The sequence below is a fragment of the Mus caroli genome, unplaced genomic scaffold (assembly GCF_978045245.1).
Source record: "Mus caroli unplaced genomic scaffold, Mus_caroli_1 scaffold_8, whole genome shotgun sequence".
NCBI classification, from domain to species: Eukaryota; Metazoa; Chordata; class Mammalia; order Rodentia; family Muridae; genus Mus; species Mus caroli.
This window is the reverse complement of record NW_028227263.1, coordinates 112651195-112721874: the sequence shown is the minus strand read 5'-3', so window position 1 is coordinate 112721874 and position 70680 is coordinate 112651195. Positions and strand designations below refer to the sequence as shown.

The following is a 70680-nucleotide window of genomic DNA, read 5'->3' as shown; positions in this document are numbered from 1 at the left end:
TTGGTCTTGCAAAGATTATTTGCCCCCAATACAGGGGAATGCCAGGGCCAGAAAGCAGGACTGGGTGTGGGACGGAGCAGGGCAGGGAGAGGGTATAAGGGACTTTCCGGATAGCATTTGAATTGTAAATGAAGAAAATACCTAATAAAAAATTATTTAAATAAAAAAATAAGGAAAAAATGGTGTTATTGGATTGAACTGGTGGAAGAAGATGAGGGGAAAAGAGAATAAAGTAGAACACATAAAGTAGCAAAAGATGTGATGGAGCTAAGGCAGAATTGGAATGTGATTTCAAATGCAGTAAACAAAAAAAGCAGGGGGTGAAAGATAGGATATTTTTCAAGGCACCATTAAAAATTTATTGCAGCCACAATTACTGGAGAATCTCCCAATCTACTCCCAAATAGGATTTTCTGTTTGTTCTTTTTCTTCGTCATAAATCTACATCAAGAAGATTGAGGAAATGGTTGTGCTGGTGGAAATGGAGATCTAGGAAACAAAAAAAATGGCTGAAATGGGCAAACAAAAGATCCATTCTGCTCTTTACTTTCTAAAAGGGTAGTCTGTCCCTGGGCATAGACCAAATAGTGCTCTGTTAACTTTACATTTTATGAATGGTGATGAGAAAGGAACAACAGCATCCAAGAGACAATGAGTTATAGAAAAGACTGAGGAATAAAACCATCCTATATACATGAAGGATGTGTTAACATCAGAATGAAATTCCACAAAACCTTTGCACTGGGGACAGAGATTTGTTTATATTTTTTCAGGAAATGAAAAACTTAGGATGCCATCAAAACTCATAAAGATTTGAAAACCTTGGTCAGTAAACCAAAAAAAAGCGCTTATTTCAGTGAAAATGTCTCTGTTTATAATTTCCTACTAAACACAATTGAAGACTTAAAACAGATACAGGGAAATGTGGTATGAATTTTGGAATTTTGGTTTCTTTAAAAACCACAGAAATATTATAGGAATATGGATTTGTTTTAAGCCCAGGTGTAGGATATGGGGGGGGGCCTCAGATTTTCCACAGTAGCTGACTATGATTTGCTTCATGCTCTAACAGGAATAATTTTGCCAGCTGTGTATAGTTTCTGTTATTTGTGATGTGTACAATTCTGGGGACCTTTTAGAGGCTATATAAATGTGATGGCCCTGAGAGGGGTGGTTGGTTGATTGTTGTTGGTTATAACCTTTTAGTAAGGTGTAAAATAGAAACAGTAAAAAGAAATTTGATATCCTGACAGCAAAGATCAAACTTGTCCCAAGGAAATTAATGCCCAAATCAACAGGAAGTAGTCTAGTGATAATGTTGCCCCTTTCTGACACATGACTTTATTCTAGGACCTATTTCCTTCCAATTCCCCTCTATGCTTTTTCAAAAAAACAAAAACAAAAAAACAACAACAACAAAAAAAACCCTCTCATCTAGTGTTAGGAGTTTGAAATGGTGGAAGAAAGAGGATGGAGAAGGGTGGAAGAAAGAAGAACCCACAAAGTTGCTAATGAAAGGTACACTGGACCCATCTCACATCCCAAAAGGCCCATCTCCTAATACTGCCCCATTAAGGTAACTTTGTATGGAAATTGTCAAGGAGTCATGAAACATTGAACTTACAGCTGGAAAAGGTCTGGTGTTCCACAATAGCTTCTTATAAGCCTAATTCAGTTCCTACTTTTCAGCCACATCCTACAAGATCATTATTTTTCTTGAATGTTTTGGAAGTTGCCTTAGAAGGATCAGATCTTTTTCCATAGACAAAATCCTGTGCTAGAGAGAATCCATTGCTGAAGCTCTACTTCTGTTCCTGTGTATTCTTTAGCCCTATGCATCCTCTGCCAGCTTTGCAAAAGCAGCCATGATAGTGAGCTATACAAATGGGTCAACATCCTCAGGAAGCAGAAGAAAATGGCAAATGCCACCTGTATATTGACAGATAGTGATATGAGTTGTTCTAGAACCCCCTGAATTGCTGGGTGACACTCAGAGAAAGGAAAGCCCTAAAATGTATATGGACATTCACGGTATTTTATGTTTTGGGGCAGATAATGCCTAAAGTTTTATACATACACACACACAGAGAGAGAGAGAGAGAGACAGAGAGAGACAGAGAGAGACAGAGAGAGACAGAGAGAGACAGAGAGAGACAGAGAGAGACAGAGAGAGACAGAGAGAGACAGAGAGAGATACATATATGAGAAATTCTTTAGCTATATAAACACCCTTGTTTGGAATCAGAGAATTCCCACAGGAAAAATATCGTATAGGTTCACAGTATTGGGCAAATTCTTCAGCTAAAGGCCTAGCCCTATTTCACATCAACAAGTTCACACTCGTAGAAAGCCACATAGATATAGTTGGTTACCTAATGCTGCTGATATTCTAACGCTAATTTGCCCCCCACATATTGGTTTCCCCATAGAGAGCAGAGTCTGCACATAAGACTCTGAGTGGCCCTGCCCCCAGCTAATTGTAACTGGCAAATAAAGATGACAACAGCTAATAGTTGGGCAGAAAAGGCAGAGGTGGGGGTTGAGGTTTTCTGTGTTTAGAACCATGAGGAAGAAGAATTACAGGAAAGGAGAAAGGAGAAGCCACCATGGATTAGCTGAGCCATAAAAACATGGCCCAGGGATGTGTGTGCATCCTCTGCCTAGTCCACTGCTGCTGCCTCCTTCTGCTGCCCCTGGTGCTGCTTGTGTGCTCCTTCAGAGGAGACCTGGTGCCTCTTTTGTGAAGCAGCAGCTGAGGAGACCCCTGCACTCACCATGGCCAATGAGAGACCCAAGGAAGGAGTCAAGACAGAGAACAATGATCATATTAATTTGAAGGTGGCAGGACACAATGGTTCTGTGGTGCAGTTTAAGATTAAGAGGCATACACCACTTAGTAAACTAATGAAAGCCTATTGTGAACAGCAGGATTTGTCAATGAGACAGAACAGATTCCGGTTTGATGGGCAACCAATCAATGAAACAGACAAACCTGCACAGTTGGAAATAGAGTATGTGAAAGACCCCAGTGGGGTGCCACTACAGTTATTTGTTGTCCCAGAGTGAGCTTATCAGCATCTTTGACAAGCAGAGCTAGGGCAGCAATAGCTTTCATGCAAGAAAACCACCCGCTGGCAACAGGGTCTAACTTCTACGATTGGTAAGCCACTGGCCTTTTTCAAGGTCCCAAAGTCTGAGTAAGGACTCCTCTGTCGACCCCTGCTCTCTCTCTTCTATATGAAGAGTGAAAAGCTTGGTTAGGTCAGGCAAGGCCAAGGCTAGCCATCAGTAGGGCTCTTTTTAATTTTTTAAAGGCTTTCTGGTGATCTGGGGTCCACACAAACACTTCTCCTTCCTTGGTTAGGGAGCACAACGGGGTAACTAAGGTCGCCAACCCAGGTATCCAGAGCCTGCAGAAGCCAGCGGTGTCCAAAAATTCTCTTACTTGCCTTGGTGTAGTTGGGGTGGGGATCTGAGTTACAGTCTTTTTCTGGCTTCTTTTAGCCACTGCTTCTCATCTCGAAGGGTGTATCCCAAATAAGTAACTTCAGTCTGACACAGCTGAGCCTTTTTAGCTGAGGCTCGGTACTCCAACTCACTCAATTCTGTTAAGCACATTGGTCTTCTGTTGCCCAGGTTCCCTGTCTAAGTCCTGTTTTGTTTTGGTTTTTTTTCTTTCTCTCCTACTACTGCGACCAAGATTCTAGTCAAATTTTTCTATTGTCTACGATCTCTCCTGTCCTCTCTTCCTAGTACCTTGGTCAGATGTTGGGGCACTTTCTAGCCCCACAGAGACAAAACCCCCATCAGAGCCTGTTTGTTAGACTCACAGGTGCTCCTTACCTGGGACATGAGAAGCCCCAAGTGGGAGGATGCCTCCCTAGCTGGAGCTTGGAACAGACTCACTGCCAGCAACTCAGGGCAGGGGCCACCTGAGAAGAGAAAACACATGGGACAGGGAAGGGAGTGCAGCTCTCACAGCTGGCCACACTGGGCCACTGACATCTCAAAGTGAAAGCACTTTTTTGCTAACTAGAGGCACTCTGGTACTGTCAAAGCCTAGAGCCGGGCAGGTGGGATGCAGGGGAAAGGAAAACATAATTAGACAGATATGAGAAGCAGCCAGGGCAGTGGACACGAAGCGCTATTGGCCAGGGCCACTGTCGGGGGTGGGGGAGGTCGGCGCAGGGCGACTCTGGTGCAGCGGGGAGCCAGGCGGTGCCAGAGCGGGTGGCGATGTGATGTGCATGGCGGTGGTGCGGAGGGCACCGGTGGAGTGTTGCACTCACCATCTCGCTTGTGGCACCCAGAGCCAGGCCTCTGGGGATGCGCACCCACACAGCTGGCCACCGAGGCCACACACCTACACAGCCAGCCTCTGCCACCCCAGTGCCTGCAGAACCCAGAAGTGAACAGCAGACAATGGGAAGGTTTGTGCACTGCTCCGCACCAAGCCCCAGCTGCGCTCAGCCACCTCCACCGCCAAAGTCAGGAGTCCCCACTCTGGCCTGTGGCCGCGTCCCAGAGTGCCGCCAGCACTGCCAGGTCCCTGTGGGCCTGGGGGCTGGGGAGCGTGCCCGCCTGTGGGAAAACCGCGCCAAGTTGGTTTTCTTAACTATCACTGACAAATTTTGTCCCCTTGCCCTAACTAACATCAGTCCAATAGTCCACAGTCAGAGACAAAGGGGTTGACACTGTCTGTCCCATAACAAAAATCAGAAAAAAAAAAAAAAAAAAAAACAGGAACAAAACAAAGACACAAGACACTAGTATGTCTAAACACACGTGTCCGCAGAGAGGGTGGGATTCCACGCCCACTCCAGTAGAAGGAGCAATCTGTCTCTTTGGTTCTGAGAGACAGCAGCCAGGCTCTCCTGACCTTTTTGACGGGGCATGAGGTTCCACATCCACCCCCCTCCACCCATGGAACCTCTTCCAGGGTTGCAGCCTGCAGCCCTAGGGCGTCTCCTTACAAAGCCACTGGGTCCTTATGGTCCACAGTGGCAAGCTGTCAGCAGCATGCACTCAGACAACAGACAACATATAAGACTCACACAAACATACCTCCAAGGGATCTTCGGGGTTCCTGGGTGTCACGCACATCTCAGTGGGACCTCCAAATGAAAGACCGCAGTAGGGAGACCCCCACTCAAGTACCAAGATGGCGTGCACACCCTAGGAATCACAAGAGACCATCTTGATGCAAACACACGAGGTAGTTTAATGACGGAGCTCCGGGATGACACATGTCTCACGCAGGAGACAGAGGAATCGACCACGAGGCTCAGAAGCTAGGGGGTTATATACAAAAAAGTTGGGGGCAGGGGAAGAATTGGCGCAGTTATGCACAATTGGACAGTTTAAACATCAGCAAATTGTACGTGCAGAGCGAGGTAACAGCAATTCTGACTCAGCTGAGATAGTCCGGATGTCCTTGTATGCCTCTCTCCTATCTTTATGGCTAGCCAGTTCCTGGAATGACTTAACATCAACAGCCTTTGTTCTTTGCCCTTGGCCCAAAAAGCCTTCCTAACTAGTAAGCCACATGAGTCATGGACCTTGAATTTAATTTTCTTTCAGATGAAGATACAATTGATGTGTTCCAGCAGGAAACTGGAGGAGTCTACTAGAATGGAAGCCATGCTTCTTTATTCCAGAATTCTGATATAGACCAAGAATATATTCTCAATTAGAAAGCCACAACTTAGTCCTGCCACATCCTGACTACTACAGTATAGTTTTCTCTCTTCTTTCATTTCTCTGTCCCCATTTCTTTATTACATAAAGTGACTGATGTACACAAACATTTTGCTCTCTTTTTTGTTCTTTTCCTTTTTAAACTAAGTGGCCAGTGTTCTGTTCTGGTTGACATCAGATGGAGATGGTCTGGGGGAAAGTACTGGGTCTGTGAAAATACCCCATTCTCCATTAGTAGCCTGCTCATTCAGCTCTTATCTTTACATTCCAGTAAGTTATTTTGCTCTCATTGTTTTAACAAAAGAACCCAACAACACCAAATCCTTGCATACCTTGTTCAATTGGAGAATTTTAATGTTTTTCATTTATCATTGTAAAACCAAGGACAGTTTTAAAACTTTTTTGTATGTAGCTGTTACATGTAAGTCAATCTGTCTTGAAGTAGGGATAAATTACTCTAGAACAAAATGATCCTAGATAGTTTTCCCTTCAAGTCAAGCATCTTGTTGTTCAAATGAACTTCTTGTTTAAAAAAAAAATTGGTCCAGAGAGCTGCCAATTGGAGTTAAGAGCAGACCAAATGGAACATAATTAAATAGTAAGTAATAACCTAGGGGCATCAGAAGGAAAGTAGATTCTAAAACCATGGAGGGTAGGCAGCTGCCCAAATAGTGTGGTGCTTAAGGTTTATTGTAAATACAAAGGGCATGAGAATGTCTTTCATATGACAACTCAATGATCTAGGCAGTGTCAAAACACGGGATTTTGTTAATTTTTACTATACATGAATCCACTTATTGTGTGGAAATGTTTTAGCCAAATACCCACCCTTAATCTGCATTAGAGAGTTCATACTGGGGGAAGGCCTTACAAAGGCAGTGAGTTCAGGAAATCCTTTAGCTTTATATTAACACTTGTTCAGCATTAATGGAGAGAAACCTCACAGGTACAATGTGTGTGAAATGCTCTTCACAGGCTCCAAAGCTAGCATCTTTGTTTGTGTGTTTGTTTGTTTGTTTGTTGTTATTGTTCGATTTGGTTTCTTTGTTTTATTAATTAATTTGTTTATTATGTATTCCCTTTAACTCCTCCACACTACCCTGTACCACAATCCTTCCTCTCATTCCTCCTCCCCTTCTTGTCTGAGCGGGTGGTCCTCCCTGGGCTACCTCCCCCCTTCCACTATATCATCTCTGCAAGGCTAGGTGTATCTTCTACCACTGAGGCCAGACAAGGCAGCCCAGCTAGAAGAACATAGCCCACAGATAGGCAACAGTTTTGAGATAGCCACCACTACAGTTGTTCCAGACATACATAAAGACCAAGCTGCACATCTGCTACAAATGTACATGGAGGCCTATGTCCATTCTCTGTGCTTTTTGATTTGTGATTTAGACTCTGTGAGCCCAACAGGTCCAGGTTAGTTGACTCTGTTGGTCTTACTATAGAGTTCCTATCCCCTTTGGGGCCAGCATTCCTTCCCCCTCTTCTATAGGAGTACCCAAGCAGGGTCCACTGTTTTGCTGTGGGTGTCTTTATCTGTCTGAGTCAAATGCTCTTTGGAGCTTCTCAGAGGACAGCCAGACTAGGATCATGTATGCAAGCATAATAGAGTATCATTAATAGAGTGAGTGATTGGTTCTTGACCATGGGATGGATCTCAAGTTTGACTGGTTATTGGTTGGCCATTCCCCACATTGTCTGCTCTATCTCTGTACCCTAGCCATGTCTCTGTTTTAAAAAGTGTCTTAGTTAGGGACTTACTGCTGTGAACAAACACCATGGACAAGCCAACTCTTATAAGGACAGCATTTAATTGGAGATGGCTTACAGGTTCAGAGGTTCAGTCCATTATCATCAAAACAGAAACATGGCAGCATCCAGGCAGACGTGGTGCAGGAGGAGCTGAGAGTTGTACATCTTCATCTAAAGGCTGCTAGCACAATACTGGCTTCCAGACCTATTCCAGGACCACACCTACCACAACAGGGCCATAGTTTCTAATAGTGCCACTCCCTGGGCCATGCATATACAAATCATCACAAAAAGACAGCTGCTTTATAAAACAAAGATCTCACACTGAAAGACAACTTGAGCTGCTGGATCTCCCTTCTTTGATATGAGAAGATTTGCTTTGGACTAGGACCTTGGAGTTCATGGAGTGTGCAACCTGTTCACACAGCTTAGTGACAGACAGCAGAAATGACTCCCAAAGTGGCCTTTGTGATACATCCATCACCCATATGTTGACTCATGCCTGGACATGAGCAGAGAGACATGAGCTATGGGTGACAGGTATGTGGGAGGTGTCAATAGCCCCATTGCTCTTGTAATCTGTGTAAATTCCTTTCCAGAGTCTATCACTATTGGTCCTTAGGGCTAAAGCTGGTACATCTCTGGCAGCTGGTATGTATCATGTCACACATGTCGAAGCCTAACATGTACGACTTCATGTATAATCCTTCAAGGATATCAAGTGTACAATAAGCCCATTGCATTTTGCCACATATATATCCATACAGCAGGTTTGATTAGTAAAAATTGAGGGCAGCAAACCCAAGAAGGCTGTTAGCACTGTGCTGTGAGAGATGAAGGCACACAGAGGCTCTCTGGCCTTCTCTGGTTATTTCTCTGTAGGAAAATATTCAAATGTTTCTGGCAACACGGGCCAGAGAGTGGAGAAAGAAGAAAGATATGATAGTCCTTTGATTAAAACTCAAAGCCAGTCTTTACTGTTCATGATGCCTTGCTTCGATCAAAGTAGATATCTCTTCCAAAAACTGTGGGGCCGGAGGGCATTTGTCAAACTCTGTTTTTCCAATACACAGAATAAATCAGATTTTAGTGATGGTTTTAAAAATATTTTCTTTTGTACTTAACCATTTCTTTTTTTAAAGCTTGGTGGAAGCAGAATTGCTATGCCCTCTACTGTGCATAAATTATAAAATGTGAGAGGTTTGTTGTTGTTAATGGTGGTGGTGGTAGTTTTGTATTGTGAAGCAGGGTGCCCTGGCTGCTCTGGAAGTCACTCTGATGATCAGGCTGGACTCCAACTCAGAGATATTTCTGCTTTAATTGCCAAGTGCTGCAATTAACGGCCTACTCCAACACCGCCTAGCACGGTAGGTCTTATTTAGTGTAAAAAACAAAAATCACTGTAGTCATGATAATGAACACCTTCACTGCTCTTAATGTGACCCCTTTATCGTCACCCCTTTTCTAACTGCCCATCCTGGTGTTCACTGATTTGTTTTCCTCTTTCAGAAGTTCCTGTAAATATAATAAAAGTCTTTGATTCCTCTAGGACCATGAAGATTTTCCATTAAAATATGAGTGTGGGATTGTGGGTTATAAGGCAGTTGCTCCTGTGTCATTAGTCCAAGGATTTTAGCTGCCTTCTGGATGAGACCATTGCAAATGAACCTGATCAAAGCATTAACCTGTTCCTCTCTTCTGTGTGTCAATATCCAGGCATCAAGGTCTGCGTGTCTCATTTCTACATGTGAGATTTTACCTTCTAGACATGATGGCACAAGAAGGTCACCAATGAAGAACATAGTACTTACATGTATCAAGAGAAGGCACACAGGGAATTACACACAAAGCTATGTCACACAGACCATTGTTGAGCGAGAGACAAAAGAAGCCTCACCCTTTTCTTGGGGATTCCATGAGCACAGGAAACAGTTCTTGGATTTGCTGGTTTGAATAATCTCAACAGGTTTCAGATTCAGGGCCATGCCTGATCCTGAGATGGTATTTTGGGAAAAAACTGGATAGGGTGTTAAAAGGTGAAGATGGTCTGTTTTCTCAGAGTCAATGGTTTGCCTGTGAGAGCTTTCTCCCTGGGAAGGCCATTTGGCCTTCCTCAGGACCAGCCAGCCTTCTTTAGGAAGCCTTAGGTGTTGTCATGTCACATCAGGAAACAGATGAAGAGAGCAATGGCTCCATGCTTGTCAGTCTTACACACTGACCAATGTGTCCTGTTTGTATGACTTTCAGTCCCTCAGCCTGCTCACCAGCACCTGCTCTGTTCAACGAGTCTTCTCAATTTTTGCCACTATTATACAGAATAAGAGTTGTGCTGTTATGCTATCTATATGTCCATTATAACTAATGGAGTTCATCACTTTAATTTACACTGCTTGCAGTCCTCCCTCCCTTTTACTTGTTGGGTTGCTGTTTTGTGTTTGAGTGTATAAGGGAGAGCAGGCACGCACATATCACAGCAGGCATGTGGAGATCAGAAGACAATTCTCAGCCTTTGTTTAGGACAGGCCTCTGGCTGTCTGACATTATTGATTGCCAGCGTAGCTAGTCTACAAACTTTTGGGGATTCACCTGTGTCCTCCCATCTCTCAACAGGATCAGTCGAACGATAGACACATGCTAACAAGTCTGGCTTTCCATAGGTTCTGGGAGTAGAACTCAGGTCTCCAATAACACACAGGAGCACTCTACCCATTGAACGTTCTTTCCAGACCTTAGCTCGTTTTACTTTGCTGGGCATCGACTCCTATCTCTTTCCCCATTGAAGTGTTTTGTTTACTTTTAAGTTTTGGGTTTCTTTTAAAGATTTATTTATTTATTTTATGAATATGAGTACACTGTTGCTGTCTTCAGACACACCTGAAGAGGTTCACTGATGTCTTTGAGCCACCATGTGGTTGCTGGGAATTCCACTTGGGATCTTTGGAAGGAAAATCAGTGCTCTAAACCCCTGAGCCATCTCTCCAACCCCTGGTTTTGTTTTTGAAGCAGGGTCTCAGTGTGTAACCCTGCCTGTCTTGGAACCTGCTGTATTGGCCAGGCTCTGACAAATAGTGACTGTCACTAGCAAACCAAGAGAACCTGAGTACACCCATGTCATCATCCCTGAGTTACTCTGCTGTTATTACTGGACACAAGGAGCCCACAGTCCTGTGAGAAAGCCCAGAGGCAACACCTGAGGTGAGTGTCTCTCAACCTCCTCTCTGTCCTGCCAGCCTGGTGAAGCCTGTGGCTGCTTACATGCTATATGCCCTCACACAACCCCAGTTCCAGTCTCACACAGCTGCTGTAAATTGAGAGTGGGGGCTCACACCTATAATCCCTGCACTCAGGAGGAAGAGACAGGTGGATCTCTGTGAGTTCCAGGTCAGCAACAAAAAAAAGGAGGGCTGCAATGGCTCTCCCAGGATCACCTGGCTAGTCAGGGGCATCACCCTGATCTCAGTGACCTCACAAGTCATTTCTCTCACTGTTCCCCAGATTATCTGAAGACCTCATATGATTCCCATTCAGCACATAGACACAGGGCACAGAACAGAGCTGCAGGCATTTATTAGAACCAGCCTAAGAGACTGCAGGATGAGGGCACAGGTGTCAGGAATCCAACTTCAGGAGAGAAAGAGGACAGGTAAGCAAGATGGCACTTGAATCACACACATTGCAAAAATGGGTTGGCTATAAACCATTAACTTCTAATGGATTGAATTCTGGTTAGGCATATCCTCAATTTTCTTTAAGGCATCGTTGGTTTAGTATGTCTTGCATTCTGGGCTGTTGATTATAGCTATCTGGAAAACAAAGAGACAGACAGGGAGAGAGCTGGCTACAGGCAAGGTGCAGGAGCTCAGCAGGCTCCCCAAGCAAACAGAGAGATTGTTCCTCATCCACAGGAAAGAGAATCCCATGCAGTGATTCAGGTCTCCAGCAACAGACTCTGCCTCAAGAGAACTGGAGCCCACCCACAGCCTTCAGGAGGAAGCCTGAAAGCTGCCATAGCCAGGCAGGGAAGAAGGGGAGAAGTTTCTGGAAGGCATGACGGAGGCTAAGTCTAAAGGGGGACAAGATAGCTGAGTATGAGTTTGCTGATATTTCCCATACCTGAGGACATCTTCCCAGGCACATTGGCTGTGTGGCCATGTTAAAAATACATCCCCCATGTGGACTTGTTAGAAGAAATTCCTTTTTGGATAGCACTGTGGTTTTGCAGGACCTGACACTCAGCTAAAATACTTTGGGAAACACGGTGAGAGCTGCACTGTTCAAAATATACATCTCTGCAATACCGACGAACTTGAAAGAAGAGACATCAGGTGACAGCTGTGAAGAGCAGCTGCAGGCACTCCCTGGGGTGGGTGTGGCATTTCAGACATTAAGGGAGGTTCAGGCTGTAGCTCGTATGATGCCAGTGGAAGAGGGGCTCCATTTGAGGCAGGTGAGTAGAGTCAAGGGAGGTTCCAAAGAAGTCACTGGCCAGCCAGTAGACAGAAGTTTCAGAATCTTACTATAGACCTGTGGGTACCATACCTGTGCAGAGGCCAGTCCAAGGACTCCCCTGTTCCTATTATGGGTGAGAATCCCATGTTTACCCAGCATGTGGCAGTGAATTGCAGGAACAAGCATGGAACTGGCTGGATGTGTACCTGGCATGCTGCTTTGACATGTGATAGGGTGGGCAAGGGTTTGACTACTCAGTTACATGTCACCTGACATTGTATTAATGGTCGCATTGATCATTTGTACACAGCCTTCCACCATTTGCTGCATGGTCGAGTGGGATTAGGGAGGACGTTACCAGAATTTGGGGTTTCAAAAGTTTGGTTTTTCCTGCTTCCTCACTGAAGCACTCCTGGATTTTTTCCAAAGGCCACCCTTTCCTCTGCAGTAGCTTGAAACTTTGAAAGGTAGGCATTCAGAATTAGCCTACTTCCACTGAGTACTGCAAAATAGGCTCCAAAGTAAGGATCACATGCTTCCACTGTAAACACAGACAGAAAAGCATCATTAAAAGACCACAGGCTGGAGGAAACAGAGGCTCAAGATTCCTTGACACATCTATAAATACCTTAACTAACTTTTCCCATAGTCCTACCCTCCCAAAGGCTGTAGCCTCGCAGATACAACATGGTTTCCATGAGACACACACTTCACATGAGTGGGCAGACCTGCATATCTGAACTTCAGGAAGGCCCACACTTGCCTCTGCTTCAACTGTGCTTCTAAGGGCCCTTCATCATGAGACTCATCACCAGAACACCTCTGTCTCCCCATCTCACCCACCAAAACTGTTGTAACCTGGGGCAGAAAGCATCAACTGTCTTCTGCAGTTCCTTGCCAGTGGCCTCCAAAGGACCCCTAGGTCTGTCTCAGGGCCCCACTTAGATATCTCCATGGGACTGAGATGGGGTGAGCAAGGGTCAAACTCTCACCTGTCTGGAAGCCCAGATGTTTGGCCATGTGGGTATCCTCAGGGTCTAGTGATGGTTTTCTGCCAAAAAGTCTGCTTCACTCCACAATAGCTCATTCCTGTTGTCCTGCTCACCTTGCCCCCTTTCAGCTCTGTCAGGAACCATGTCTCAAAGGATCCATGTGGTAGTAGATCCATGCAGTGAGTGGTAGAGTGAGGGATTCACCCCAGTACATGAACTCTCAGTGTCCACAACCCCACAGACTACTGTGGACTGCCTGGCTGTAACTACACTGCTCCACAGGCCACAGGCAGTGCTGTGTGTGTAAGCTGTCTCAAGTTCAGATCAACCTACTTATCCTAAGGAAAACATTTTGAGCACCAATGTGATTGTCATCTGGGTGTTGTTCTATTCGTTTCTTGAGATGGGAAGCTCTCAAATTCAAGCTCAGCCTGCTTGAGGTGTGTGATGGTTACTCTTGTTAATAATCCATGATCATCCTGACTGTGTTGAGAGTTGCCATAAAAACAAGGTTCTCTGTGGAATGTTTTAAACGTGGTCAATTGATGTGAATAGACTGACTTCTTTCTCTTTTTTTGTTTTGTTTGTTTGTTTGAGTTAATTTAATTTTTTTTCATTTCCAAAATTTTTAATTAGGTATTTTCTTCATTTACATTTCAAAAGCAATCCCAAAGTCCCCCATACCCCCCACTCCCCTACCCACCCACTCCCACTTCTTGGCCCTGGCATTCCCTTGTACTAAGGCATATAAAGTTTGCAAGACCAAGGGGTCTCTCTTCCCAATGATGGCCAACTAGGCCATCTTCTGCTACATATGCAGCTAGAGACACGAGCTCCGAGGGTACTGGTTAGTTCATATTGTTGTTCCACCTATAGGGTTGCAGACCCCTTCAGCTCCTTGGGTACTTTCTCTAGCTCCTCCATTGAGGGCCCTGTGTTCCATCCAATAGCTGACTATGAGCATCCACTTCTGTGTTTACCAGGCACCAGCATAGCCGATGGATATTAGCCCAGAAACTTAGAATACCCAAGATACAAGATACAAGTTGCAAAACACGTGAAACTCAAGAAGAACAAAGACCAAAGTGTGGACACTTTGCCCTTTCTTAGAATTAGGAACAAAACACCCATGGAAGGAGTTACAGAGACAAAGTTTGGAGCTGACACAAAAGGATGGACCATCTAGAGACTGCCATATCCAGGGATCCATCCCATAATCAGCTTCCAAACGCTGACATCATTGCATACACCAGCAAGATTTTGCTGAAAGGACCCTGATATAGCTGTCTCTTGTGGGGCTATGCTGGGGCCTAGACTGACTTTCTTATGGCAGTGTGGACTATGGTCATAGACAGAGTGGAAAGGGAAAAACAAGTAGAGTACATCCATTTGTGCCTCTGCTTCTTGATTGTAGATGTGACCAACCACCCAAGTTCCTTCACTGTGCCTAGCTCACCATGATGGACTGTGTCTCTTCAAACTGGGAGCAGAATGGTGCTTCTCTGTGGCCTCCCTTCCCCCAGCCTGGAACCTGCCTGCTCAAGGGTGGAGCTACCGGCTCATTCGTCCTGCCACGCCCACTGCTGGAACCTGCCTTTGCTGCCTGGAGGCACACACGTGTTCGTCCTGCTACTGGACCCTGAGTTACTTGGCGGGATATTGGGTTCCCTCCCCCTTCCTTTATAACTGGGTGTCTGAAAATAGTAAAATTGAGCTTTGATCAGGATTTGTCTTAGCTCCATTCTTTCTTCCGCCCCGTCTAGATTCCTCTCTTTTCAGCGAACTGCCATTCTCAGTTGAACCGTTCGTGTTGTGGACTGCGGGCAGCCGCAACAGTTGGCGCCAGAACTGGGACCTGAAGAATGGCAGAGGGATGCTAAGAGAAACGACTGCTGTGTGGAGCTCCACAAGAAAGGAAAGGATCTTCGTATTGGAGGAGCATCGGAGCAACGGACAGGTACACATGCTAGCGCTAGCCTAAAAAATTTCAGTTTTGTAAAGTGTTGCTGAGGATGCGGTAGGATACGAATCAAGTTTGAATCAGTGCTGACCCAACACTGTTTCTGCTTGGGGTCAGTAGTTCGTTAATCGGAACTAGATATGGAGACAGGCGGTGTGCCGCAGCTTTTTAGAAAGCTGCTTAGGTGGAAGAAGGAAGGGTTCAAAGTCAGAAATTTTTTAGATAAGATAGATAGCTGTTGTCCATGGTTCAAAGAAGAAGAAACGATAGATTGTGGAACCTGGGAGAAAGTTGGTAAGGCCCTGAAGCGAGTTAGAGTTTGAGATTAAGCTTCAGAGGCTGAGTCTCTTAAGATATTTCTAGTTTAGATAATGATTAATGTGGTTCCTATCCTAAATAGTAAAATTTAAGATAAGATATAAAGCAATGCCTCTTTATTAAAGCGTTAAAGCTTGCTTTAATAGGTATTCATAGGTATTAATTGATATCCAAACTTCGTAATATGATAGTAATGCTTCTAATATTGATTTTAACAGTGATACATTGTTTTAAACATAGGTTTTGCTTTCCCAAAGTTGTAGATATTATCCTAACCTTGCACAAAAACTTAAAAATTATGGTTAAATCTGCCATTGTTCCATTGACTGCAGCTTGCAGTTTGATTGCAAATTTAAGATTGATGCTCAAATTAAAAGGTATTTTACCTTTGAGTCAATACAGGGCTCTGGGCAGTCCCAGAGCGGCTTGTGGCCCTTTCTTTTGTTTTGCAAACAATGCCTAAAAAAGTTTTTCCCTGTGTTCAAGAAAATTTCTTTTTAACAGTGTTACAGATCTATTCAGATGTTTAAAATAATGCTTAAATTCAAAGATTTTTGCTTCTAGTAAACTGGTAATCACTAGAAAATTTTGCCTCTACGTATGGCTAATATAGCTTTACATTATGTAAGAAAAATGTTTATTGTTTCTGCTTCTTTACAAGAAGCCAAAAGTTTTAATCTTTCAGTATATATTGTTTCCTAAGTGGAAAGTATTTTATTAACTAATGCTTCTCAAGGGAAGTTTACCTTAAATCCTTGCTTGTCATTTTTCCAGTTTAGACTAGCTTCTAGCCTTTTAACTTTATGGCAATAGTACATCAGAGACTGTATATTCAGACTTAGTAAAATTAGTCATTTAATAGAGTCATAATGATTTTTCACTCTTCTTCAGTGTGACCAGCCATTCTAACTCAATCTTAGACTGGTCTAATATTCAGTTCAATTATTAGAGATTCCTATATTCTAAATTACCTAGCAAAGTTAATTCAGAGCATTTCCCCCAAGGTCACCAAAGGCTCATCTTGCCTTCACCTTATTTGTCCTAAACTTTTTGCAAACTGACATTAAAGGTCAGTCTGCAGCGAAACGCCGCTGGCACCCAGTTACTTCTAATTTGAAACTAACTTTAGTTTTACAATTTGCATCTAAATAAAGTACCTTGACTTCTCCAAACAGAAAATTTACATTGCTACACTCTCATTGTTTAGAATTCTTCCTTTTCTCAAGCAGGTCAATCTACATTCTCCGGTTCTCCGCCCCTAAGAGCAAACAGGTGGTACTGCTAATCTCCCTTCCAAGGACATCCCAGCATGTGGCTTTTCAGTCTAAGATAAGATTTAGATTTACCAGGAGAGCTAGGGAAGTAGAAATTTCATATATATTTACAGAGATTAGTTCTTATTTTGATAGAGATGGGCTTAGTCCCTTAGCTGGCCTCTGGCTTTTCACCCTTGCTGTTACTGCAAGGTGTCCTTAGTTCCTCAGGCTACTGGGAATAACAGGGATGAAGAGGAAAGACTTTCAGCTCCTATCTTAACCAAAATTAATGGTGTTAATACTGACATAATTCTTGTCTAGGCCTTGCTAAATCTGAGGTTGACAAGTCTCATATAGAGACCGCGCATAAACTCAGAACTGTGCTACTGATTCATAATCATATGAATACAGTATGGGTACCGCTTGGCGCAGGAGATTACTGCGGAGGGAAGGTCCAGCTTGACCGTTTCTGAGTTCCCTGTGCGACACACCTGATTTGAAAGAGGTTGGTATCTGACTCCAGCTAAAAACCAAAAATACTTAAGGCTCTGCCTCCCCTCCCCAAAAGATACCAAGAGCCACAGATGTGAGTTGTTATAATGCTCACGGGAGGAATCAGATCAATGTCCACCCAAGTCAAGGTTAAAGGCCCACTCATCTATGGATGAAAAGAATCATTTGATCACCTCTGTTAAGCATTGCCTATTTAAACTTAATTAATAGGGGGGAGAGAGGTTGGAGACCTTGCTGTCGTAAGGGCAAGCCCTTCACTGCCTCCCACCCAAAAAATAAAAAAGCCAACTGGCCTTGTACTAGGAGCCAGCCAGTCTTACCCCCTTCTCCCTGTTCCCCTGCCTTTCACCCAAAATTGTGGATAATTATCAGCTCAGTGTTATTCTAAAATTGTTTAGTTAAACTTAGCCAGGGTTCCAACGCCCTACTTAAAATGCAAACAGGTAGCTACCTATTCAGCACTAATTAGCATTATAAAGTCAGAGCCTACAGCCCAGCGCTGCTATTCAGTCAGTGCTTTAAAGACAGTCTTAGCCAGATACAGTTTACCATTAGAAAAGTTAGGAAATCCCACGGAAACAGGTTTTTTCTTTAGCCCTAAAAAACTCAGGCAGAACTATTGAACATAGATAATTTTTCTGCCTCAGGCCACCCCCTTTTTTATTTTTGTTTTGTTATCTAATGGGAGGAAATGTGGCCTCCCTTCCCCCAGCCTGGAACCTGCCTGCTCAAGGGTGGAGCTACCGGCTCATTCGTCCTGCCACGCCCACTGCTGGAACCTGCCTTTGCTGCCTGGAGGCACACACGTGTTCGTCCTGCTACTGGACCCTGAGTTACTTGGCGGGATATTGGGTTCCCTTCCCCTTCCTTTATAACTGGGTGTCTGAAAATAGTAAAATTGAGCTTTGATCAGGATTTGTCTTAGCTCCATTCTTTCTTCCGCCCCGTCTAGATTCCTCTCTTTTCAGCAAACTGCCATTCTCAGTTGAACCGTTCGTGTTGTGGACTGCGGGCAGGCCGCAACACTTCTCTCCTGGCATTTTGTCACTAGTTTCCTAAGACAGTGTTACAGTATTGTTTTTAGCATGTGAAAAGCCCTTGGGTTATTCCACAGCACCACACACATAAACAGGGGCAACCAAAAAAATGGATAAATGTGCAAATTGCTTATTATGCAAGTATAAAGGCCTGGGTTCAGATCCCCAGGACTCATGGGAGTGGTGGTATGCACGTCTAATCTCATGTGAGCTCCAGGTTCAATAAGAGACCTGGTCTCAAAAAGTAAAGTGGACTGTCCTCACCTTTTAGGAGCCCGCACCTCGGTTCCAGCAGACGCTTCCCTGATCTCGGCTCTACCACCATCCACTGCCATCTTACTGCCCACCATGGCCCTCCTGCACTCCAGCCGCATCCTCTCCGAGATGGCTGCTGCCTTTCACCCAGGCCTAGCTGCTGCAGCCTCTGCCAGAGCAAGCTCCTGGTGGACCCATGTCTGTGGAGAGCCGAGCCGCGAGCAATCGCTGTGGAGAGCTGTGCGTGCTGCGAGCAATCGCCATTATAAGATGGCGCTGGCCTCCGCTGTGCCTAACTAGTAAACAAGCCTTGTGTGCAAGTGTGAGAGTGAACTCACTCCTAGTCACTGCCCATTCTCAGGGTGTAATAGTGGGGTGATGGGCGAGCAACGAATCAGGAGCTGTCACGCCACATCAGGTGCTGAAACGTCATGGCTGAGGGCTATATAAGCGACTCCATTTTCTGGGGTCGGGGTCTTACTGAGAAGTAAGCAATAAAGCTTTGCTGCAGAAGATTCCGGTTGTCCTGAGTGTGTTTCTGCCGGCGGGAACAAATGCTCGGGATACATGTCGAAATGGGACCTCCAGATCCCATCCTGGGCGTTACCGAAGCCTTCAAGAGAGACACCAACAGCAATAAGATGAACCTGGGAGTTGGATGATAACGGAAAGCCTTACGTGCTCCCCAGTGTCCGGAAGGCAGAGGCCCAGATTGCTGCAAAAAATTTGGACAAAGAATACCTGCCCATTGGGGGACTGGCTGAATTCTGTAAGGCTTCTGCAGAACTGGCCCTGGGCGAGAACAACACAGTGTTGAAAAGCGGCCCGTTTGTCACTGTGCAGACCATTTCCGGGACTGGAGCCTTAAGGGTCGGAGCCAGTTTTCTGCAAAGGTTTTCTTAAGTTCAGCCGAGATGTCTTTCTGCCCAAACCATCCTGGGGAAATCACACACCCATCTTCAGGGATGCCAGCATGCAGCTCCAAGGTTATCGCTACTATGACCCCAAGACTTGCGGCTTTGACTTCTCCGGAGCCCTAGAAGACATATCAAAAATCCCAGAGCAGAGTGTCCTCCTCCTGCATGCCTGCACTCACAACCCCACAGGCGTGGACCTGCGTCCAGAGCAGTGGAAGGAGATAGCGTCCGTGGTGAAGAAAAAGAATCTCTTCGCATTCTTTGACATGGTCTACCAAGGCTTTGCCAGTGGTGATAGTGATAAGGATGCCTGGGCCGTGCGGCACTTCATCGAGCAGGGCATCAATGTCTGCCTCTGCCAGTCATATGCCAAGAACATGAGCCTGTACTGTGAGCGTGTGGGAGCCTTCACGGTGGTCTGCAAAGATGCAGAAGAAGCCAAAAGGGTAGAGTCACAGCTGAAGATCTTGATCCATCCCCTGTATTCCAACCCACCTCTCAATGGGGCCCGGATCACAGCAACCATCCTGACGTCTCCAGACTTGCGGAAGCAATGGTTGCAGGAGGTGAAAGGCATGGCTGACCGCATCATCAGCATGAGGACCCAGCTGGTCTCCAACCTGAAGAAAGAGGGCTCTTCCCACAACTGGCAGCACATCACCGACCAGATCGGCATGTTCTGTTTCACCGGCCTAAAGCCGGAGCAGATGGAGCGGCTGACCAAGGAGTTCTCTGTCTACATGACAAAGGATGGCCGAATCTCCGTGGCAGGGGTCACCTCTGGCAATGTAGGCTACCTTGCCCATGCCATTCACCAGGTCACCAAGTAATTCCCAGGTGCGAAGGAATAGAAACCACTTTCCCGACAGCCTTTGCGCTCGTGAGCGTCACGTGCAGGGTGAGGGAGGGTGGGTGGTGGTGAGTAGATCCAGTTTCCAACCACGGTGCATAACTCAGCTACTGAACTCGTTCCTTGGAAGCGAGGTAGGGCGGAGGCTTCCTCGGCTGGTATCTGGAACTTCATCTGCTCTAAACCAAACTCCCTCATCCCTTTGTCTCCAGCTTTTCTGAAAGTTTACACACGCAAGAAAAATCACAGCACCAAACATCTGTCAGCCATGGCACTGGAATAGATCAGACGCTTTACCTAAAGCCTCAGGTGGTATCAGGGGCTCCCCCGTGGACCCCGGTAGAGCCTCCCGTAATAGAGGCTGTAAGAGAAAAATAACTAGTTCTGTCATTAACAGTTGTCCTCAAGTTCGTCCTCCTGGTGTGGAGCAAACTGTGTCAGCAGACCACATTACAGAAATTATGCTTTACAAAAACCAACAGGTCTGTTGCCACTTCAACAGGGACAGTAGAAGATGTAGTGTCATGTCCGCCTGCCCCTTGTCATTGCTTTTCTAGAGCCTAGAGTCTCATCCTGTCCTACTGCGAACGTCAGCCTCAGCCTATCGGGAGTTACGTAAGAATGGAGAGCATAGTTTTTCTGCTCATGCATAGCCTCCTCTCTCATCAAAAGCCGTGGAGAGAGGAACCCTGCCCTTGATTTCAGAGTCCTCTTCAGTCATTGATTGATTGGCCCCTACTGGGATGGGGCCTCTGCCCAGCTGGACCTCTCCATCCATCCTGGCTGCACAGCCCATCTCTTCACTTGAGTCAGACGTGCAGGGTAGGATCAGAAGGAGATACTCTGGAGTTTGTGTGCTGCCAGCCCGGCTCAGACTCAGCCCTTGGGAATGATAACCACCACCTGCTCTAATCATGTAGAGTACTGCCGCCTGGTTTCTCTGTTACATTAAAATTACTATAGACCCCCCCAAAAAAAAATTAAGTGGAAAGAGATAGGTCAGTGATTAAAGGGGGAGTGATTGAAGGTGAAGATCTGAGTTCAAATCCCAGAACCCATCTGGTAAAAGAAGAGAATTAACTCTTCTAAATTGTCATCTGACCTTCGCACGCGCACACACACACACACATACACACACACATACACACATGTTGGCACCTCTGCCCATACATAGGCAAACACACACAAGCACACGAACACATGAACACACAGGCAAATATCTGTTGAAACTGGCATGAGGAAGCCCAAACAAGTTCCTAATGGATGAATATCAAACAATTTAAGCAACAAACTGAATAACATGACACTGGATTGAACTATAATTGTGAAATAACCTATAAACTCATGCTGGTGTGAACAGTTGCATGGCATATTAATGAACATGGATGAAAATCAGTGTTCTTACATCTCACAGAAGAATTCACAAGAATCTGTAGATGCTCCTCCTGCGAGTTGAACTCCCTTACTGTGAGTTCAATTACAAGTTGTAATGTTCAACATGGTGGCCCAGTCAGGGAAGCACTTGCTACACACACTTGTACCCTTGAATTTCAGCCTCAGAACCTGTGAGGACAGCCTGGCAAAAAGTGTACCCTGGTAACCTCAGCACCGGACAGCCCACCGGGACTCACTGGTCAGCCCATCTAGCAAAATTAGCAAGCTATAATAAGAGACCTTGTCTCAAAAATATAAGGTGGTCTCAGATGTAAAGAGGACCCAGATTCACTTCCCATCACCCACATGGCAGCTAACAACCATCTGTAACTCCAGTTCCAGAGGATCCCATGCTCTCCTGTGACCTCCACAGGGAATGCAAACATGACTGCATAAGACACCCATGCAGGGACAATCCCCATACACATAAAAGAAAACTAAATAGAATGTCAAAAAATCACAGACATACACCTACATGTGTGTGTATACATATTTGTATATAAAATGCATACACATATTTATATGGTAGAGAGCAACTGAATGCACTTCAATGTCTTTCCTTGGTCACCCTATGCCTACACATATGTTGGCCATGAGTCTTAGTTAAGATTACTGTTGCTGTGAGAAGACACCATAAACAAAAGCAGAGTAGTGTCACCTGGAAGTAGACACTTGCTTAGCCACACTATACCCTTGTCTCCATTCCCAACCCTGTACAGAAGAGAAAAGCCCCTGTGGGAACATTTTACAGGCCTCTGCAGCTCTTGCAACATACAAGGACATAAAAACAAAGACCAGTAGACTCACCAGACAGACTACAAGTAGATCGTAGTACTTGGCACCTAATTGCCAAGACAATTACTGGATGTGAATCCTCTTTGGCTCAGCTAACCAGTAAGTCTTCAGCAAGCTTCATTCTGTCACCAGCTGATATAAGAGAAAGAGACAGTCAAGTGCCTTTTACAACAAACTACTTAATTCTGACTTATCAAGACACTTACAATCTTTACTTTTATATGAGCCAAATTACATAAACACAAACACTTATATAACAGAGGCATAGGGGACTGGGGTGTCTGAGCCCAAGCCTGAGTTAAATGGGAAAATAGTGTTGAACATTTTAAGAAGGGTCTTGTTTATAGACTTGAGAGAAGTAAGATAGCCCTTCAGCCAATATTCCAACATTTGTGAAGAGCTCCTAAGTGTATTGACCCCGAGAGAGAGGAAGGCCTTGCTCTCCTGAGCCTTCAGACCTCTAAAGAGAAGAGAAAGGCAGCCAGGGAAAAAGAAGCTAGGGAGGAGGAAGTTGGGCATAAAGCCTTTGCTATGGTGGAGGGCAGGGCAGGTGTGTTCTTATACACAAGGGATCCATGAGCACTGAAAGGTGGTAATCTGTGTTGTGTTGCTATGACAAAAGACCCAAGACTAGGGAATGAATATAGGAAAAACATTAATTTGCTTCATGGTCTGGAATCTTGAAAGTCGAGGATAGGGCAACCTCAGGTAGCCCTGGCCTGGTGCTGTCTGAACACTGGGTACACAGCAGAAGGGCCACAAGGGATTGTGGAAGACAGAGAGCAGAGGCTCCACCCTGCTTCTCAATCATCCACCATACACTTCTCAGCCCTGCCACACACCAGGGAACAAGACTCAATGTGGGTTTTTGGTGTGTAACCTAGACATGTTGAAACTATAGCTGACTCTCCCTTGGACATGTTGGATTTTTATTCAGTCTGGGGATTTAGGTGACAAATCTCCCAGGCAGAGGAAGGGAAAACATTTCAGACACTGAGAGCAGAGCATATGAAGGCCCTGGTTCTCACATGGATCTTACTTATAGAGAAATGGTGTCCTACCTCCTACAGAGACACTGAAAATGGAAAACATGCTAGGTAAATGATAAATTCAAGGTCCAGGTGCACACAATGCAGTCAGGTGACCAGCAAAGTTCAAAGAAATGAGGTAAAGACATGGTGCTTCCCACCCATGATCCCCAGTTATGTGTCTTGAATCCCTGTAAGTTTAATTTTTTTCAAACATTACTTTAATGATGATTCTTAAATGCTTTAACATCCCTTTTAGCCAACACGCACCAGAGGTAGTGGGGAGAAAAGGATATGAGGGGTGTGGACCTGTTCAAAATTGTTCTTTGGAGCAGCTGCTGTGTGTATTATCTGGAAATCGGCAGTTCAGTTCACATGTCGACAGCAGTAGCTCGATCTACTCACAAACACTTCACTGATATATCAGCAGTCCATTTCAATAGAGTCAGGATAGCAAACATGAATCAGTAGTGGTGTCAGACACAGCCAAGCCTCAGCTGGGCTTGAGTCAGCAACAGGGACCTGGGAAGAATCCTGAAAGAGGTTGTCTGTTGTGCATCTCTTAGGGAGAGCTAAGTTGTACCAGCAAGTGGAGCTCAACCTCTGTCACTTCTCTTTCAAGTTCTATTTATACTCCTTCCAAGCACCACCTGTCCTCCATGGCTCTGTGTCAGATGTGTGTCTGCCTCAGCCGACGTCACTCTGCCAATCTACTAGAGTCTGAGGGAAGAATCTACAACACACCACTGGAGATTTTTGAAACCTTTCTCACTATGGAGTCCTGACAAATGGAGCTCAACTACACAGTGTAAGTCAGACGAATACATGTGTGTCATTATCAAAAGATGCTTCTTCACATGTCCTTTCACATGCTTGCTGTAGCCGAAAATCCTTTCACCTGTGTCTGCTTCAGCTAAATATTCCTTCACGAGTCTGCCTTGGCCTTTCACCTCTGTTTCTTTCAGGAACACCCTCCGTCACATCTTTGCTCCAGCAAAACACCATCCAACACAACTGACTCTCCATCCAACCCTTAAGTTTCCTCATCACACCTCCTTATTCACAAAGATAGAAATTGTGCCTGGGCATGGAAACGCTCTCTGGGGCTGGCTTTGGCCTCTTGATTTGCCCACCATATGTAGCAGCAGTGAACAAAAGCTGGCTGTAAATGAAGTACACATTCTAGCTATCCTCTATAAAAGACACAAAGGCTTGGAATTTCATTTGAAGATCTGAAAGCCTAGATTGGGCAGGTTATGAGCTATTCTAAATTATATCCAAACCATAGGCCCCATGTTACATGCTGTTTAAGTCTTGCTCAAGGTTATTTCTGCTCCATCAGCCTGTACTCATGGTCCACTGCTCCTGGCTACATGCTCATGAGCATCAGGCCTCATGGTTGCCTCCTCCTCTCTCCCCATGATCCCTACCAGTGACCCCAAGTCCAGTAACCAAAGCCCAGAATACCTCTTTTCTCTCCAGTAATTGACTGTCAGACACATTTATTTGACCCGAGAATAAGATGAGCAAAGTTTACAAAGCAACACTTGGTATATGTGAGAATTTGCTTACCAGATTACCAAAGAATTGGAGGGTGAGGTGAGTCCAAATCATGGGGTCCAGTACTTAGCATTTGAATACACAGCAGCAAGGGTCCAACCCCAACAGCTGGCAAGTGGTAAAGTGTGGAGAGCCATGCCGTGAGCAATCGCCATTATAAGATGGCGCCGGCCTCCACTGTGCCTAACTAGTAAACAAGCCTTGTATGCAGGTGCGAGAGTGAATTCACGCCTAGTCACTGCCCATATCCGGGCATAGTAATGGGGTGATGGGCGAGCAACAAATCAGGAGCTGACACGCCACATCAGGTGCTGAAACGCCATGGCTGAGGGCTATATAAGCAACGCCATTTTCCAGGGTCTGGGTCTTCCCTCTTGAAGAAGCAATAAAGCTTTTTGCTGCAGAAGAATCCGGTTGTCCAAGTGTGTTCTTGCCGGTGAGAACCATGGCTCGGGACAGTAAAGGCAGAAGGGGTACCCTCTGGTGAGCAGTTCTCACACTTACATAGGAACTAGAGGCCTACCTGTGCTGAAGCCTCCTCCACAGCATGGACAGGAAACCAGGCCTCCTTGGCACTCAGCAGTGGATGCCTCTAGACCCTGGTGGAGTCTCCAAAGACTACACAGCTCCCTGGACTTCTTCTGGCAAAAAAGGTCTAAAGTTTCTGTCCTCTGGATCCCTTTTATCCTTCCTCAGAGTCTGCCCTCTATCCACTCTTCATTCCATGACCCTTCTGTCTCCTGCGCTGCAGCCCTGTCAAATGCTTCAGCTACCAAATGGAAGCAGCCTGGAAGGGCTGGGCCTGTTGCACAGCTAAGCCTGCTAACCACTCAGCCTCACACCCCTGCCTCAGCCTTTGCTGTCTGCTGCCTCCTCCACTGCAGTCTGTTTAGTCCATACTCCTGATGGCAGGACTAGAAAAAGACTGCTCAACAGAAGCCTTTTGTGAGGCCAAAATGGCAATACCAGGTGAGTCATCGTGAGTGTGTCTCCTGGCTGAGTGAATGGGCCTAAGCAGTCTGCCTCCATAGATGGGAGGGGCATGGAGCCTACCACAGCCTTGCCCCTTAGCATTCCTCACAAAAATCCCTTTGCTAGAGGTACTTCCACTCTGGCCCAGGTAAAGATGGAATTCTGTGGTAGCAAAACTCCTCTAGACACACTGGCACAGATGGACTGATGCTGAACCTTCAGGAGCTGGAGAAACCAGCTGAGATTGGACTCTAGTTTTTCCAGAGGAGCTGTAGGATATTCAAAATGGCCATCATGCTGGCTTTTTGACCAATAGTCAGACTAGCTAGAGCAGCAACACAGTCTGGCAGTGGCCAGTTAGGGGGCCAGGTCGCTCCAAACTGAAATATCCTTGTTTAGTTATGAGACAATGACCATGAGGCACTTGCAGTGTGAACTTAATGAACATACTAATGACGGTTATTAACAGGGTCTCTCTGTGTAATTCTGGCTGGCCTGGAACTCTCTGTGTAGACCAGGCTGACCTCTAACTCACAGAGATCGGCCTGCCTCTGCCTCCTAAGAGCTGGGGCCAAAGGTGTGAGTCACCATAGCTTTTGACAATGTTTACCGCCAGCCCCAAGGAAACCTGGAATCACCACACACACACACACACACACACACACACACACCTTTCTCAGGAGGGTTATGAGCTCAAGACTAATCCTGAATCAAAAAAGAAAAAGAAAAAAAAAAAAACAGGGCTTGAGAGATGGCTCAGTGGGTAGGAGCATTGACTGCTCTTCCGAAGGTCCTGAGTTCAAATCCCAGCAAGCACATGGTGGCTCACAACTGCCTGTAATGAGATCTGACACCCTCTTTTGGCACATCTGGAGACAGCTACAGTGTACTTGTGTAGAATAATAAATAAATCTTGAGGCCAAAGAGAGCAGGAACTGAGCGAGCAGAGTTGACCAGAGCTAGCAGAAGTCCTAAAAATTAAATTCCCAACAACCACTTGAAGGCTCATAACCATCTGTACACCTACAGTGTACTCATATACATAATGAATGAGTGAATAAAAGAATTAATAAATAAATAAATAATACATAAATACATCTTAAAAGAAAAGAAAGAAACCCCAAAAACACAAAACATAAACCTTAACCAGGGGTTGAAGAGGTCAAGTTTAAGCAGATGTGCCAATGTTTGCCTTTGATTTCAGCATTCACATGGGAGAGAGGCACAAAGACCTCTGTGGGGTCAAGGCTAACCAGATCTACATAGTTCCAGGACAGCCTGAGCTGTGTAGACAGACCCTATCTCAAAAAAACACCGAACAACAGCAAAAAGGTCAAGTTAAAGGTTGCCTACAACAGCAGGAGACGTTTGGGTTGATGAGACTGGTTCAAGGGAAGGCACAAAGCAAATGGAAGATAGGGGCAGGACAAAGACAAGGCAGGTGTTGCATGGCCAGTGGTCTGAGGTCTGGCTTGTCTAAACACTGACAGTGAGGTCCCCAGTGTGACAGGGTAACATGGGCCTCACTACTGGTGGTCTGATTGAGAGACCATTTGACCTTTTCCCTAGTCATACCTTCCTTTGGCCTTTACATGACATGTGACCTTAAGAAGATCTCTGCTAATGGGACCAGACTGAGCCAGTATGTTGACCAGGATCTTATTGTATTGCCAAAATACACACCTCCCCATGACACAAACACACAGGCCCAAGGAAGTTCCAAGACATATCCTGAGAATGGCCTGGAGGGACCCAGATATGGGTCTCTCCCTGCTCACTCAGCAGACCACGGCAGTTATAAAAGGGGACCAAGCTGAGTAGGAGCACCTGCCACCATTAACATGAAGCTCACTGGTGCTCTCTTGCTACTTGGGGCTGCCCTGCTCCTGACTTCAGAGGGAGGTGGGTATTGTGTATGGGTGTCAGGGATACGGGCTCTGTGTGGGGGTCGGGATGCAGACTCTCTAGGTTCTCGCACCCTCTATTCCCTGGGGTGTGCTGATGCCTGTCTTTCAAGGTGGGGGGAGGGGTGTCACCCTGTCTCTGTGTTCCAGATTGTGGCCTTTGCCCAGCTTTACAAAAAAAAGTTCAAAAATTTTTCGATGGGACCACTGAAGAGTATGTTGAGTGCCTGAAACAATACAATAATGACCCTCTCGTACTGGAAAATGCTGCAAATATCAAGAAATGTTCCTATAGGATGTTGACCGAGGAAGACAAGACACAGGCAACCAATTTCATCGTGAGTCTCTAAGTGTCTTGCTAAGGGCAGGGCTTGTACTTCTCCCACACTCGGAAGCTGCTCTGTGAATCCAGAACAGTGACACACTTTATTGAGGACGCCAGGAGGATGGGTCAGGAAGGGACTCTCAGGCTGCCTGAGTTGGGCCTGGCTGCTCAACTCAGCCAAGCCACACTAGATCCCTGCCCAAGTTTGGCCTCTATCAGCCTTCCTGACACAGCTTCCCAAGTCTAGCTGCACAAACTTGGGGCCTGGCACCATTCTCCAACCTGGGTCTTTTATCCTAACTTTTCAAACCTGCCACTCCAGCCCCAAAACACTTATCAGTTTTCCTGTCCTATGCACCTCCAAGGTCACTGTGTTGACTCCAGGCCTGGGACATTCAAGGGTAGAATTAAATTGAACCCACTCTTGTCCCTAGAACTGGTGGGATAAGTCATTGTGTCAGCTGCAGACATATGAGGGTCATCATCATGTGACAGGAGTCAGTTCCCTTGTGGGGCCCCAGCTGCCCACCAGCTCACATGGAGCCCTGTCAGCTCCTCCCCACTCTGTCCCACTTGTACCTATGGTGTCCCATGAGGTCGCTTCTCTCATCTGCTTGGATTGGAGGCTCTTTACAGAGATTGTTTCAACAGGTGGGAGACAAGGCTCCTTATCCCTGATCGAACTCAAAAGCTATTGCAAAGAGGATGAAGTTCCTCCCAAGAGGTGTCCCCATATGTGATCAGTGGGGCATGAAGTTTTCTTTACCTCTGAAGCCTTGCTTGGCTCTCTCTTTGCAGAATAAAGTAACAGCCAGCCGGTCATGTTGATGGGTACATCCTTGCTCTCAAGGAAGCCACTTCCCTACTCACCAGCATAGATGCAGCATGCCCTACCCCTTCTGCCCAGGTGTCTAAGAACAGGAATCCAACAATAAAAGTCTTGCAATTCACAGGGAAGCCTGGATTTTGGGATTCGAGGTTGGGGCTGATTGGGTTGAAGGATACTGCAGGGATAACCAGTGGGACTTTGAAGTGCCACCAATCAATTGTGGTGTAGCCAAAACATCCTGCAGAATTCATTAGAGAATGCTAAGAGACGATAGTCACTACACCTGAGTATCTGTCACCCTCATGGGACAGGGTCCACAGGATACATACATGACCTCCCAGACTGAACTCCCCAGGAACATGGAACTGAGTAGGACTAGAAATACCAAGAGTCTTTTGAGGACCACACAGGCTATAAATAGCAGAATCTGTCCCTGTTCCCCAGTGTTGGGGGCATGAACCGGTTGTGCATTGTGTGTGAGTCACAGTGTATCCCATTTAGAAAACAAAAAGAAAAAACCTACCTATCTCTAATGTGGGGAGCCATTCCGGACTTCCTGGCCAGCCGGATGGAAATCTACTTCAGGCAGTAAACAAGCCCATGTTTGGTGGATGGCCTGCCCTTAATCCCTGATTGGCTGAGCAAGCCTGCCTGGTGAGGTGATGTGACCTGTGGTGATTGGTGGGGGCATGGTTGTGGCTGGAGTGGAGAAAAACACTAACCAGAGAGGCTGGGGGATTTTAAGAAAGAAGCTGCCTGAGTAAAACTGCTTTAAGAAGAACCGGTGGTTGCGTCTTTCTTGCTGGTCGAGTTGTATGCGGCACTCTAAGGCTTCCTGCCCCTTACAGTGAACAGAAGTTCAGCCTGGAAATCAGTGTGTGACCTGGCCATAGCCAGAACTCAGTTTATCCTAATGTCAACTACCCAGTTCTGAATGCAGTTACTTCCCCATTGGTTGTTACACATAGTGGGGACCCAGGGTCCTACAGCTTTAGGATCTGTCATGTGGCTCCACTCCATGGACATGGCAGGAAGTTCTTTCCCATACCAGTCACCAAATAGTTGCCCTGTGGCCAGTCCTAAGGCCATGTGCCTCAGATCCACCAATGAGCCATGTCCTCGCATGGGTCCCAGGCTCAAACCACCATGCATACCCAGAAGAATATATATAGGTTCCTCATGATACAGAGGCTGATGGAAGGCCCAACAGGTGCAGGCTCTCTCATTATAGAGTATGCGCTGAAAAGAGTAAAGGGTGTTATTCTTTTTCATAACGCTATGATAAAGTAACCGTGACTGAGTATTTATAAAGAAAAACTAATCATTTTGAAGGCTTCAGGTCCACAGTCCTGCAGCTTCATTTTTTAGCCTCTGTTGAGGACCCTGTCACCAGCAGAGACACAGAAAATAGAATTAATCACATGGTCAAGTCAGTGTGTGGGTTTTCTCCAGCATTCACCTAGTCTATAGCATGTGTCCCTTCCCATGGCCACACTCCAGAGTCCTAATCACCTTTCCAGTTGTCTCATGCTTCTCCATCACATCATATCTTGAGACCCTATGATGGGAACTAATTTTCCAGTCCAGGAAATCTTAGAGGATACAAGGAACCAGATTCAAACCAAACAGCACATTAGGAGGCCATCTTGCACAGACTGAGCCTGATGCCTGTGACTCAGGCCTCCAACTCACCAGTGTCTAGCCAGAGCTTCTTCTGAAGGAGGCCTCCTGCCTTCTGGGAGCTAAGGGTGGTTGAAGTGTATGGCATTGCGGTATGCACAGACAGCCTGGTTTCCAGCTGAGGCTACATGTTGAATCCCGGGAACTGGTGGTAATAATTCACCTACACAGGATGGAAGGAGTTCTCTCATGTCTCCTGGAACCCTGGCTCCTGTCGAAGTTACCGTCCCCTCAGGCCCCACAAGAGAAGCATGATTAATAGTCACGTAGGCAATGTCCCAAGCTTCTGACCTTCAGGCTAGACTCCTCCCCAGTTACCTAGAAACAATAAAGATTACAGCACACAATAAGAGGAGCTGCTTGGCCCCACCTCACTTTCTTACTCCTCTTGCTCTTACTCCCCTTACTCTACTCTCTCCTTTCCTCTCTCCTCTCATGCTCTTCCTCTCTCTCCCTCTTACTCTCTAGCCTTTCTTCTCTCTTTCTCTTTCCCCCTTTTCTCCTCTTGGCCATGGTCTCTCTCTCTCTTTTACCTTTTCTCTTTCTCTCTGCCTTTCTATAATAAAGCTCTAAAATCATAGACTGTCTCTGTTCATCAAGGCCCACTGCACAGACTCTCCCCTGTGTGGGAACCACTCTCCCTCTACCGTCTCTCCTGTAACCCCAGGGCTCAGGGTGTCATCCCCGGACCCCCAGGTGGGAGCTGCCCCTTATCCACCCCCCATTGAGTGGGGTCAGTGGCTTAAATACCCACCTGGGGCTGAGTGGAAAGCATCTGGCACCCCTCCCACGTCTGCCTGCCCAGAGCATAGGAGGAACTCTGGCTGGACGTTGGCTATCCTCCCTCTCCCTTCTTCCCCTGCCCCCTTTTAGGCCTCCAAATCACCAGTGTCTAGCCAGAGCTTGCTTCTGAAGGAGGCCTCCTGCCTTCTGGGAGCTAAGGGTAGTCTAGGGACTATGAAGATGCTGTGACCTAACTCTTCTCAATACACATGTGGATGACAGGAAGTTATTCTACCATGCTTCTGTCTACAGATTTAAAAAAAAAAAAAAAGCAGAGCTTCTCCATCTGGTGCACAGCTCAGCACACAGCATGTGCAGGTCCTGGACTTAATCAAAGCACTACTAAAACTAAGACTCCTGAGCTTCCCGGGAGATTGGTGCCCAATGAATTGGGTAGGCCTGGTCTTAAGCAGAGAGTTTCATAGCCCACCATGAGCCTGCAGGTGTCATATGTGAGAGCTCAAAGTCTGAGCAGGACATGAGTGACAGTTTATGATCACTAGAGCACAGGTGCTCCCCTCCCACACAGTTCTTTGAGGACATGCTCCAGAGTGACAGAGTGAAATAAGCTACTGTCCCTTCCACTTCTTGGTTGCTTTCTCAGGCTTATAGAGTCAGAACCACCCACCTGGAGTCGGAAGGAATCAGGATTATATGACCTTCCTGAGCTTTCTCTGTCTGACATCCAAGCCAACACACGGAGCTCCCTGCAGGCTGTGTGGTGTGCTCCAGGCTCCCAGCTTTCTGAGCTGTCACCCATGCTGGGGTAAGTGTTAGTCTTTGATTCATCTCTACTCCTATCAGTAACCCCTCTCCTTTATCCCTCTGAGTAACCCCAGAACTCATAGGGTCACCAATTGTACTTCCGTGATATCCATACTTTTGCCATTGACTCCTATCTGTAGTGAATAAATCCTTGTTTACTTCCTCCCAGGGATAGTGTCACACAACAGCCAGTGAGTAAAAAGGTCCTTGCCACCCAGCTCGACAACAGGATCCACACAGGGGAAAGGGAGAACTGACTCCACAAGTTGTCCTTGAGCTTCTACACATGCAACCTCATACACATACATATACTCAAACAGTATTAAGAAAAAAAAAACCGGTTCGGTTTTTTTTTTTAATTTACTTATTTATATGAGTACACTTTAACTGTCTTCAGACACACCAGAAGAGGGCATCGGATCCCATTGCAGATGGTTGTGAGCCACCATGTGGTTGCTGGGATTTGAACTCAGGACCAGTGTTCTTAACGGCTGAGCCATCTCTCCAGCCCTAAAACAGCATTTTTTTAATGTAAGAAAAACTTAAAGTGAGTGAGGTGCAGTGTGGTACACACACACATTTAATTCCAGCACTTGAGAGACAGACACAAGCAGACCTCTGAAGGTTCAAGGCCAGCCTGGTCTACACTGTGAATTCCAGAAGAGCCAGAACTACTGTTGTATAACAACTTCCTCCAAGATTGAACAATTTCCAGTCTGCAGGAAATTCCTTAAGCAGGAAGGTAAACAACTCGAAACAGCTTTAGGAAGTCCCTAAAACAGTCAGTATGCCTAAGTAAGCAAGAAAAGCTGAGAGTTCAATGGCCTAGCTACCTGTATGCTGTAAGGTGTGTTCCAGGTTTCCCAGCTTTGTGGCGATGCTGGGAGCTGGGCTGCGCCTTGGAGGTGCAGCTGTCTTTGAGTCAGGTTAGCTCCTGCAAGTAACTAACTCCTACTCCTGTAAGTAACCCCAGTAAAGCTCATGGGATCACCAAGTTGGATTTCCATACTTTGGTCTGTCATATGTTCCCTATCTGAGGTGAATAGACGTTGTGTGCTGCTTCTCCCCAGGAAAGGTTTTGTCACGCACCAACTACATAGTGAGATTTCTGACTCATAAATAAATAAATAAATAAATAAATAAATAAATAAATAAATAAATGCGATCTCAAAGAGACAGTTTGCATATCCATGTTCATAGCTGAACTGTTTGGGGGGGGGGGGTTGTTTTGTTTTGTTTTTTCAAAACAGGGTTTCTCTGTGTAACCCTGGCTATCCTGGAACTCACTTTGTAGACCAGGCTCGATTCAAACTCAGAAATCTGCCTGCCTCTGCCTCCCAAGTGCTGGGATTAAAGGCGTGCACCACCACGCCCGGCGCAGAACTGTTTATAGGCACAAAAATATAGCGATAATTTAACCCTTGCAGAGAACAGGGGTTCTGTTACCAGCACTCACAAGGCAGATTACAGGCACGCTGGTCACATACACACATACAGTAAAACAAAGACAAAAATCTGAATATGAATGAATCTTTTTTCTGGAGAAAGAAGCAATGCCTGCCACTCACAGGACATCAGGCTAAGTGCAATGGATCAGCTGGAGACTTGGCTTGTTCAGCTCCTGTGAGTGAGATCACTGTGTATCAAATACCTGACAGAGACCACCTAGGGGTGAAAGGCTCATCTCACCCCAGCCTCCGTAAGTGTCAGTCCAACATAGCAAGGGATGGCATGATGGGATGGCAGTTGGAATGATGGTAGATCCGGGAGCAGAAAAAGGGGCATGTTGGTACTTTCTGGGTCTCTCCCTTTTCCCCATCAGGCTCCTAGGTTACAGGACGGTGTCACCTACTGTACGACGGGCCCTCTCTACCTCAGCTAATCCTCTTGGAAAATGTCCTTGCAGATGCATTCAGAGTTGTGTGTCCTCCTAAATGACTCTAAATCTAGTCAAGTTGACACATGAAGTCCAGCCATCAGGCATGGAGGAGGCAATGAGGAGTTGCCAAGAGTCTAAAACTTCCACTGTGCAAACGAACAAGTCTCTAGAGGTCTGGAATGTTGTCTCTGTGGTTCAAAGCACTGTCTGCTCTCTCAGAAGACCCAGGATTGATTCCCAGCACCACAGAGTATCTAACACAGTTCCTGGGGACCTGTCACCCTATTCTGATCTCCATGGGATTCATGCATGCATGTGACTTACAGACACACGTGCAGGCAAAAGATAGCTATATACATAAAATAAAAATAAATAAATATTTTTATACAATGTGTAGGGGCCACATACTTTAATCCCAGAAGAAGCAGGAAGATGTCCTTGAACATGGGTGAAAGCTCACAGAAGCTGGGGCCCTGGAGCACACTGCACAGCCCTTTTCTTTGGTGCAAATATCCTGCTTTTCACACTTCAGTTAGGAAGCAAAACTGCAGAAGCCAGAAAACATTCAGAGACTTTCTTGAAGTTATGGATCAGGTCTTTGATGGATTAGCTCTTAGTTCTCATTTTGGTGGGTGCTGGGGCCCATGTGCTGGGTCTGAAAGTCAAAATGATGTCTCTAACATGGCTTATGTTGTGCTGAGGTCTGAGACTTGTTACAATGGATTCTAGAAACCAAGCTCAGATCCTCTACAAGGGCACTACATGTTCTTTTGTTGCTGTTGTTTTTGTTTTTCAAGTTATGGCTTCTCTGTGTAGCCCTGGCTGTCCTGGAACTCACTCTGTAGACCAGGATACCCTCAAATTCAGGAGCTCTGTCTGCCTCTGCCTCTCAAATGTTATGATTAAAGGCATGTGCCACAACTGCCTGTGGGGCATTGGGCTCTGCACAGACAGGCTGGTCTCCAGTCAAGCTGAGGTCTGAACCCCGGTGGTGATAATTCACCTTCATGACAAGGTAGGCATTCCCTCATGCTCCTGGAACTCTGGCTCCTGCCTAAGTTACCACCCCCCACAGCGCCCACAAGAGAATCATGGTCAGTAGTCACATAGACAATGGCCCAAGCTTCAGACCTTCAGGCTAAACTCCTCCCCAGTTACCTAGCAACAGTAAAGACCATAAAAGGGGCTGTTAGGCCCCCACCTCACTCTCTTACTCTCTTACTGCTTACTCTCTTACTCTTACCCCTCACTCTCACCCTCTGTCTCCTCTCTGTCCTCTCTCCTCTCTCTTTTTCTCCTCTTCTCTTCTCTTCTCTTCTCTTCTCTTCTCTTCTCTTCTCTCTCTCTCTCTCTTCTCTCTCTCTCTCTCTCTCTCTCTCTCTCTCTCTCTCTCTTTCTCTCCCTCTCCCCCACCCCCTCCCCCCTCTCTTTTTCTCTCCTTCTACCTTCTCTCTCACCCTGCATTTGTGTAATAAACCTCTTAAACCATAGAGAGTCTCTGCTCCATCAAGATCCACTGTGCACTCTGGTCAGTGTTGGGAACCTCTCTTCCCTTATCCCTCTCTCCTATAACCCCGGGGTTTTAGCAAGGTAGCTCCAGGGTCCCCAGGCAGGGCTGCCCATTGGCCACCCCCTGAAGAGTGGGATAGAGGAATGCCCACCCAGGGATGAGTGGAAAGGATAGGTAGCAGCCCTCCCACTTCTGACTGACCAAAGAATAGGCAAACTCTGGCGGGGAGTGGGCCTTTTTTCCCCTCCCCCTCTCCCCCACCCCCCGCCCCGCTCCCATTTTTTGTTCCAACAACTGCCCAGTGAGTAGTGGGTCTCTGAAAAAGGGAACCCCTTAGATTGTTGTGGGTGACAGCATTGAGTTTTGCCTCTGTCATGGGACCTCATGTACTCTCTCCACTGTGCAGGATCTTATAGACTGTCCTCTGACTTCAGTCTGCCCCTAGGTTTTGTAACATCCATGGGATGTGTGATCCTGGTCCAGAAACCATCTGCTTCAAAATCACTTTCAGAATCAAGCTATGCCTGAATTCTCCAGGACTTACATGCAAGAACTTGCTCAGATTTTGGTGAAGAAATGCAAACAATGCGTAAATGTTAACTCTGATCTGTGTGCAGACACCAATCCTTGCTCCAGGCCAACTGCCTCTGAGCCGCTGCTGGCATAGTCACAGTTCTCTAACTCCCACACAAACATGGAGTTAAAGGCTCAAGAACTCTCAACCCTCCTTCCTCAGTATGTCCTGCCACTCTAGAGTCAGTCAAGGACTCCAGCTTTCCTCATTCCCCTCTCCCACTCGCCCACCACTAGACTATGCCTGTGGTGGTTAGAATATGCTTGGCCCAGGGAGTGGCACCCTTAAGAGGTGTGGCCTTGTTGGAGGAAGTGGGTCACTGTGAGGTTGGTCTTAAGACCCTCCTTCTAGTTACCTGCAAGTCAGTCCTGTTCCAGCTGCCCTCAGATCAAGATGTAGAACTCTCAGCTCTTTCCCCAGAACATGTCTGCCTGCACTGTGCCATACTTCCCACTATAATAATGGACTGAACCTCTGAACCTGTAAGCCAGCCCCAATTAAATACTTTCCTTTATAGAAGTTGCCTCTGTCTTGGTGTCTGTTCACAGCAGTAAAACCAACACTAAGGCAGAAGTAGGTACTGAGAGTAGTGTATTGTTGTGATAGACCTGACCATGATTTTTGTTTGGGGGAATGTGGATTTTGAGACTTTGGATTTGGAAAGCCATGGAATGCTTTGAGTGGGACTTAATGGGCCATCCTAGTAGGAATATGAAAGACATTAGAGCTGAGGGGGATTTGAACTCTTGGAGATCTTTCTTATGATGTTTTGGTGAAGAATGTTGCTGCTTTTGCCCTTGTCTAAAGAGGCTGCCTGAGGCTAAGGTAAATAGATTTATATTAATTGCATTGACAAAGGAAGTCTCAAAAAAGCCCAGCATAGATTTTGTTCTCTGGTTTACTCTCATGAAGAGTACTTTGATCAAGCATAGCAAGCTTAGAAAGAAAAAAAATATAAAAGAATGGTTCAAAGAGTAAAGAGGCACCAGGAAGTGTTAAATCCTGTGTTTAAGGATAGGAAATAGAATTAAGGGGGCGGTGATATCAGGGCAAGGTCCCCACCAGCAGCGCTATTGCTGACAGAGGATTCAGCCGACATTACTCATACAAGACAGGTGCAGATGGTATACCTGGCCAGGGCCATACAGGAGGAACAAGTTCAAAGTCATCACTGACCAGCTGCCAACTCTCTTCAGTACTTCCAGTGCTCAGAGAGTATTTCCTCTCCAAAGAAAATCTAATTTACATCTGCCCTGTCTGTTCCCATAACTCTTGACGCACAAGTCGACACTGAAATCTGAAGAAAATGCACACATTCTACAGTTTATGCAAAAATAGATAAAACTACAAAGTTCTTACCACCTAAACTTAGGTGAGAGGCGATTCAGCTAGGCTCCTCCCAGGAACCCACCTCCAGGTGCACAGCCTATAAAAGCTCTGCACTTGCTGGCACTCTCTCTCTCTCACACACACACATACACACACACACACACAGACTTTAAACTGTTTAATAATGTTTAGAAAAAATGAAAATGAACAAAGCAACAGTTAACAGCTAGCGACTGCTAACAGTTCCCACCAGTCGCTCCCTTTCTGTCTTTCTCTGCCCTCATGGCTTTGTTCCCATCTGTCTATGTGTTCACTCCTCTGCCTCTATCCCTTCTCCAGGCTCTCATTCCCCTCCCTTCCCCTGAATAAAACCCATTATACCAGATCTGTTACATAGCGTGATTTCTCAGGGGGCCCTTGGCATGAGCCCACCAGGCACTCCACCCACCCCACTCCCTGCCAATTATATTTCATAACACTAACTACACGGTATACGAATGTGTTTCCATGAGCAAGTCTGCTGTGAATGAGAAATAACCACCATGGTCCAAGTTTTTAGAAGAAAACTATATTCTTTTAAAGAAAATGCAAACATCCTCCAGAAGGGAAAAAACTTAATTTAAGTCAAATCATATGCTTTGGTAGTGGAACCTGATACAGTGCGCACAGATGTTCCCTGGCAGGGTCTGTAAGGGAGCCCCCTCATGAGCCCCACCCCACTCTGCTCCTGGGTCTTCTGTGACAATGGATGCTGGGAAAGCACCCCAAGCCAGGATCCAGAGAGGCGGAGAACTGCAGCTGAAAATACCCATCAAGGCCAAATCGTGGTATTTCCCAGGTTGTTGATGCTCCCTGGCTCTGTGGTCACACACAAATAAGGCACCTGTCCCCCACCGGCTCCAAGACCCTCCAATCCCTGCCATGGGAGCTGAGACCGGTCAGAGGAAGGTAGTCTACGGTGCGGGTGTCCTGGAATCCAGCAGGGGAAGTGACTTGAGGCACAGAAGGTGAATAAATAGAAATCGCTTCTTTGTTGCGGGGGTCCGGCCCCTGCGGAAGGGACAGCAGCTGGAGGGGTGGGGGTGGGGAGGAGCATGGGTCACTCCTCTCCACTCCATGATGGCTGCTTCTCAGAGCTCAGTCACATGCACAGCAGGCGAGGGGAGCGGGCCCTGTCCAAGGCGCCTCAGGTGGCATCGCCGGCAGAGCAGGTGCCCCTCCAGGGGGTAGCAGCGGCGTCCCTCCTCCCCACTCAGCTGCAGCCCACAGTCCTGAAAAAGGAAAAACGCAACTCTGAGCCCCAGCAAGCAGGAGGCAGGGCATCCTCACCAAAGGGACAATGGGGTTGGGGCAGGTATGGCGGCTGGGCAAGTCCAGTCTCAGGGAAAGGGCAGGGATGGGTAGTAACTGTGGGCTCAGCCTAATAAACTATTGCAGGTTTTTTGTTTTTGAAACAGGATCTCTCTATACCTGTCTGTCCTGGAATTCACTGTATAGACCAGGCTGACCTCCAACTCACAGAGATCCACTTACCTCTGCCTCCTGAGTGCTGGGATTAAAGGTGGCACCATATTGTCCAGCTTCACAAGCTATGGTTTTTAACAAGGTGTGTGGAGGTAGGTGGTTGCTGGAACCTTAGCTCAGCACTAAAAACTTGCTCCACAACCATAAAACAAGCCAGACTCTCACCAGCTCCAGTTCTGACTCTGTTCTCCACACAGAGGCATGGGTATTCTCTCTCTCTCTCTCTCTCTCTCTCTCTCTCTCTCTCTCTCTCTCTCTCTCTCTCTCTCTCTCACACACACACACACACACACACACACATACACACACCTTTAAACTCTTTAATATTTATTAGGAAAAAATGAACAAAGCAACAACTAACAGGTATGGTAGCACATATGTAATCCCAGCACTTCAGTGGTAGAAACAGAAGCAGAAATTCGAATTCCAGGGCTGGAGAGATGTCTCAGTGGTTAAGAACACGGACTGTTCTTCCAGAGGTCCTGAGTTCAAATCCCAGAAATCACATGGTGGCTCACAACCATGTGTAATGGGATCTGATGCCCTCTTCTGGTGTCTGAAGACAGAGACAGTGTACTTACATATAATAAATAAATAAATCTTTTTACACAATGGAGTACTACTCAGCTATTAAAAAGAATGAATTTATGAAATTCCTAGGCAAATGGATGGACCTGGAGGGCATCATCCTGAGTGAGGTAACACAATCACAAAAGAACTCGCACAATATGTACTCAATGATAAGTGGATATTAGGCCAGAAATTTAGAATATCCGAGATATAAGATACAATTTGCTAAACACATGAAACTCAAGAAGAACGAAGACCAAAGTGTGGACACTTTGCCCCTTCTTAGAATTGGGAACAAAACACCCATGGAAGGAGTTACAGAGACAAAGTTTGGAGCTGAGACGAAAGGATGGACCATCTAAAGACTGCCATATCCGGGGATCCATACCATAATCAGCCTCCAAACGCTGACACCATTGCATACACTAGCAAGATTTTGCTGAAAGGTACCAGATATAGATGTCTCTCGTGAGACTATGCCGGGGCCTAGCAAACACAGAAGTGGATGCTCACCGTCAGCTATTGGATGGATCACAGGGTTCCCGATGGAGGAGCTAGAGAAAGTACCCAAGGAGCTGAAGGGATCTGCAATCCTATAGGTGAAACAACAATATGAACTAACCAATACCGCCCCGGAGCTCATGTCTCTAGCTGCATATGAATCAAAGATGGCCTAGTCTGCCATCAGTGGAAAGAGAGAGAGGTCCATTGGTTGTGCAAACTTTATATGCCTCAGTACAGGGAAACGCCAGGGCCAAGAAGTGGGAGTGGGTGGGTAGGGAAGCGTGTGGGGGACTTTTGGGATAGCATTGGAAATGTAAATGAAATAAATACCCCCCCCAAAAAAAAAAAGAAAGAAAGAAAATTTTGAAAGAAAAAAACAAAACAAAACAAAAAAACCTGGACTCGGGGCTGGTGAGATGATGGCTCAGCGGGTAAGAGCACCCGACTGCTCTTCCAAAGGTCCGAAGTTCAAATCCCAGCAACCACATGGTGGCTCACAACCACCCGTAATGAGATCTGATGCCCTCTTCTGGTGCGTCTGAAGACAAAGACAGCTACAGTGTACTTACATATAATAAATAAATAAATCTTTAAAAAAAAAAAAAAAAAAACCTGGACTCATAAGATGTCAGAAGAAAATATAGATGGATTTTTAAAAAGTAGCATGAGCCGGGCTGGTGAGATGGCTCAGTGGGTAAGAGCACCCGACTGCTCTTCCGAAGGTTCGGAGTTCAAATCCCAGCACCCACATGATGGCTCACAACCATCTGTAAAAAAAAAAAAAAAAAAAAGAGCAGGGGCAGTGGTGGCGCACGCCTTTAATCTCAGCATTTGGGAGGCAGAGGCAGGCTTGAAAAAAAAGAAAAATTCAAGTTCCGGGCCAGCCATTGCTTTATAGCAAGATGGTGTCTCAAAGGACAAAATTCCCAGCACATTTATCAGACTGTGACCCCAGGAGGCTGAAGTAGGAGACTGGGTTTGAGTCCAGCCTGGGCTATCAAAATAATCCAAAGGCTGGAGATCTAGCTCAGCAATAGAGTACTAACAGCACACTCAGGATGTGTGTCCCAGTGCAGATACACAGGGAGTTCTAAAACAAGAAGAGCCACACAATGAGACCCTATTTCAAAAACCAAAGAAAAAAGGAGGCTTAGTCTCTTGTCCATGGAGGAAGTGGTTGATCCACTGAAGAGATTTTTGGGTCTTTGGGGGGTATATCCTCAATGGGTCTCTTTGGGAACTTTGACCTTTTTTTTTCCTGCATACATGCTATTTGTCTGAGTGTGGGTATGCCATGGCATGCCTGTGTAGGTCAGAGGACAACTTGTAAAAATCAGTTGTCTCTTCCTCCACGTGGGTCCTAAGGATTGAAATCAGATCCTAAGACTTAGTAGCTCCGGTGGCCCCATAGATTCACTCATGTTTTTGAATATATGGCCACAGGGAGTGGCACTATTAGGAGGTGTGGCCTTATTGGAGTAGATGTGGCCTTGTTGGAGGAAGTGTATCACTGTGTAGGTGGACTTTGAGGGCTCCTATGCTCAGGCTCCACCCAGTACATTTGGATCAAGATGTAGAACTCTTGGCTCCTCCAGCACAGTGTCTCCCTGGACACTGCCTTGCTTCCCCCATGATGATAATGAACTAAACCTCTGCAACTGTAAGCCAGTCCCAATTAAATGTTTGCCTTTATAAAAGTTGCCTTGGTCATGCTGTCTCTTCATAGTAATGAAAACCCTAACTAAAACAGAAGCTGGAACCAGGGACTGGGGTATTGCTGTGCTGGGCCTGACCATGCTTTTGTTTAGAGGAATATGGATTTGGGGAAAGCGGTGGAATGATTTAAGTGGGGCTTAATGGGCTATCCTGGTATGAATATGGAAGACAATGGTGCTGGGGGGTGATTTGAACTCTGCAGGATTGGCTTAAAAGGTTTCAGTGAAGAATTTCAGTATGCGGCCTAGAGATAATTCTTGTGATATTTTGGGGAAGAATGTGGCTGTCTTTTGCCCTTGTCCGAAGAGTGTCAAAGGCTAAAATGAAGAGATTTAGATTTATTGCAATGAGAAAGGAAATCTCAAAACAGCCTATCACAGACTCTGTCCTGTCGATTATTCTTACAAAGAGCATTTTGATCAAGTATAGCAAACATAGAAAAGAAAAATACAGGGCTAGAGAGATGGTTCAGCAGCTAAGAGCACTGACTGCTCTTCCAGAGGTCCTGAGTTCAATCCCAGCAACCACATGGTGACACACACCCTCTTCTTGTGTGTCTAAAGACAGCTATAATTGTATTCATACATGAAATAAGTAAATCTTTTAAAAAAAGAAAAAGAAAACTACAAAATGTATGGTTCAAGTATTAAGGGTTACTAGAAAGTAGAATGGAGCTGAATACTGTGCTCAAGGAGATAAGCACATTAAAGGCCCTCAGGGCAAAATCCCACCCTCCTAAGCTTGTTGTTTATGCATTTGCAGTTGTACGAGGGACAGTTCTATCAGTTCTGGTTATTGTTCTCATTTGGACATAAGGAGATATGATTGTGTATCAAACTGACAAGTGACAGATTGTGATGGCTATATCTGGAGTGAACTACAACCCAGAAATGGCAGAATACACCATTAATTCCAGGAAGACAAGGGCAAGCAGATCTCTCAGTTCAAGGCCAGCCTGGTACAGTGCAAATTCCAAGTAAAGAAAAGCCTAGATCCAAGCATGGTGGTATACACCTTTAGTCCCAACATTCAGGCAACATACCATGCAGATCTCTGAATAAGATGAAATAGAACAAGGGGCCATGTTCCATCCCCCAGCAAGCAGCAGAACTCAGCAGCTTCAGCCACATGGCTTTGGCTTTAGAGTCAAGAGTGGAAGGGGTTAGCTGAACCTAAGAAATTATCGATGACTAAGAAGAGACCAGAATCACTGAGGTGAAAACTTCTGGCAAGTATTTTCTGGGAGCACAAAGGAGTTGTGTTCCAGAGATAGCCAAGATTGTACCTCATGCTGTACCTGGATGTGGTAATGTGTAATAATCACCCAGCTGGTACTGGTTTGGAAGGCAAGAGGCAAGAAGGAGCCATAGACAGCAGCTAAGGCTTGGCCCTGTGAGAGGCCAAGGAAGGTCATTGGTTATGGAGAGCTTTTTGTGCTGCTTCTAGGAAACTGGTGAGAATATTTACATTGGTCTAGGACAAGAAAGGCTCAAGAAAAATCCAGTTGAGGAATGTATTCCTTGTGTCTTGATCATCTTGGTAAGTCCCTGGCTATAGTGATCCCCGGACTTTTATGCCTTGTTGGTTCCTTGACTAAGAACTGGCCCTATTCCTGACATGAATGGTATAAAAGCACGGTGGGAAAAAATGAACTTGCTTCAGTGCTTGCTGGAGTCATGCTATTGTGTGGTCTGATTGTCTTTTCTCTTTCATCCTCACTCCCTCCCTCGAGACCCTGTTGACTGAATAAGCAGGCTTGGTCAACTGGTGAAGGTGCAGCCTCCGGCCCAGGACTGAAGGGCTCATGCAAAGAAGCTGAGGTTTGGCACTATGAAGAGAGAGGGCCTATGAGAAGTTACTGGTGAAAGTGCAGCCTACTTTCAGGGGAAGACCCCAGTGTACTGGAAATCCCAGTACCATGGGCAAACCACCAAGAACAGCAAGCAGCAGCAGTGGAGTGCAGTCAACCAGAACAGAGAGTGCTACATTAGAGCCCAGATCATGTGTGCATCCCAGACACTGGGACAAGTTGTAAAGTTGAAGTTGCCTTGGAGACCCCAAGATGTTGGGAGACCCCAAGAGCTGCCAGAGCTATGGTATCTGAGGAAAGCTGCTAACAGGGAGTGGAACCAGCTCAAAAGAAAGAATTGTGTTGCAGTCAACAGAGATGAAAGGAGTTGGGCATCACATATGGAGATGCAGAGTGTGGACTTTGACCAGCTGGTTGGTCTAGTATTTCCTCACTGATATATTTTGGAATGCTAATGTATATCCTGTGATATTGGAAGTATCTGCCTTTGTATTTTTGGTTTTGATTGTATAGGGGATTAACAGTTGAAAGACTATGAATATCAGAAGAAACTGGATTTTTAAACACTTTTGAAACTCTGGTAAATTTTGAAGTTGAACTAAATGCATTCTGCATTACATTCTGGCTACAAGCCTATGGAGGCCAGGGAGTACAATGTGGTGATGTGAATAGGTTTGGCATCCCATAGACTCATGTGTGTGAAAGCCTGGCTATGAGGGAGGTGTGGCCTGTTGGAGGAAGTGTGTCACTGTGAAGTTGGGCTTTGAGGCCTCCTGTGCTCAGGTTCCGCTCAGTTAAATGCTTGCCTTTAGAAGAGTTGCCTTGGTCGTGTTGTCCCTTACAGCAATAAACCCTATCTAAGACAGAAGTAGATATCCTTTCCTGCTGAGCCATCGCGAAGGTCTCTCCAGGCCCTCTCTTCCTTACTCTTTTTCATTCCAGTTATGAGGTAAGCAGCTTTGGTGCACCATAGGGCCAGAGCAACGTAGCCAATCCACCACCATCGTGGGATAAACCCTAAAACTGAGCTAAAGGAACCTTCACTTGTTAAGTTGGTGACTTCAGGGTCTGTTACAGTAACAGGAACTGACAGCATGTCGTCTTCTGTTGAATTTGATGGACACATTTCATCTCCTATACTGCTACACCCAGTCACCTACCAAAGTCCTCAACTCAACCTGCTTCCTCATGGGTGCCTCCCTGTAACTCCTTCTCTTCCATAATTACATGTGATTTTGTTTGGTAAGCCAGGGTTGATATGTAGCGTACCTGGCTTTGAACTTGCAATATTAGAGTCTCAGCATCTTGAATGGTGGGATTATTGGCAAGCTGGGTATGGAGGCACACTCCTGTAAACCCAGCACTCAGAAAGCTAAGGCAGTTAAGAGTATAAGTTCTAGGGCTGGGCACCTTTAACCCCGGCACTCAGGAGGCAGAGGCAGGTAGAGCTCCCAGTTTGAGGCCAGCCTGATCCACATATCAAGGTCTAGGGCAGCCAGAGGTACACAGTGAAACCCTGTCTTGAAAAACTAGAGACAAGTTCTGGGCCAGTCTGAGCTACTCAACCAAGTTCTGAGCCAGCTTCAGCTATGTAGAGTTTCTGTCTCAAAAACAAAACAAAAAGTCCAGTAGAACCTTGCCATCTTTTCTTCTCCTGCTGCCCCAGGAAGTTGGTACTCTGCAGCCTCCGTGGTCTCTATCCCAACCTCTGGCAGTTTCACCGGCAATAAAAAAATCACTCACACGCACACACACAAACACACACAAACACACACACACACACAAATCTGTTAATTCTTTTTTTTTTTTTTTTTTTTTTTTTTTGAGACAGGGTTTCTCTGTGTAGCCCTAGCTATCCTAGAACTCACTCTGTAGACCAGGCCTGCCTTGAACTCAAGAAATTTGCCTGCTTCTGCCTCCCAAGTGCTGGGATTAAAAGCGTGTGCCACCACACCCAGCAATCTGCTAATTCTTATTCACTGTTCAAATCTTAGCCTGGATGTTACCTCCTCCAAGAAAACTGATTTTCCAAGGTTCTGACAACCCCCTTCAACAGCACACACTGCCTCATGTGGACACTGCCTGGTCTATTTATTTTCCCATCCACTTTACAAAATAATCCCATATAGTAAAAATGTGACTCTCTGAAAGAGAAATGGGTACAGGCAGAGCATGTGTCCACAAGAAAGGAAAAGCTTAGCCAGGCGTGGTCTACAAAATGAATTCCAGAACAGCCAGGGCTACACAGAGAAACCCTGTCTCAAAAAAAAACAAAAAAAAAAGAAAGGAAAAGCTTGCTGGGACAGTATGGAACAGAAGCCACAAGAGAGGGTCCATGGACACCCAGGGTGAAATGGGCAACAGTGTGTGGGAGCCTGGGTCTTACCTCACAGTGGTAACACTCCACATGGTAGTCTCTGTCCATGGACACCACACGAATGGTTGTCTCACAGCCCTGGAGAAAAAGGCAAGGTTCACAGGCATTCTTCCTGGACCTGGAGCAATATGACCTGTCCATTAAGACACACCTCTCTACAATGTGCCACCATCAGTAGAAATGGTATGCTGGCAGATGTCCAAGAATGAATATGCATGTGCACTGGGCATCTTTCCCAACCCAGCATGTGACAATAAGAAAGTCACATTGGGCGCTGGCTCACACATTATTTTTACTTCAGAGCCAGGGACTCCCACTACCAGCCCTGTTTCCTCAGGAAGCTGACTTGAACACATATAGTTCATGCAGAAAGACCCAAAATTAAGAAGTACACAGGCCAAGGCCTCTCATCTGTTCCTCTGGCCCTATGCCATGCAACATCCACTGCAGGACCAAACAAGCCAGGCAAGTAGCCCTTTCCCTATTATAGGTAATGGAATACTGCAGTGGGACAAGCTAGAAGCAGGCAGCTGCTTCCTTACTTCACCCAGGACACACCTGTCCCACCCCCTGCCCAAACACCCTTCATACACCTCAGCCCCGAGGAACATAAAACATGGCCACCTTCAAACACCCCTACTGTGGCCCATGATCTGAGGCCAAGCAAGGTGGAGTACACAGAGCCTCGGGGTCAGGCACCTGCTGCTTCCAGATGAAGTGTTCCTACCTGTGCAGGGAGGATGGGGCGGGCACAGGAGGCACATTTTGGTGCAAACACCCTGGAAGAATAGAGGGAAATGGACGTGTGAGAAGGTTAGTGAGTAGAGGCAAGGGTTCTGCCCCACCCACCCCTGCTGTGTGGACACTGGCTGATGGTGTAGCTTCTGCCTTCTTGGTGCAAACAGCTATTTGCCTCCTCCAGAACAGCTTCAGGATCTCTAGACATCTCATGTATACGTATTCTCTGGCCCCTCATATCCAGACTGAAGCCATCCCTAAGGTCGACCTCCGCTCTACCTCGAGTACCAACTACAAATGCTAGTGGCATTAATCCCCTAACTCAGCAGCAGCATAGGCCCAGAGCTGCCAGCCTGGAGCCCAGAGCCACAGCATACAAACAGTTTGGCTATTCACATGACACTAGGGCCCTTCTCTCTTTAGAAGCAAAAGGCCTGGCAATCAAGTGAGCTCACTAGGAAGAAGAGGGGTTCACATAGGCAAAGGCAGGGGACAAAGGCAGGGGGTGGCCAGACTACCCAGGAGAAGGATCAGAAAGCACAAATGCCCCTGTCCTGCCCTTCCAGTTTGATGCAAACCACCCTCAGGCTCGTGTTGGAATATTTGCTCCCAGCAGATGATGCTGTTTGGGGAGGCTGTGGAGCCTTTTGGCGGTAGGCTTGGCTAGTGAAGGTGAATCACTAGGAGAAGACGCTTAATGGTTACAGCTCAGTCCAGGTTCCTTCCTGATGTCTTTTCCTTCTGCCCCACCAAGATGTAAAGAGTCCCAACTCCCTGCTGCAGTCACCAAAGCTAGAGCTGTCCACCCAACACCGTGCCTTCAACACCAGGTCTTGCCTATCGTGATGGATGTCTTCTGAAACCTCTCCTCCTCACACTGTTCTGTGAAGGACTCTGTTACCACATGGGAAAAGTCACTAATACACCTACCCCAACAGCTGAGAAAACACAGAAAAGCAGACGAAAAAAAAAGCAAGAACCAGAGAGGCCAGCAACCACATGGTGGCTCACAACCACCTGTAATGAAATCTGACACCCTCTTCTGGTGAGTCTGAAAACAGCAATGCTGTACTTATTAATGATAATAAATAAATCTTTGGGCTGGAGCAAGCAGGGGCTGAGTGAGTGGGGATAGAGCTGACAGAGTTAGGCAGAAGTCCTAAAATTCAGTTCCCAACAACCACATGAAGGCTCACAACCATCTGTACATCTAAAGTATACTCATATACATAAAACACATGAATAAATCTTTAAAAAGATAAAAATAAAAAGAACCAGAGAGGCAGGGGGGGCCATGGTGCAGGACACACTGCTCCAGCAGGGGAAACTCACGTATGATAGTCTCTAACGCAGTAAATGTTGTTGTCCACATCCACAGTGAAGGGAACTCCATCCAAGCACTCGTTGCACACTGAGCAGCGGAAGCAGCCTGGGTGGTAGGACTTGCCAAGGGCCTGCAGAATCTGGGGAGGCGTCAAAAGGTCACTGCAGGTGAGACACTCAGCACTGCCCCCAAGAGGTTATGGCTCAGGGCCCTACTGAGTCTGGAACAGGAAAGGGGTAGGGGACTCCAGGGTTCCCTGGAGAAGAGGTTCTCACCATCTCCATGATGAGGTGTCCACACACGCTACACTTGTCAGCTGTTTGCTGGAACCCGGAGTACTGAGAGGGGACACAGGATCCAGGACGTCACGTGACAAAGGGGCACTCACTGTCGCTGGCCTCAGGTCTGCATGTGAGTCCGAAGGAGGTTCCCGCCCTGCTCCCACCCAGCTTGGCAAGCAGCACAGTGGAGACTCACCAGGAAGTCCTCCTGGCAGTACACTTTCTCACCCACGTTATAGAAGGCCTTCCCACGGAGCCGTCTCCCTGGAAGGTAAAGAGTGAAATGCTGCAACCAGGGACAAAGCCCAGCTTGGATCTCAGTACTCATCTCTGACCAGCATGAAAGGGAACGTCTCTAAACACCTGTGTAGTGCTGTGCTGCTGTTATAAACATTCCAAACCACAATGGTGGCTCACACCTGTGAACCAGCATCCCAAAGCTCACAGAAGGACCCAGAAGTCTGAGGACAGCCTAGGCTATAGCCTAGGATCTGCCTTGAAAAACCCAAATGATAAAGTTGGATGTGGAGGCGCATGCCTATAGTCTCAGCACTGGGGATATGGAGGCAGGAGGAACCTGAAGTTCAATGACACTCTAGGCTACAAAGCCACACTGGAGGACAGCCTTGGCTATAAGACACCCCCCTCTTAAACAGAAACAAGTATTTCAGAAGAAACTAGAAGAGTCAACAAAACTGTTGGTTTACAGCAAATACAGGAAGGTCCCCTCCCCCACACCTCTACCACTTGTCCCTTTACCTCTCTACTGATCACCTGGCATTCCCATCTACCCAGAGGTTCCAGGACCTACTAGCAAGTAGGAGAAACTACAAACTGGTGAGGGTGCTAGTGAAAAATATGTAGCCACATCAAGTACTTTGGTAAGATATTAAGTAGTTTTCCTCTTAAAACAGTTTTGGAGCAGAGTATGGTAGCCCACACCTATAATTTCAGATCTTAAGAGGAAGCAGTAAAAGTTAGTGGCCAGCTTGAGATATACTGGAACATGCTGTTGAAAAAAATCCAGAGCTGGGGGCACACATAGGCTACCACATGGCTCAGTGGTAGATTCCCTGCCTAGAATCCCCCAGTGAGGGGCTGGGGGCATGGATCAGTGGTAGAGTCCCTGCCTAGAATCCCCCAGTGAGGGGCTGGGCTGTGGCTCTGGGTTAAATTCCCAGTACCACAAAACAGGTGAAAATATTCAGTCTTGTGCTAGTTCTAGTCAAGTGTATAGTATGAGACTTGTGGAATTAGTGGTGAGACAGAAGAAAGAGAAGTTATCTGAAATCACAGACATCGTACCACATGGTCATCTATAAACACAATCATGACTGTGTTATGCAGAACACCAGTAGTAACCAAGTAACCCTACTACGTTTATTGTTTATTGTAATTGTAGGATGGGATTGAAGGCCAGCATATGAAAACCAAATGATTTTTTCTTTGAGTTTATTTGTTTGTTTGTTTGTTTGTTTGTTTGTTTTTCAAGACACAGTTTCTCTGTGTAACCCTGGCTGTCCTGGAACTTTACTCTGTAGACCAGGCTGGCCTTGAACTTACAGAGATCCACCTGCCTCTGCCTCCTGAGTGTTGGGAGTAAAGGCATGCACCATTGCCGCCGTCACTGCCGCTATCGCAGCTCCCAAACATTATTTTTATTCTGGCAACAAATACTGGGAAAATAAAGCTACAACTTTAAAATCTGCATTTATGAGGCTGGAGAAGATGACAACTTAAGATTGGACACTGCTCTTACAGAGGACTCAAATTAGGTCCCCAGCACTCTCGTTAGGTGGCCCATAATTGGCTGTAATTATAGCTGCAGAGGATCTGATACTCTCTCCTGGCCTTTGGTGACAATAAACACATGGAGAAGCTATGCTGGTAGCAGCCTAAAGATAGAAAGCAATACTGAGGGATAAACTTAGGAAAATGTGGGTATGCTGCATGCTATAAAACCAGACTTGGGGCTGGTGAGATGGCTCAGTGGGTAAGAGCGCACACTGCTCTTCCAAAGGTCCTGAGTTCAAATCCCAGAAACCACATGGTGGTTCACAACCACCCGTAATGAAATCTGATGCTCTCTTCTGGAGTGTCTGAAGACAGCTACAGTGTACTTACAAATAATAAATAAATAAATATTTAAAAAAAAAAAAAACAGACTTGGTTCAGAGAAATCTGAGAAGACGTAGGTACGTAGGTATCTTGGCAGGAGTCAATTTCCTAGCTCATTCTGCACATCTGGTAAGCAAAGCTGGCAGCTCTTAATCTGGTTTCTCTTTTCCAAGAATGTTTGCAGAGTAAACTCCTCAGGAGACAGAGTCTCGATTGGGGAGAGTGTGAGCTTGTTTGCTGTCCAGCATTACAAAGATGAGCTCTGCCTCTGGGTCAAAGAGATTTGCTGACAGCCTATTGTAAAAAGTTGGGGTTCCTCAAACTCTGTGTGGTAGGGCTGCTGGAGTTCCCATTTCTCCAGAAGCTGAAGCAAGAGGCTTGCTTAAACCAAGAAGTTTGAGGTCATGCTGGGCAGCATAATGATCCCTCCTCAAAAACAATAGTGTTTGTAATTATAATTGCTAAACTTGAGGTTTCTAAGGTTTGCCACATAGACAGAGTATGCAGCATCTACCAGGAGTGCATCCCATCCCATGAGAGTCAAGGGTCAAGCAGAACAGGAAGCACGTGTGAAGACTCTGACCCAGAAGTATGTGTCTTCTGCCAGCATCATGAAGAATGAGGGGTCACCTGCCAGTGTGCTGCAGGGTAAATTCTAGACCCTTCCAAGCTCACAACTGCCGTGTTCACTTTCAAATACTACCCAATCTTGGCATCTTTGATTTTTTTTGTAGAAACTGATTTTTAAAAAGGTAATAAGGAGGGCTGGGGAGGCACCTCAGTCAGTGAAGTACTCGAACATACACATGGCCAAGTTCAATCCCCAGCTTCTACATAAAAAGCCACGTACGGGAGCATACCATTGTAACCCAGTACTTAGGAGGCAGAGACAGGGATACCTGCAGCTTGCTGACCAGGTACACTGACCTAACTGGCAAGCCTAAGGTCCCAGCAAGAGACCCTGCCTCAAAATGGGGGGCGGAGGGAGGGGAGAGATGGCTCAGAGGTTAAGAGCACTGACTGCTCTTCCAAAGGTCCTGAGTTCAATTCCTAGCAACCACATGGTGGCTCACAATCATCTGTAATGGGATCTGACGCCCTCTTCTGGTGTGTCTGAAGAAAGTGACAGTGTATGCACATACATAAAATAAATAAATCTTTAAAAAAAAAAGGTTCCTAAGCAACACTACCTGGGGTTGACCTCTGTACATATACAACCCTAACATGAAATTGTTACCAACCTAAACATTAACACAAACAGCCTAAACTGACTATGACTGCTCATACCTGTAATCCCATCACACAAAAACCGATGAACTGGGCTTAGTCAAAATTTAACATTTCTTAACAAAAGAATCACTAAAACAGTTTTTAAATCATGCTAAAAGAAATTACTCAGAAAATGCACATCTGCCAAATAATTTGAACCTAAATGTCAGTAAATTTTACAACTCAGTATTTAAAAGACAAATAATCAGGAGGCAGAGGCAAGACGGTCTCTGAGTTTGAGGCCAGCCTGGTCTACACAACAAGTTCCAGGGCAGCCAAAGCTAGCTAGGTAATTGTAGAGACCCTGACTCAAAACAAAAACTCAAAACATGGGTTCAAAGATGGCTCAGTGGCTAAGAGCATGTAATAGTCTTGCAGAAAACCTGAGTTCAGTTTCCAGCATCCACATTATGGCTCCCAGTCACCTGTAACTCCAGCGCCAGAGGATCTGACACCTTTGGCCTCCTTGGGCACCTGGGCTCACAAATGCATAGTCCCCACTCAAAACATGCACACACACACACACACACACACACACACTAATTAAAAATAAAACCCCAAAGAAAAAGGCAAATAATTCCCAGTTCTATAAAAATAGACAAAAGCACCAGGCGTGGTGGTGCACGCCTTTAATCCCAGCACTCGGGAGGCAGAGGCAGGCAGATTTCTGAGTTCATGGACAGCCTGGTCTACAGAGTGAGTTCCAGGACAGCCAGGGCTACACAGAGAAACCCTGTCTTGAAAAAAAAAAATAGACAAAAACTTTGAACAGATTTCCACCAGAAAATGCATATTAGGCTGACAAAGATGCCTCCTGCCACGGCTGACAACCTGAGTTTGATCCCTGGAACCACGTGAGGGAGGAGAGAACTGATTCCTGCAAGTTTTGTTCCATCTCCTGACGTACATGCAAGCGCATGGGCATGCATGCATACATAATAAAAATGTAAGTAATTTTTTAAAAAGATGTATTAATGGCCAAAAAAGCAAACAATAAGATGCTCACTGGAAGTTACATATTAAACTCACGATGAGATCCCACCCAGCAGAACTGTTCCTTAGAAAGGCATCAGCACCAATTACTGTCAGGTGTGCAGAACAGTGTGACTCAGATTTCCAAGGCAACAACTGCCAATGAGTGGTACAGATCCCCGGGAATACAATCGGGCATCTAAACATAAGCGCACTCTGACCTGAAAACCCTACTCCTTGTAGTTTACTCAAGGGAGATGGAAACATGAGGAAGAAGGAACTCTCCAGGAGAGCTCACGGCCAGCTAGTGTCTATTAGCAAGTACACGGAGAGACAGGCTGTGGGATGCTCACACGGTGCAGTTCTGTCTGGCAGTCACTGTACGCTGCTGACACAGATTAAAGAAAAATCACTACCCTGAGAACAGCTGCCCTAAGGGCTGATGACAGCCTGAGGACAGTCCCACCTCAGTCCAGACTTGTCTCAGGAGCTAAAAGCTTCCAGGAATGGTGACTGCATTCAGCCCAGAGGCTGTGTACCAGACAGCAATTAGTTTCCCATACAAGTCTAGAAAGCACAGTTCCAGCTAACCAGTGGCTCCTAGTGGCTGCTCAGCAGAAAACCTGATTTAAGGCCACATTGAAGGAGAAAAAAATATTCTGTGAATATAGGTAAATAAGGCAAAATAAGGGAGATTTAAAAAAAAAAAGTGGGACTGGAGAGATGGCTCAGCAGTTAAGAGCACTGACTGCCCTTCCAGAGGTCCTGAGTTCAATTTCCAGAAACCACATGGTGGCTCCCAACCATCTGTAATGGGCCCGGGTGCCTTTCTAGTGTCTGAAGACAACCACAGTATACTCACATAAAATAAATCTTTAAAAAAAAAAAAAAAAAAAAACTGTGTATGTGTGCGTGTGCTCGTGAAAGCCAAAGGTAACACTGGCTGTCTGCCTTGATTGTTCCCCACGTGACCCTTTTGACACTGGAGATCACCAACTTGGCAGACAAGCTGGCCAACAAGACCCTGGGATTCTTCTGTCTCTGCCTCCCTAGCCCTGGGAATCACAGTTACCACAGCTTCTTTTACATGGATGCTGGGGCTCAAATCAGATTCTCTTTCTTGTGCAGTAAACACTTTACTGATGAGACATCTCCTGCCCTACCCCTCCTCCCCTTTATTTTAAAGAAAATCTTTTTTAAAAAAATTTAAAAAAAAAATGGATCTAACCATAGTGTACTTGATTCTGCTGTGGACAACATTTATGCAGTGGGAATAAGATAAATGTGGATTACTGACTTAGCCAAAGGATGGTGGAATGTGAGGCCTAAGAGGGATTTTTCACCTCACAGTAAACAAAGTAGACTGGTCTAAACAGAGCCCTGGAGCAATGGTAGTGCACCTTCAATGCAGAGGGGTGGGTCTGCTGTTGCTTTTTGAGACATGGTCTTTCTATGTCACCTCGGCTGGCCTTGAACTCTGCTTCTACCTCAGCCTCCCGACTGCCGGAATTACAGGCATGAGCAGCTGTCTTCATGTCTTCACGGTCTCCCAAAAGCAGCTTTACTCTGACTCAATACTAGGCACTATACTGGGTACTGGCTGGTTTCGTGTCAACATGACACAAGCTAGAGTTAAGGAAATGCTTCCATGAGATCAATCTGTAAGGCATTTTCTCAATTAGTGAGCACCGGGGAAGGGCTCAATCCATTATGGGCAGTGCCACCCCTGGCCTGGTGGTCCTGGGTTCTATAAGAAGGTATACTGAGCAAGCTATGAGGAGCAAGCCAGTAAGCAGTACCCTCCATGGCCTCTGCATTAGTTCCTGCCTCCAGGTTCCTGCCCTGTTTGAGTTGCTGTCCTGACTTCCTTCAATGATGAACAGCAATACAGAAGTGTAAGCCAAATAAACCCATTTCTTCCCTACTTGCTTTTTAGTCATGGTGTTTCATCGCAGCAATAGAAACCCTAAGATATACTGTGATAAATATGTATATCAAAATATCCCATGCAGGGACTGAAGATGGCTTAGTAGTTAAGAGCATTTGCTGCTCTTACAAAGGTAAGAGCTTCAGGTGACACACCCATTCACAACCCAAGTTCCAGGGGATCCAACAGGCACACACGGTGCACACTCCTGCACATAAAATAAGCAAATCTTAAGAAACAAACAAACATGGGGGCTGGTGAGATGGCTCAGTGGGTAAGAGCACCCGACTGCTCTTCCGAAGGTCCAGAGTTCAAATCCCAGCAACCACATGGTGGCTCACAACCATCCGTAACAAGATCTGGCGCCCTCTTCTGGAGTGTCTGAAGACAGCTACAGTGTACTTACATATAATAAATAAATAAATAAATAAATAAATAAATAAATAAATCTTTTAAAAAAAAAAAAGAAACAAACAAACATTTAAAAACATTAGCCCCATGTGCAGACAGGTTCAAGCTCCCTCACCCCACGCTCCCATGCCTCCCAGGCAGAAGAGTACCCAGTGTGGACAGAAGCACCATGGCCAAGGACCGGAGAGGAGCCTTTCTGACAGCCAGCAAAGGCTCCTTCCTCAGGCCCAGGCCTCCCATATATGCCAGGCCCAGAAACCAAGGGGCCGCAAACCATGTATACAGGGAGAATGTTTGACTGTGGCAGCCTCCTCTGCCCCAGAGCTGAGCGTTTCCTCTGGCTGAGGCTTGGGTGCAAGGGAGTGACAGAGGCAGAGGGGATGGGTGGGTGTTACCTACCACAGGAGTCACAGATGAAGCAGTCGGTGTGATACAGGCTCCCCATCGCCTGGCACGCCTGCCTCGCTCCGTAGATGCCAAGGCCACACTTGATACAAATGCCTGTGAGGGAGGAGCAGAGGAGCAGTGGCTGGTACTATGCACTATGGAGTTGGGTGGCCAGCCAGGCTCCTGGTCAGGTGTCCACCTGCCTGACCCTCCCAAACTGACCTCCCAACAAGGCCTGTGTCACCAGGTCCCTAACAACTAACATTCAGCTACAGGGGCGCTGCTCTAAGTCAAATGTGCAAGGTCCCTACCGGCTCATGTTTTAAGCACCTGGCTGGTGTCACTCTTTTGAAAAGCTATGGAAAGGTAGGGACATAGTGCCTGACTACAGGTACAGGTCACTAGGGGCAGGTCTTGGAGGTGGCAGTTCAACTCCGCTTTTTGGTGCAAACGTTCCTCTTTCTAATCCAATGAGACATGAGACCCTGCCCTCATGCCCCTGTCATTACCAACAGGGCATCACCAGCCAGCATGCCTTCCTTGTCATGTTACACAGTATAAAGTCAAAGTCACTTCCTCCTTGAGTGGTTTCAGCCAGAGAGCTGGCCAGTGACTAGAAAGGCAGCGTAAACAGACAGCACTCGGGGTCAGCTACTGCTACCTGAGCATCCAAAGAGTTTCACAGAGCACAGGAAGAGCCTGCCTGACTTCCACCATCAGCTATGAATGACATCAGCACTAGACCAAGAAATGGCACTCCACACCATTCCACCTCCGACTGAGAGACAACCTTCCTGCTGCCTTTGAGCCAAATCCTACTCTTCAAAATAAATACGCACACCACACAGGTACACCAAAGGCATCACTGCCCTTGACCGGTACCCTTTCCCCACCTGTATAAGATTCCCATGTTCCCTAGGCCATTCCACAGATATCGACAGCCTACTGCCTGCCTGCCAAAACTGCAGTGCAGAAAAATCCCCAGCACCAAGGACTGAGTATTCCAGAGGAGGGACACACTGCACAAGTTACACAATGTCAGATGATGCATACCTGTGACCCCAGTAATCAAGAGACCTAGGCAAGAGGATAGCTCAAAGTTCCAGGCCAGCCTGGGCTACACAGCAAGTTGGAGGCTAGCCAAGGGTCTATATGGAGATGCTGTCTCAAACCACCACCACCAAAAAACAACAGTAATGATGATGGTGGCAATGTTAGATGGAAATAAATGCTGTGGAGAAAATTAAGGCTAATTAAGAATATATCGAGGGACCAGAGAGGTGGCTCGGTGGCTAAAACTGCTGGCTGCTTTTGCAAAGGACCTGGGTTCAATTCCCAGCACCCACTTAGTTCCTAACTCTATAACTCCAGTTTCAGAGGGTCCAATGCCCTCTTTTGACCTCTGGGGGCACCAGGCATGCAAGTGGTGCACATACCTACATACATGCAGGCAAAACACTCATACATATAAAATAAATCAATCAAAACAGGAAAGACCCAGGGCTGAGGAGATGGCTCAGTGTTAAGAACACTTCCTAGTACACACATGGTCTCTCACAGGCACTGAAACTCCAGTTCCAGAGCAGCAAACGCCCTCTTCTGGCCTCCTCAGTCACTGCATACACACAGTGCACATACAGGTAAGCAGGCACACACACTCACAAATCAGTAAAAGTAAAAATAAATAAAAGTTTACAAAGAATCTTTAAAAAGAAATAAATAATTGTATGAGAGTTGGGCATGGTGACACATGCCTGCAATTCCAGCACTTAGAAGACAGACCAGCTACACAATGAGCTGGAGGCCAGCATGGGCTATACAAGACCTTGCTTCAAACAAAATAAAGAATAAATCTAGGCCAGGTATGTTGATACATGCCTCTAACTCAGGCCAAAGTAGAAGCATCTCAAGGTCAGGGTCAGTCTGGGCTCCACGGAAAGTTCCAGAAAAGCACAGCTGCATAGCATGATCTACCTGGTGTGTAAATCTAGGGCTTAGGGTTTCAAGTTAGTGGCAATGTGTGTGTCTGACATGTGTGAGCTCTCCCCCACCCACACACCTGGAGGTGTGTGATTTTTACACAGGATGGTGAGAGAGGGGCCTCTTAGTCTTCACACCATGAGCTGAAAGGACAGTACTTTCTATGCAGGAATCTGGGGATACTAGATGGGACAGGGGACCACATAGACAGGCCAGATTGGGGGAGGGGGCAGAGGAATAAGCAGTGTTAGGAGGGGGCCTGGCTCCAAGCCTTGTGCACTATTAACCCCTGTGTCCAGGAGACCCAAAAGTCTACTCTCTTCAGTTACCCGTATCTCTGATGTTTGCATGAGAATGGCCCCATAAGCTTGTATGTTTGAATTCTTGATCCCCAATAGGTGAAGCTATTTGGGAAGGATCGGAGGTATAGCCTTGCTGGAGGGGTTTTTGAGGTTTCAAAGACTCAGGCCATCCCCAGTGTGTTTTCTCTGCCTCCTGCTTTTAAATCATAATGTGAGCTCTCAGGCAGGTGTATTGCCTTTAATCCCAGCACTCAGGAGACAGAGACGGGCAGATCTCTATGATTTCCAGGCCAGCCTGATCTACACAGTGAGCTCCAGGACAGCCAGGGCTGGTAGAGACCCTTTTTCACAAAAATTAATAAATAGATAGATAGATAGATAGATAGATAGATAGATAGATAGATAGATAAAAGCTGTGAGCTCTCAGCTGTTCTATGGCCATTCCTTTACTCCACCATCATGCACTCTAACCCTCTGCTTTAATATGGGGCCTGGGGAAGTGAACTCAGGTCAGGCTTAGGCTTAGTAAAAAAGACCGTAATACAAGGAGTCATCTCACCAGCCCTCTTTGCATTGCTCCAGCTAGCTTCCCTACCCTGGGTTTAAGCATTCTCAATCTATCTCCCAAGCAGCATGTGTTAGGCTATGTGCCACCACACCTGGTCTGTTCCCTCATCTTGATCACCCGGACACACTACTAGACTTTTCTTGCTAGAATAAAAGAAGTCTTCCTTCCAATCTTCTCCCCACCCCCCAACCCCCACAGCCCACCCACGAGAAACAGACATTCCCATTCACTTGACTAAATCACAGAAATCAACACTGGAAGTTGGGAGTGGGGAGGCCAGGTATGGTAGCATACATCTTTAATTCCAGCACTTGGGAAGCAGAGGCCGGCAGGTTCCTATAAGGCCAGCCTGGTCTATTCAAGAAGTTCTAGACCAGCCAAGGCTAGATAACAAGATGCTGTCTCAAAATATAAAAAAAATACGGGTCTGGAGAGCACTGGTTAAGAGCACTGGCTGACTGGCTGCTCCTGAAAAAGGACCGGCTGGGGTTTGATTCCCAACACCACAATGGATGCTCACAATCATGTGTAACTCCAGTCCCAGGGGATCTGACACCATCTTCTGACCTCTGTGGGAACTAGGCATACACATAGTACACATACATACATGCAGACAAAATATTCATACATAAAAAATAAAAATCTTAAAAAAAAGAACAAGCTGGGCAGACTCAGGAAGCAGAAGCAGGTGGATCTCTGTGAGTTCAAATCCAGTCTGGTCTACAAAGTGAGTTCCACGACAGCTGGGCTAGATAGACAGAGAAACCCTGTCTTTAAAAACAACAAATAAACACAAACAACTAAGACGGAAAGGAGATAAGATGAAAGGGCAGAGGGAATTGATGCTATATGGATTTAGAAGTTTGTGCTTTAAAAAAAAATACTCATTTGTGTACATGTGCACACATGACTATGTGTGCACACATGAGACATGTATGGTCAGAGAACTACTTACAGGAGTCAGTTCTCTCCTTTCTACCATGTAGATTCTGACACTCAAACGTGGGTAGACAGCTTGGGAACAAGTTGCTTCTTTAGCCTCTGAGGCATCTCAGCCCCCCACCCCCATGTGTACGTGCGTGTGTGCAGTGCGTGTGTGCAGTGCGTGTGTGTGTGTGTGTGTGTGTGTGTGTGTGTGTGTGTGTGTGCGTGCGTGTGAAAGATCCTTCTACAGATTTATAACCAAAAGAAAAGGGCCAATGGAAAGAGGAAAACTTAAGTTGGAGGTAGAGGTCAGAGAGATCAGAATGCTACCCTCTCAGGTGGCAGACTGGCTGTGTACTGAGGCAGAGGGAGAAACAGGAAGCCAGGCCACAAAGACTGAACTTGGGGACCTCAGTATTCTGAGTGAAGTGGAAAGCAAGATGGGCGTCAAGAGACCAGAAGGCTGTTGAACATAAAAGCAAAGTGACTAAGGCTAGGGGCAACACACAAAGTCCTACAAACCCACTTAGGTCAAAAACAGGCCAGTGAAATGGCTCAGAGGGTCTTGCAGCTAAGCCTGACAACCTGGGTTCAAGCCTCAAAACCTACATGGTAAAGGAAAAGAACCAATTCCCACGAGTTAAATCTCTGACCTCTATACACATATATACATGCCAGAGCATTCATGTGTCTACACACACACACACACACACACACACACACACACGGGTCACAGAGTGGGAAGAGCTGGAACCAAAGGCTGCTAAGAGAAACAAAAACAGAGTATGGCCTAGGAGCCTTAGCAGTAGATGGTCAGTTCAGGGGCCTGAGGCTGTTGGCCTCCATTAGACAGCAGAACTGAGGAGAAGACACAGGGGTACCAAGAGGTCGGCTGACACAGAGCCTATGGAGGAGGGAGCTAGGGATGGCACAGGCAGAACACACTATAGACAAGGTTCTCAGAAGTCAGACTTCCTTCTGTAAGAGGTATTTATTCGGGTCAAAAGATTTGAAACAGGACTGGCGAGATGGCTCAGCTGTTAAGCTCACTGACTGCTCTTCTGACAGTCCCAAGTTCAAATCCCAGCAACTACATGGTGGCTCACAACCATCCGAAATGAGATCTGATGCCCTCTTATGGAGTGTCTGAAGTCAGCTACGGTGTACTTAAGAAATAATAAATAAATCTTAAAAAAAAAAGGAGAAAAAAAAAGATTTGAAACTTTTTAAATTGCAAGCTGGATAGGATGCCATGTGCCTGTATTCCCAGCGACTGGAAGGCTGTAGCAAAAAGAGCTCAAGGCTAACCTAAGCTAAGACTCTGGCCTCTAAATTAAATTTTAAAAAAGTGAAATGAACACATTTTTGTTTTCTGTTTTGCTGTCCAGGTCTCATTTTGCAGCACAGGCTGGCTTGGAACACATAATCGCTCTGTTTCAGTTTTCCAAATGCTTAGATTACAGCTGTTTACTATACCTAGAAACTGCCATTCTGTAACTCAAAAACACCAACTGATATCAAACACATAGTTTAACCAAAATTGCCCACATTTTTTTTGTTTTTTGTTTTTTGTTTTTTGTTTGTTTTTATTTTTTTTAAGATTCATTTATTATATGTAAGTACACTGTAGCTGTCTTCACACACAGCAGAAGAGGGCATCAGATCTCATTACAGATGGTTGTGAGCCACCATGTGGTTGCTGGGATTTGAACTCAGGACCTCTGGAAGAGCAGTCAGTGCTCTCAACCGCTGAGCCATCTCTCCAGCCCACCCACATTTTTAAGAACCAGAAAAAAGGCATATTTTTGGCTTAGGGAGTGAGAGCTAGCATTTAGAGCAGGTATCACGCCTCAAACCTGTAATCCTAGCATTCAGGAAGGCTGAGGCAGGAAGATGGTTACTTGGAGGTCAGATTGGTATACAGAGTGAGACCCTATCTATAAAGGGGGACTGAGGATACTGTTCATTTGCCTGAGTACTTGCCTTGCATGCATGAAGGCCAAGGTTCCATCCTCATCACCCCATAATCTAGCTGATTGTGGTATGCACACCTGCAATCCCAATGCTTGGGGTTTAGGCTAGGGAAAGGCTGTCCTTAGCTCCGGAGCACATTCTGGAGCAGCTTGCACTAGATTAGAGCTTATTCAGAGAGGGAAACCTCTATAATCAGCCAGCTCAGTCTCCTGTGTGGCTAACAGGGCTAAAGCTGAGCCCTCGGTGCTCTTTAGAAAGGATCCTCACCTCCAGCAGTTTGGGGCTATAGTGCCTTTACCCTCACATTAAATACCCAGTATAATACGCAGACTTGAGAGTGGCCATAGGGGCCAAAAGACAGACCAATGCCGAGCCTCTAAGTGTGCACGGGCCAGAAGATGATCAGATGCTCATCCAAGAGCACAGAGAGTATCCGGCTGAAATGTCCCAGTTTGGCTCCTGGCAGGAGGTCAGTTTCTCACTCACCTCCTACTCCCAGGCCATTTACAGCAGCCATCACCTCTGCTAAACCCCAGATTCCCCATCTCACGGCATCGGATCAAGCATCTCATTCCAAACCCAAACCACTCTAGCCCGTGCATGCTCTTGACCACCCTGGGCTACAACCTTCTCATACCCTCACTTTCTTCCTCCACCCTGGAATACACTCAACATGACCTGCTAAGGTGCAACCTCTCCTCCCCTAAGATTGACTTCAAAGAATCCTGGAGCTGCTAGCTCTACTGAATGTGAGACAACTCAGACTCAGCCAGCCCTGTCCCAGGCTTGCTAACCATACACATCCCCAAGCCAGCTTCACTCCCTGTACCTGACTCACCTAACTGTTGTGCCAAGAAAAGCCATCAGAGACTCTGGGGCCTTGCTAATGCATGTGATTCCTTTACCAGGGCTGTTATGAGTCAGACTCCCTTTCTTTGGTATTTAATGATATAAAGTGTATTTTCTGTTGCCACTTTTTGAAGCACAGTCTGACTTTGTAGTCTTGACTGGTTGGGAACTACAGGTAGACCAGGCTGGCTTTAAACTACCCTACTTTTCCTGAATCCCCAGTGCTGGAATCACAGGTCTGTACCAACCATGCCAAGCTAAAGGGTGAAGTCTGAATGCGTATTTTTCTTGGTATTTTTTCTATATGTGCGTAACCAGATGTAAGGCTGGTTTGTGGTTTTGTTTATTTGCTTTGCCTTGCTGGGAAACAAACCTAGGGCAGTGATAGGCAAGTGCTAGCTCGGTATTCTTGTAGGAAATATCCTGTTTATAAGACCTAGCCCAGAGAAGCCTTGAATGCTTGCCTTGGTCCGGTATGTAGCCTCACACAGTTCCACCTGCAGCCTCTACCAGCACTTAAGTCTCAGTCACACAGGTTCACGGGTACCCGGGGAACCCCATCTTTCTGTCCCTATCCATGCCTCAGTTAGAAGGGGGAACACTTCCGTTCTGCTCTTCCTCAAACTTTAGTAGGAGCAATACTAGGAATGAAGAATGCCCAGCAAAAGGAGCTTAAGAATGGGTCAGCAGTAAGAGCTTGGTGCTCTTGCAGAAAACTCAACTTCTCAACGGAGAAGACTCAGTTCCCAGTACCGACGTCTGCTCACAACCGACTCCAGTTCCAGGAATCTGACACCTTCTGACCTCCCGGGGTACTTTCAATATACACCTAACTGAATCTTTTGCAGAGTCCATATGTCTCTAATCCTAGCACTTCAGAGTCAGGGACAGAAAGACAGGCCAGTCTAAGCTACAGAGTGAAACCTTGTCTCTAAGTAAATAACCAATTTTTTAAGTGTCCAGAAAACAGCTTAGGCTGTCAATCAGCCTGATTTTGTCTGGATCCCACCCCTCACCCACCCCCATCCCACCCCCGCCTCAAGTCAGGAAGCGCCGGGCATCTCCGCACCCGTGGCTGGAGAACAGCCCTTACCAGAACCCCAGGACCCCCGACCCAGACCCCGGCCCCCGCACGCTCACCAAAGTAGTCTCGCGCCGTGCGCGCCTCGAGCGCGCGCTCCAGTTCCCGCGTGAGCGCCTCCAGCCGCCGCTCGGCCGCACTCGGGCCGCCCTCCCGGCCCGGGGGCAGCGGCAGCGACGGCAACGGGAAGGGGAACTGGGCAGGCTCCGGAGAGCGGGCGGGCGCCGGGCCGACGCCGACGCCGGGCGGCAGCAGGTCTGCACAGGCGCCCGCTGAGCCACGGGAGCCCAGGCTGGACACGCTGGAGCGCGCGCTGCCCCCCGACGGCGGCCCGGGGCCGGGGCCGTGGCGCTGGTCGTAGCCCAGGCTGATACCGCTCGAGCGCGCGCTGCCGCCGTCCGAGCCTGCGAGGCTGGCGCGCGGGCCTCGCTCGGGGCGGCTCGGGACGTCGGGCGCGGCCTCGGGGCCGCCGCCGCCACCCTTGCCTCGGCGGCCCGACGCTGGCGCCGCCTCGTCCACGGCCCTCGGCCCGCGCCGCACGCGCCCTGGGGAGCCGGCGGTCGGCTCCGACTCGCGCAGGCCCAGCCCGGCCAGGAGCAGAGCCGCGTCGTCCGCGGCCGTCCGCGAGCGCTGCATGGCCGTCGGCCCGCCGCGGCGCGTCACCTCCGCCGCCCGCCGCCGCCGCTCCGGCAGCGCCGCCGCATCGTCCGCCGGCCCGCAGCCCGCCCCGGGACCCCTGGGCGCGGGGCGGGGCGGGGCCCGGGTCGCGGTCGCTCGGCGTGGGCCGCACTCTCGCGCGGGGCCGTGGCGGGGAGGGAGGAACGGAGGCGCGCGGCGGAGGAATGCGCGCGCAGCTCGGGGCCGCGCCCCCTCCGCTTCGAGGCCGCGCGCAGGGGGCGGGGGGAACGGAGGGACTCCTTTGCCCCGTCAGGAATGTGAGGAAGGAGACTGCGCAGCGGCCTCTGGAATGTGGGGGGGCGGCGACGGCCCGGCCGAGGGGTGCGCAGACTGCGCCAGGACGCGGGCGGGACAGCGGTGGCCCATGCTCTGGTCCACCCCGAGGCCTCAGGGCACATTCCAGATCCCACCCCCCACCCCCGAGGCTGAGCCCCGAGCCCACATCCTCCCTCCCCATATTCCTCCCTGGCCCTCTGCTAAAGGAACACAGCCTGATGCTGTCTGCTTTGTGCCACATGGATGTGACACCAACGTGGGAATTCTGGCAGTTTCAAAACACAGTGTAAGGATTCTAGCAACGTCTAGGTATAACCGTCCCAATTACACATTCTGGGACTTAGAAAAGAATCACGGGATGAGTTCCGGTACCCATTGTGAGTGTGACTTCCACCAAAATTCTTTTAGGCTGGAGCCATGGCTCAGAGGTTAGGAGAGTTTGTTGCTCTTGCAGGGGACCCAAATTCAGTTCTCAGCATCCACACGATGGTTCACAACTCTCCTTAACTCCAATTCTAAGAGATCTGACCACCTCTTCCACTGCTAGGCGTGAACGTGGTGCATGATGTACATGCAAGCAAAACACAAAACATAAAAAAAAAAAAAAAAATTTTTTTTAAAGACAAAAGCCTGTTTATCGACTGGCATCCCTACTTGAACTGGAGAGCCATAATGAGTCTAAGGGTTTTTTTTCCCCCCGATGTGAGGGGACTCTCAGAATTATTGTCAATTTAGAACCAGTATCCACTAGGCCTTGGAAAATCCAGTTGTTTCCTTTTCTCGGTGTTACAGTTACTCTGGTAGAAGGAAACAGGCTGACCGTGAGACTCCTATATTGTAACATTGTCTCTTAGCCCAAACCCACAAACAAACAAAAATCTGTCTTACCCTGCAAGAGCTGTCATGGGAAAGAAAACCAAACCTCATGTGTTGTGTCCCAGTGATCAGGAAAACAGTTTTAAATGAAAGCCCCTCACTTCCAGACTCCCTTTTCTCAGAGGGGGATGGTAAAATGCCCCAGTACCAGGGGAAGGGAGCTAGTTGGCAGCAGACTGACCTACCCAGATGCACAGAAGCCTGGCCTTCACTGCGCAAAGAGCCGGCTGGGACACCTGCTTCCCAGATGGAAGGGAAGCTGTAGTGTCTGGCCCATCCCCCAACCCGCCCTCCAACCTCCCCACACACACATACATCTCCTAGGACCTAAGGAATTCCAGCTCTGCCTTACTCACACAAGGTGTGGAAGCAAGTATTTGGGGGAACAGATGTCCAGTCAGGAGAGCCACCTCATGGTCCGATGAGAAAGGAGAAACCATTTGACCGGTGAACCCATTTCACTGATCACATTTATCAGCCATTTAAAAGTGAAAATGGTGGGGGCCTGTGAAAAGCCTCCGGAAGGTAAAAACCACTTGTATACATATGCCTAATGCCTTATTTAGTTCAATCCTCAGAACCCACAGTGGAAGGAGAGAACCAGGTCCTTAAAGTTGTCTTCTGACCACCGCCACATACACACAAAACAGGGCTGGTTGATATGCCTGACCACCCACATTACATTCCCTGGACCCACACAGCAGGAGTAGACTGCAAAGTTCTTCTCAGACTTCCATATACACACACTGTGCATATGCAAGCACATTCACATGTGGGCATGCACACACAGATTACTGAACTACCGTAAAATTATAAGCAGAAATTTCTTTCAAAACATCTATTCTAGGCTATGATTGTTCCAGGCTATAATCAGGAGGCTGAAGCAGGAGGATCACTATTGAAGCCAGCCTGGGCTGCATAGCAAGAACTACCACCACCTCCCAATAAAAACAAGTAAATGTTTCAGTCCAGCTTTCACAGTTAGAACCTTCAGAATTCTGGGGCTGGCGAGATGGCTCAGTGGGTAAGAGCACCCGACTGCTCTTCCAAAGGTCCAGAGTTCAAATCCCAGCAACCACATGGTGGCTCACAACCATCCGTAACGAGATCTGGCGCCTTCTTCTGGAGTGTCTGAAGACAGCTACAGTGTACTTACATATAATCAATAAATAAATCTTTAAAAAAAAAAAAAAAAAAAAGAATTCAAATGCTACATTAGTGTCCAGGGTCAACTAAAATCCATTTCCCTAGAAATAAGAAAACCTAAAAGTAAAGCAACCTAAAATGACCAAATATGGGATAGTAAAAGAAGCAACTTCTATGAAATGGCATCCGTTGTTTACTGATGAATCTGCATGCTTCACATCCTAGCACTGGAGAAACGGAGGCCAGCTGGAAGACTGAAGCAAAAGGAGCACACGTTCAAGGCTTGCCTGAGCTCCAAAACAAATCCCAAGTCAGTCTGATCAATGTAGTGAGACTCTATCTCAAAAAAAAAAAATCATAAAAGGAGCTAGTGGGGCAGGGAGATGGTTCGGGGAAAAGGCACTTGCCACCAAACCTGATGACCGCAGTTCCATCTGTGGGACTCATAAGATAGGAGAACCCCTCCACTGAAAGTTGTAGTCATCATCTGGTCACACCAGATAGATGATAGATAGATAGATAGATAGATAGATAGATAGATAGATAGATAGATAGATAGATGGATGTGAAAGCCTAGTTGGACCCCTCAGTACCACAAATGAGCTAGTGCGAGAGTGTACACATTATTTACAGAAACCAAGTGGGTCACGGTGACTCACACCTTTAGTAATCACTTTATTCTAATGACTTATAAGAGTTTGTTACATATTTTCAATACCAGTGTACCATTTTTTACAAATACCTTCTACTAGTTTCCGTCCTCTCTGTCTCCTCCCTTTGATGTGTCTTCATAAGAGCAGAAGTTATTTTATGCGGTTGGAGAGCTGGCTCAGCAGTTAAAAGTACTGCTTTTAAATATATATTGGTTGTTCGAGACAGGGTTTCTCTGTATAGCCCTGGCTGTCCTGGAGCTCACTCTGTAGACCAGGCTGGCCTCGAACTCAGAAATCCGCCTGCCTCTGCCTCCCAAGTGCTGGGATTAAAGACGTGGGCCACCACCACCAGGCTCCTAGCAACACTTTTTTTTTTTTTTTTTTTTTTTTTTTTTTTGGTTTTTCAAGACAGGGTTTCTCTGTATAGCCCCTAACAACGCTTCTTAAAATATTACTTTATGGAACAGTAATTGTGTTCAGAATATAACTAAACAGAACTAGGGCCCTACCTACAGTTCTACTTGGTTGATTTTCTTTTTCCCTCCCTCCCTCTCTCCCTCCCTCTCTCTCTCCTTCCCTTCCTCTTCTTCTCCATCTCTCCCTCTCTTCCTCCCTTCCTCTTTCTTTTCAGCCCAGGCTGGCCTCAAACTCTCTATATAGCCAACACTGACTGAGCAGATGATCCACCTGTCTTTGCCTCTCAGGTACAGGATTAAAGGCATGTACTACCAAGTTCAGATCATGTTTGTTGTCTTTAGTGACTTCAGCTAAATGTCCCAAATAAGCTTTGGGCTGGGGTTTGTTCTGTTGAATTGAATACAGGAGGAAAATGTTCCATCTATGTGTAGAATTCAGGAAGCAAATTCCCAGTTTAAAAAAAAAAAGTATCTATAAAAATACTTCTCTAAATATATCCTCCCTAAAAACAGCCAAATGGAGAATTCTGAACCTCTGGAATTCTGCTTTAAAATGCTAAGAGGTCGCTTATCCTCTGACCTCCACACAAGTGCTTGGCATGTGCATGTACACACACACGCACGCATGCACACACACACACACACACGCATACATACACACAATATTTTTTAGGTTTTTTTAAAGATTTTATTTATTTATTTATTATATGTAAGTACCCTGTCGCTGTCTTCAGACACTCCAGAAGAGGGAGTCAGATTTCGTTAGGGATGGTTGTGAGCCACCATGTGGTTGCTGGGATTTGAACTCTGGACCTTCAGAAGAGCAGTTGGGTGCTCTTACCCACTGAGCCATCTCACCAGCCCCTAGTTTTTTATATGCATGAGAAGTCATCTGCACATATGCCCCATGTGTGCCTGGAGGCAGTGGAGGTCAGAAGGTATCAGATCCCCTGGAACTGGAGTTACAGAAGGTCCTGAGCCACTACATGGGTGCGAGGAACCAAACCCAGGTCCTCTACCAGAGCAGCTGGCACTCAACTTAAAAACAGTGCTCTTAAGCACTGATTCATCTCTCCAGTCACATACAAAACAAATTTTTTTTAAAAATAATATCATTTTCTTTGAGACTGGGGAGATGTTGGCTAAAGAATGTATCCTGTTCTTGCAGAGGACACCAGATAGGTTCCCAACAGCCAAGACTGACAATTGCCTGTAACCCAGGCCCCAGTGAATATAGTGCCTGAAGCTTACCTCAGGCTCCCTCATGAGCAGAATCCCATACACACACGTACATGCACTTTATTAAAAATAAATCTTAAAAAAATTAAAAATAAATCTTAAAAAAATTTTCATCTGTGTATGTTTGGTTATGCATGTGTATGAAGGCCATAGGATAACTTTAGCTGTTAGTTCGTACCCTCCACCTTATATAAGACAGTTTCTCTCTCCTTCTCAGTTTTCTTTTTGAGCCAGGGTTTCTCTGTGAAGCCCTGGCTGTCCTGTAACTCACTCTGTAGACCAGGCTGGTTTTAACTCACAGAGATCCACCTGCCTCTGCCTCCCAAGTGCTGGGTTATAGGACTGTGCCACCACCACCTAGTTGACACAGATTGCAGATTTGTTACTGTGTCCAGATTCATGTGAGTTCAAGAGACCCAGACCTGGCCCTGCTACTCAGTACCACAGCAAGTGCCTTACCCACAGAATTGTCTTCCCAGTTCACCAGCAAGTTTAATGCTAGCTTGAACTATGAAGTGTTGTGGCTATTTTTTTTTTTTTTTTTTTTTGAGACAGGGTTTCTCTGTGTAGCCCTGGCTGTCCTGGAACGCTGGTCTCGAACTCAGAAATCCACCTGCCTCTGCCTCCCGAGTGCTGGGATTAAAGGTGTGCGCCACCACCGCCCGGCTTGAACTATGAAGTGAAGTGCTGTCTTTAAAAACACATAAAAAGACCAGGCCTGGTAGTGAACACTTTTAGCCCCATCACTTGAGAGGCAGAGTAAATGGGTCTCTAAGAGTTCAAGGCTAGCATGGTCTACAAAGCTAGTTTATAGGACAGCCAGTGGTACACAAAGAAACCCTGACTCAGAAAACCTACATAGATAGATAGATAGATGATAGATAGATAGATAGATAGATAGATAGATAGATAGATAGATAGATGGATAGATGGATAGATGGATATGGATGGATGGATAAAAGTTGCTGTAGAGATGACTCAACAGTTAACCACACTAACTATTCTTCTTGAGGACACAGGTTCCATTTCCAGCACCACATGTCAGCTAACAACTGTCTGCAAATCCAGTTACAAGAGGTGACACCCTCTTCTGGCCTCTGTGGCATTCACATGGTGCACACACATACATAACACATAAATGAATTGTTCTTGTTACTTTAAAAAAAAATAAGATAGGGTGTCTATAATGTAGTTCTATGCATCCTGGATCTCACTATTTGAATCAGCCTGACATGGAACTCACAGAGATCCACCTGAACTATGCCTCTCCGGTACTGGGATTATAGGTGTGTGCCTATGCCTGGCTAAAAACATCTTTTAAAAAAAACAAGGCTTGCCAAGGGCCAGTGTTTCAAACACCTCTCCCACCTTGTGCAACTCTTCCCCATTTGCCGACCTCTGACCTCGTTCCAGATGTTCCCGAGGCTAGACTCTTATCTAGACCCCTTTGCACCCATAGGAATTAGTGTGAATAGCCATCAAGTTTGAGAGTAAGATCTTGTCCCCACCAACAAGGTAAAACCCTGCAGTCGAATAAGAACTACATGAATTTCTGGCTGAATGCTTGCCTGCCTAGGTTAGGTCTCTGTGAACGCTTTTGGAAAAGCCAATTGCTAAATTACTTCTAATTTACTCATGTGTCTCTTTGGGTGACATAACATAGGGAATATTCTTTTTCTTCCCCTGCCCCCCCCCCCAAGAAAGAATTTCTCTGGATGTTCTGGAACTCAGGGATCAGGCTGCCTCTGCCTCTCAAGTGCTGGGATTAAAGGTTTGCACCACCATCCCCACTAGAAATATCTTTTCCAAAACCTATTGGGTCAAGACAATATGTTTCCAGAGATGACAAACCTTAAAGTCTTTAAACAACTGGGCTTTAAAAATCAAAGCCCAGCCGGGCGTGGTGGCACATGCCTTTAATCCCAGCACTCGGGAGACAGAGGCAGGCAGACTTCTGAGTTCAAAGCCAGCCTGGTCTACATAGTACATTCCAGGACAGATCCTGTCATAAAAATCCAAAATCAAATCAAACCACCAAAAGGCTGAGATTAAGGCATATGCCATTGCATCCAAAAAATTAAGATATATTTTAAGATCTTCAGTGTCATCAGACACACGTCTGTAACCCCAATTCTTGGGAAACTAAGGCAAGAATTGTAAGCAATCATATGTATTAATCTTAAAAATCTGAATTTATTATTTTATCTTTTTTGTTTGTTTTTTTCAAGACAGGGTTTCTCTGTGTAGCCCTGACTGTCCTGGAACTCACTCTGTAGACCAGGCTGGCCTCAAACTCAGAAATCTGCCTGCCTCTGCCTCCCGAGTGCTGGGATTAAAGGCGTGTGCCACCACTGCCCAGTTTATTATTATTTTGTGACTATTTTGCTTGCTAGTATGAGCAGATCACAGATATGTTGGATCCCC

The 70680-nt window shown here is 46.5% G+C and overlaps 3 protein-coding genes and 2 pseudogenes across 5 annotated transcripts; 3 read left to right on the top strand and 2 right to left on the bottom strand.

Moving 5' to 3' along the window:
- The first annotated feature begins 2775 nt into the window (after window positions 1-2775).
- On the top strand, window positions 2776-5630 carry LOC110288005 (small ubiquitin-related modifier 2-like). 2 transcript variants are annotated; one of them, XM_021154468.1, is made up of 3 exons: window positions 2776-2933; window positions 4420-4430; window positions 5581-5630. In XM_021154468.1, exons 1-3 carry the CDS (start codon window positions 2776-2778, stop codon window positions 5628-5630), a joined length of 219 nt encoding a protein of 72 aa, XP_021010127.1. The 2 variants fall into 2 exon arrangements, with proteins under 2 accessions (XP_021010127.1, XP_021010126.1); XM_021154467.1 differs by lacking the exon at window positions 4420-4430 and adding an exon at window positions 4686-4687 and having other exon boundaries at window positions 2776-3011.
- Window positions 5631-11216: 5586 nt separating this feature from the next.
- LOC110288004 (secretoglobin family 2B member 20-like) lies at window positions 11217-24870 on the bottom strand (annotated as a pseudogene).
- On the top strand, window positions 18326-19988 carry LOC110298791 (aspartate aminotransferase, mitochondrial-like; annotated as a pseudogene).
- A 2759-nt stretch (window positions 24871-27629) lies between the features above and the next one.
- Window positions 27630-28845, top strand: LOC110299418 (major allergen I polypeptide chain 1-like). Its single transcript, XM_021169105.1, has 3 exons — window positions 27630-27690; window positions 27843-28030; window positions 28816-28845. Exons 1-3 carry the CDS (start codon window positions 27630-27632, stop codon window positions 28843-28845), a joined length of 279 nt encoding a protein of 92 aa, XP_021024764.1.
- Window positions 28846-37916: 9071 nt separating this feature from the next.
- On the bottom strand, window positions 37917-63824 carry Wtip (WT1 interacting protein). 2 transcript variants are annotated; one of them, XM_021168514.3, is made up of 8 exons: window positions 63032-63824; window positions 55307-55408; window positions 48407-48474; window positions 48205-48267; window positions 47938-48068; window positions 46595-46646; window positions 45877-45945; window positions 37917-38637 (listed from the first exon to the last, which is right to left on the bottom strand). In XM_021168514.3, exons 1-8 carry the CDS (start codon window positions 63606-63608, stop codon window positions 38497-38499), a joined length of 1203 nt encoding a protein of 400 aa, XP_021024173.1. In that variant the 5' UTR covers window positions 63609-63824; the 3' UTR covers window positions 37917-38496. The 2 variants fall into 2 exon arrangements, with proteins under 2 accessions (XP_021024173.1, XP_085698014.1); XM_085841888.1 differs by lacking the exon at window positions 37917-38637 and adding an exon at window positions 39832-40053.
- Between the last annotated feature and the right edge of the window lie 6856 nt (window positions 63825-70680).

Excerpts from the sequence above, each read along its gene's own strand:
- LOC110299418 (XM_021169105.1), top strand. The coding sequence starts at position 27,630 with ATGAAGCTCACTGGTGCTCTCTTGCTACTTGGGGCTGCCCTGCTCCTG. Across the intron at positions 27,691-27,842 it reads GCTCCTGACTTCAGAGGGAG|ATTGTGGCCTTTGCCCAGCT; the intron begins GTGGGTATTGTG and ends TCTGTGTTCCAG. Across the intron at positions 28,031-28,815 it reads CACAGGCAACCAATTTCATC|AATAAAGTAACAGCCAGCCG; the intron begins GTGAGTCTCTAA and ends CTCTCTTTGCAG.
- Wtip (XM_021168514.3), bottom strand. The coding sequence starts at position 63,608 with ATGCAGCGCTCGCGGACGGCCGCGGACGACGCGGCTCTGCTCCTGGCC. Across the intron at positions 55,409-63,031 it reads CACGGCGCGAGACTACTTTG|GCATTTGTATCAAGTGTGGC; the intron begins GTGAGCGTGCGG and ends CCTCCCTCACAG. Across the intron at positions 48,268-48,406 it reads ACTGCCAGGAGGACTTCCTG|TACTCCGGGTTCCAGCAAAC; the intron begins GTGAGTCTCCAC and ends GTCCCCTCTCAG.
- LOC110288005 (XM_021154467.1), top strand. The coding sequence starts at position 2,776 with ATGGCCAATGAGAGACCCAAGGAAGGAGTCAAGACAGAGAACAATGAT.